The 72,089-nt window shown below is 45.0% G+C and overlaps 1 long non-coding RNA gene across 1 annotated transcript; it reads left to right on the top strand.

Moving 5' to 3' along the window:
• The first annotated feature begins 38,724 nt into the window (after positions 1–38,724).
• On the top strand, positions 38,725–69,541 carry LOC146776009 (uncharacterized). The gene is made up of 3 exons (XR_014971932.1): positions 38,725–38,794; positions 67,545–67,667; positions 69,448–69,541. It is a non-coding gene; the product is annotated as an uncharacterized LOC146776009 (long non-coding RNA).
• Positions 69,542–72,089: the final 2,548 nt, after the last annotated feature.

Genomic DNA, 72,089 nt, shown 5'->3' with positions numbered 1-72,089 from the left:
GCCTGAATGCTGTTACAGCGCAGGTCAGCGGAAGGATCAAGTGAGGGAAGGAAAGGAAGGGGACACCGGGGAGGGAGATCCTCAACGAGAAAAGAACAGAGCACACACCAGTAAGAATCACCTCAACATATACAACACTTAAGACTGTGTACCGCATTTGGTATTGCCCATGGCCCTTATACCTGTAAAGGAAAAGAACTTCCATTCATAACATGACGTAGGTAACGTAAGATTGAAGGCTGGTTGAGAGGTGGGCTGACAATGCTTGCGGCGGGAGGTTGGGCTGTAACAATGACAAACGAACAAGGTTCAGCCCCTATGCTAACCGCCTACTCTGAACTGTGAGGCTCTGTAGCGTGATCTGGCACCTACCCTCCTATTGACTCCACCGCACTTCACAGGGGTAGAGTGCAGCCCTCTACCACTCGCGATAACCCCTGTTAAGATAGAGTCACAGGAACAAACAGTTAGACAATACACCGCAGTACTGCACCCATCACTGTAATCCTCTGCACGCAGTCACCACACTCTCCCTTCGTGTTCACTTCACACTGTAATCTTTATGTAGATGAGCAGGACAAGTTTCGAAGATAGGGCCCCGCACTTGGAGCTTCCTCGGAGCTCTAGGATCGCCAATGGACCCTGTAAGCTCAGTCTTGAGGCCACCACCCCGCCGGCCAACAATGCTGGCCGAACAAAGATCCGGGGAGAGGCTCTCTCTCTCGCTCCGCCTGCCGAAATCGCAGGCCGGACAAATCCTCTGGACTCCGAACGTAGTCCTTCGTAGGAGCAGCCGCTCTACTACGGAAGGTTCAAACTAACATTTGGTGCAAGCACCCTTACCGTACACCAAAGGCCATGGACTGTAGACCAAGAATCGGACGGGGACGTGATCACACCACGGGAATTTCCGACAACTGGAGGTTGGAGACTTCCTGTCTTAAGCGTCAAGCGCGTCTTCTCGCGAGACGCGCTATGCCCTCTGGGGACTGTAGTTCCGGGCGTCTCGGAGTGCGGAAGTCCGTGGGTCGCTGCTAGCGCTTGCCACGGGGGAATCATGACAGTACATCCCTCCAACCCACGGAGCGCGCCTACGGGCCAGGCTTGGATGGATGCGCGCGATGGAAGGCTGATAGCAACCGTGGAGCATGTATGCCCCGGGCCGGTTCCCACGAATTCTCCTCCGGCCCGTAACCCTTCCAGGCCACCGGGTACCACACCTTCCCTCGGCGCACTTTCGAGTCCAACACCTGCCGAACTTCGTACTCCAGTTCACTGTCCACCAGAACCGGCTGAGGTGGCCTCCGAAGGACTGATGTAGCTGGCTTTAGGAGGGACACGTGAAATACCGGATGTATGCGCATGTGGGCCGGCAGCTGCAGTCTGACTGTCACCGGATTGATCCGTTTCAGGATCCGATACGGGCCGATAAACTTGGGGTTAAACACGCTGCGCTGTTGGAAGTGGATGTTCCTTGTGGATAACCATATTTGGTCCCCGTTGCGATATAAGGGCCCCTGCCGCCGATGTTTGTCAGATGCCGCCTTGTAACGGTCTTTCATGGCTCGGAGATGCCCCTGTACCTGAGTCAAGGTGTCTTTTATGTGCGCCACCTGCGCCGACACGTCTGGCATGGCGTGCTGCCACCCTGGAGATGCAAAAGGGAGAAAACGTGGATGGTGGCCGTAGGTGCAATAGAAGGGGGAGGCCCCTGTGGAGCTATGTGTGGCATTATTGTAGGCTATCTCCACCAACCACAGCTGGTCCACCCACCTGTGGGAACAGCCGTCCACGTAACAGCGGAGATACTGCTTGAGACAGTAATTCCCAAACTGTGCGCCGCGGCACCCCAGTGTGCCACCAAAAGCAGCCAGGGGCGCCGAGGTTGCAACTGCTGAACGAGTACCTAATTAATAATTATTCCGGCCTTTTGAGTGCAGGCCGGGTGCGCTGAGTCTCGCGTCCACTAGGTGGTGCATTTGCTGCACCGTCAGAATATCTAATTCATGAAAAGCCTTTACTTGTCCTGGGGGCTCTCAGAAAACATGCCAGTGTTTGAAGTCACTCAAAGGTGTTTTTAACATAAAAGATCTGTGGGAGTACGGAAGTTCTTCCTGTAATTTTAATATATAATCTAGTGCTTGCTATTAAACAAGAAACCTGACGTAATCCACTGGTCATGTAAATCTCAGCTGACAGATTGCAATCCTTGTTTTTATAGCAAGCACTGTTCGACATTGATAAAGAGCCTCCTGTTATTGTGCAGCACTTTGTATTCCAGTTAGGTCAATTCACAACTTGTTTGAAATAGAATTATCAATGTGAGGCCTTCAGCGCAATGAAGGAAGTGTTACTTGTGACTGCACTCTACGATGGATGCTCACTTGTTTAAGGAAAGCTGCAACTTTATTATGACTGAAATACTTTTTAAATGAAAAATAGGCTGACAGCAGCAGTTCTTTTCAGCTGCCCACTGAGGCCAAAGGAAACTATTATCACTGAAATAAATTAATGTTGACGTGTATGCCAAACTACAGAACACACAGTAGTTAACCTTTAAATGCGAAACCTTTTCATGCACTATAGAGTCACGTCCTAAGGTCTATAAAATATGACAATTATGCAATTCAATCTAATGTTTTTAAATATAAACTAACTCGCACAGTGTTGTGCTTTATATCACTTGACACTGGAGTTTTTCAGTACTTCACAGTCTCTTATAACTGGGGAGATATGTTTGTTGACTCCTCGTGTAATTAGTCCAAAACCGTCCAAAATGAATCCATCAAGTTTACATAAGGTTTTCCTGGTCCCGGTAATGCAGGTGTAATAACCTCTTTTTTTCCATTCCCCTAAAGAGCAAAAACTGGGGACACAGAGGACAGAGCTAAGAAAAAATTGATATCGAAAACAAAAAAGCATTGAAAAAGTTAATAGGTCTCGTTTTAATGTGCTAACAAAGGCAAACAACAATTATACCATAACTTGTTTGCTTGCTATACATGCTGTATTTGCATGCATTAGAACAGCGTTCCTTAAGCTTTTGACATGTATGAGCTCCCACTGAATCATTATTATTGGATGCTAAGGACCCCACTGAGTCGTTATTGTAAGCCAGGGTCAACCGGCCTAAGCAACTTATGTGATTTGAACCTCAAAATAAAACATAAAAATACAAAAACATGTATACTCCTAAAAATACAAAAACACTAAACAGATGCTCAAATGTTCAAATATTTTATTTAATTCAAAAGCAAATATAGAAAAAAAATTCAAAATTCCAAATTTGCATTTCTAATTATATATACGTTGTTAATTTTAATTGATAAATTTTAATAATATTAAATTTTGTAAAGCATTTGCGGACACCTTGAGTAGGCCTCGCTGACCCCTAGATGTGCTCGGACCACAGGTTAAGAATCACTCCATTAGTAAATTAAAGCCAAACTTGTTAGCTTTGCCAATGCCTGCCATCCAATGCAATCTATTACTAACCGCCCCTCTTGAGTCGGGCCCAGGGCCTGGCAGATTGTTTCAAAAAGATACAGTATTGTATTGCAAGCCGTTAACAGAAGTTACCAAAAAAAAGTAATTTAATGGGGAGCCGCGGCCACTGGCCAATTGGTCAAGGGAGCCACTGGTTGAAAAAGTTTGGGAACCACTGGCTTGAGAGATTGGTTCAGACGCTCCGTCTGCCCGTCAGTCTGCGGATGGAAGCTAGTGGACAGGGCAGTATTGATATGCAGGGCGGAGCACCACGTCTTCCAAAATCTCGCAGTAAATTGCGACCCCCTATCCGACACAATCACACTAGGCAGGCGGTGCAGTCGCACCACGTTTTCCAGCAGCAATTCCGCCAACAGGCCCGCCGGGGGTACCTGTTTACAGGCTATGAAGTGCCCCATCTTGGTCAAAAAGTCAATCACCACCAAGATGGCAGTGTACCCCTTGTCTGCGGGTAAACCAACAATGAAATGCACAGAAATGCGGTCCCAGGGTTTGTTAGGCGTGGGCAGCGGTCGCAGCAGCCCCTGTGGGCACCGATGGTCGGATTTCATGGCGGCGCATACAGCACAGGAGGAGACCCACGCAAGCACATCCCCTCCCAGCGAGGGCCACCAGAACTGTCGCAGGATGTGATCTCTGGTCTTGGCCACCCCCAGGTGCCCCGCACTGGGGGACGTGTGACACCACTGGAACACCTGTTTTCTTAACCGTTCCGAGGGAAGCAACAGACGGTTGTTATGGATGGGGAACCCCCCCTGGAGACGCCATTCCGGATGGAAACGAAGCTAGGTCCTCCATTTGGCCGTCGCTACCCCCCGTTGAACTCCAAGAAGAAAGGTGTCCGGCTGCATGACACCTATCACCTGCCCACGGGCTATAATGCTCCCCTCAGAGACTCCCACAGACCTCACAGGTGAAGATTGCCGCGTAAGGGCGTCCGCCTTACGGTTCTCCGCTCCGGGCCGATAGGTGATGACAAAATGGAAGCCAGCAAAGAACAACGTCCAGCGCAGCTGTCGGGGCGTCAGGTGTCTAGTGGCGGCCATAAACTGCAAGTTCCTGTGGTCAGTATAGACCGTTACCACATGCCGAGCTCCCATCAGGAAATGCCTCCACTCTGCAAACGCCACCTTGATGGCCAGGAGCTCTTTTTCGGCAATAGGATTGTTCCTCTCCGCCCCGTTCAACTTCTTGGACATGTAGGCCACCGGGTGCAGTTGCCCGGTGGTGTCATGTCGCTGTGACAAGATAGCGCCCACCGCCTCGTCCGAGGCGTCGGCCTCCACCACATATGGTTTGTCCGGGTCCGGTTGAGCCAGGACGGGTGCCGTCACGAAGGCGGCCTTCAATGCCTCAAATGCCCCATGAGCAGCCTCGTCCCACACGAACTCTTGTGATTTCCGCAACAACCGAGTGAGGGGGGTCACCAACCTGGAGAATTGATGGATAAATCTCCGGTAAAAGTTGGCGAACCGGATGAAGCATTGAATGTCTCGCACGGTACGGGGAGTTGGCCATTCTCTCACCGCTGTGACCTTGCGCTCCGCCATCTCCTGGCCAGCGGGACTCAGAATAACCCCTAGGAACTCCACTGTCTGGACATGGAAATCGTATTTCGACAGCTTGCAGAAGAGGTTATGCTCCTGCAGAATGCCGAGCACGGTCTTTACGTGGTGTACGTGGGAGACCTCATCGTTGGAGTACACCAGGATGTCATCGATGTACACCACAACGTAGAGGTCCAGAATGTGCCGCAGGACGTCATTAAGAAAACATTGGAATGCCGCTGGGGCGTTGCACAGCCCGAACGGCATTACCAAATATTCAAACAGCCCGTAGCAGGTCTTAAAGGCGGTCTTCCACTCGTCACTGTGTCTCATGCGAACCAAGTGATATGCCCCCTTAAGATCGAGTTTCGTAAAGATAGTGGCCTTTTTCCCTTGTTCGAGCAACGCGCTGATTAGAGGCAGCGGATACCTGTTCTTTACGGTGATCGCATTTAATGCCCTGTAGTCCACACATGCCCGCAACTCTCCGTTAGCCTTTGGGATGAAGAAGAGCGGGGAGGCGGCAGGGGATTTGGACGGGCAGATGAAACCCAATCCCAGGAGCTTGTCCAGGTATTCATGCAGATGTTTTGTTTCGGGCTAGGTGAGTGCATATATGCGCCCCGTAGGAACCACCCCCCCAGGATTCAGGTCTATTTGGCAGTCGTACAGCCTATGTGGGGCAATGCCTCGGCCTGGACTTCGCTGAAAACTCCTCGATATTCCTGATACGCTTCGGGTAACAGCACGTTCTTTTCTGCGGCGGTGGCAATCACGGTCCTCTGGGCTAACGCCAAGGCGGGTTCCACCGGAGTGTCAAGGCAATACTTCGCACAATACTCGGAGGTCATATGCACTGTTTTATCCACCCAATCAATCTTGGGGTTATGTCGCTGCAACCAGGGCAACCCAAAGATGATCTCGTACTGGGGGGCATTGATGATGCTAAAGAGCACCTGTTCCTTATGAGCGTTCCCATAGAACACCTCCAGACTTTCCGTGTCATACCCCACGGGCCCTGTAATCAATCGCCGGCCATCCACTGCGTATACCACCTCAGGCTTGTCCTTCGGCACTAGGCGAATACCTGTCCTTCGTGCTGCACCCAAATCCATAAACATGCCCGTTGCACCAGAGTCCACCATGGCCGACATGCGGGTTCTCCCTGGAGCTACTCCCAAACCCACCTGTATCCACAAATGCCCCCCGGCTGTCAGCTCTTCTCCGGTCACTGAAGGGATCACTGCAGGACTCCAAGAAAACCCTTCGCCTTTCTCCGAGCCCGCTAGTTTTCCGGCAGCGCTTCAGCGCTGGCGGAGGCCACGCGCGGGTTGCGGAACCGGCTTGTTTTTGGCTTTACTGGGCCCTCCCTTACAAAGTGCCCACGTTTGCCGCAATAGAGACAAAGCCCCTGCTTACGGCGAGTCTCCTTTTCCGTAAAGGTCAGCGCCGTTCTGACCGCCCCAAGATCCATAGGCTCACCGGAAGGCGAGGGACCGATAGGTGTGTTCCGGTGTTTCTCCGGCGGGTGTGGGTACCTATCCTTCCGTCCCCCTTTCCTTTCGCTCAGCCGATGGTCCAGCCTAAGCACTAAATTTATCAGGTCCTTACAGGAGGCAGGTTGGGGATCTATCTGGGCCACTACATCTTTAAGGTCTTCCCTCAAACCCTGATGAAACAGGGCCGCCTGTTTACTCTCAGGCCACTTGGTTTCTGCTACCAGCCTGCGAAATGAATTCAAATAAACCACCAGTTCCTTATCACCTTGGCGGAGCTCGAGTAATTCTCGGTCCGCGGTATAGGAGTCGGCTCTCCTATCGAACACTCTGAGGAACTCACCCATGAAGGCGTCCCAATCATGTAAGAGAGGATTGTCGCGACTCACTAGTGGCACTGCCCATTGCGCCGCATCCCCCACCAAAAAAGAGATCAAGAACGCCACCTTGGCTTGATTCATGGGGAAGGATTTGGGTTTACAGGCGAAGTGCAGTCGTATTTGTGTGAGGAATACCTGGACGGTGTCCGGACCCCCCTGATACCTTTCTGGAGAGGCGAGCGGAATAGAGACCGGCATTTCTACCACTACCGGCGTGGACGGCCCTGCCATCGGGCCGATGGAAAATGGGTTTCTCGGGATGCTATCCATCCGTGCGCGTAAGTCGGCGGTCTCCTGCCTTGAGGCTGCTAGCTCTCCCTGCATGGTAGCCAACACCGCTAATACATCTTCAAGAGTGGCCATCCTCACTCCCGAAACCGCCCGGGAGGACCGCAATTCTTGGGTCGGAAATTCTGTTATGCCGACCGGTCCTCAGGAGCGGGTTGAAGAATGAGGGGTCCACCTCTTGATCTAACCAAGCCTGAATGCTGTTACAGCGCAGGTCAGCGGAAGGATCAAGTGAGGGAAGGAAAGGAAGGGGACACCGGGGAGGGAGATCTGCAACGAGAAAAGAACAGAGCACACACCAGTAAGAATCACCTCAACATATACAACACTTAAGACTGTGTACCGCATTTGGTATTGCCCATGGCCCTTATACCTGTAAAGGAAAAGAACTTCCATTCATAACATGACGTAGGTAACGTAAGATTGAAGGCTGGTTGAGAGGTGGGCTGACAATGCTTGAGGCGGGAGGTTGGGCTGTAACAATGACAAACGAACAAGGTTCAGCCCCTATGCTAACCGCCTACTCTGAACTGTGAGGCTCTGTAGCGTGATCTGGCACCTACCCTCCTATTGACTCCACCGCACTTCACAGGGGTAGAGTGCAGCCCTCTACCACTCGCGATAACCCCTGTTAAGATAGAGTCACAGGAACAAACAGTTAGACAATACACCACAGTACTGCACCCATCACTGTAATCCTCTGCACGCAGTCACCACACTCTCCCTTCTTGTTCACTTCACACTGTAATCTTTATGTAGATAAGCAGGACAAGTTTTGAAGATAGGGCCCCGCACTTGCGAGCTTCCTCGGAGCTCTAGGATCGCCAATGGACCCTGTAAGCTCAGTCTTGAGGCCACCACCCCGCCAGCCGACAATGCTGGCCGAACAAAGATCCGGGGAGAGGCTCTCTCTCTCGCTCCGCCTGCCGAAATCGCAGGCCGTACAAGTCCTCTGGACTCCGAACGTAGTCCTTCGTAGGAGCAGCCACTCTACTACGGAAGGTTCAAACTAACATTTGGTGCAAGCACCCTTACCGTACACCAAAGGCCATGGACTGTAGACCAAGAATCGGACGGGGACGTGATCACACCACGGGAATTTCCGACAACTGGAGGTTGGAGACTTCCTGTCTTAAGCGTCAAGCGCGTCTTCTCGCGAGACGCGCTATGCCCTCTGGGGACTGTAGTTCCGGGCGTCTCGGAGTGCGGAAGTCCGTGGGTCGCTGCTAGCGCTTGCCACGGGGGAATCATGACACATCGTGAGCCAGCCCCAGTAGGAAGGCTCTGAAGCGCTGGGGTATCACCAGCACACGGGCTGACCCAGGCTCAGCAACCTTAGGCTCAGAATACAGGAGGTCGTTCTCCCAGTAAATGAAATGTGTTCCGGACTGATCACCGTTGGCCTGGTCTGCAGCCTGCTGCCGCATACCCACAAGAGAAGGGCATTCTTTCTGCTCCCTGCAGAACTGTTCCCTGGAGGGTCCTCCTTCTTGCTGCCAATGGGTCAGCTCAGGCAGGTCCCCCAGTTCAGCTATCTGTTCCCCTGTAGGTTCCAGGGCATCCCCCTCAAGGTCTGCTCCCTCCTGGACCGTGGGAACTTCAGGGGCCGGTTTCCCGCGCCCCCTGCTCCTTCTTTTTAAGGCCGGTCCCTGGGCCTCCCTCTCAGGCTCCAGGACCTCTTGAGTACCTCTACTCGCTGCCATGGACCGTGTGGTGACACACGCCCAATCCGGCATACCCAACATCTCCAGGTGAGCACTCTGCTCCACCTTAGCCCAAGGTGAGCTCTCCAAGTCGTTCCCTAACAGACAGTCTACAGGCATGGCGGGCCTCACAGCTACCCGAAGAGTACCAGAGACCCCCCCCCTCTGAAAGGGAACCTGAGCCACTGGGCAGTGACTCTCGGTGTTGTCGGCGGCAACAACCGGATAGAATGCTCCTGGGACAACCTGCTCCTGAGACACCGGGTGGCGCTTGACAGTCGTCACACTGGCTCCTGTGTCTCTGAGAGCTTCAACCCTATGGCCATTTATGGTCACCCACTGCCTGTATTTTTTAGTGTTCTCAGGCAGCTGGGTTTGGGGGACCACTTCATGGTCTCCTAATGAGACCAGGGACATCTCTGTGTGACCCCACCCACCTTGGACACCCATCTCCTCCCCCAGGGCTACACTAGTCACCTGCCGGGATGGAGCACCAGTGGGTGTTGGTTTACCAAATAATGGACACTTCACATCAGAGGCAAAATGCCCCATGTTACCACACTTGTAACATCTGATGGGCCCCTTCTGAACAGGTGTACCTGTCGGGGCCACGGTCGGTTTCTGTGGTGGGGGAGGCTGAGAACCTTTCCCTTGGTTCCCTTGGGGATTACTTTGGGGCCTCTTCTGGAACTCCCTCTGTTTACCCTTGTCCCCCCCACTCTTCTGCTGGGGACCCTGCCCACCTTTGGCGGAATCTCCCACTTGACCCTTGTGGACCCTGGTACTGACCCAGCGGTCCGCCTCCTCAGCAAGCTTCCTAGGGTTAGTTAGCCTACTATCAATCAGGTGCTGGCGTAGCTCAGGAAAACAATTACTAGACAAGTGCTCCCATGCCATTAAATCAAGAAGCACTTGAAAATCATTAACTTTGCTACCCTTCACTCAACCATCCAGTGCTCTGCAAAAAAAAGTCACATACTCAACATACATACTGTTTGGAATCTTGGTGCAACCCCTGAACCTTTGCCTATACAACTCAGGGGTCAACCCATACCTATATATTATAATCAGATAGAGGGAAAAAGAAGCTGAGGTCCATCCGGCTTCCAAACGTTAGATTATGAATCAAAATAGAATGGACCACTTGTCCTGTGTTACCAAGGTCTTGTCGGTTATTTCCGTCATAAAAAGACCCTCATACATCTACACAGGTCGAGGGCGGTATATTTTCATTTTCCGCCATTAGTGTACTGTTTCAGCATCATCATAGGGTCATTTTCTTGTAAAATGCTGACCTCCACCTGGAGGAAGACCTTTTTGGTACTAACAGTAGTGGTCAGAGATAAGAGTGAATATGTGCTCGTGGTGAAGTGAAAGAAATGATAAAATCCCTAAGTCACTTTCAACCTCAATAATTTATTCGGAGGCAGTGATTGGGAAGTTAAAAAGTGAGGTTGTGCGTTTAGAATGAGTACTTATCGTACGCACTTCTGATTGGTCATTGGTCAACATGTTTCAGCCCTCTGTACAGTCTTGGGGCTTTCGTCAGGACCGGATTGTGTGTGTAGAAACTATTTTGTTCTGCACAGAATGGTGAACTCACCACTCTCAATTATGAGAGGTCAGATCAATAGTATCTGTACCTAGGAGGAAAAGAAAGACATTACTATATAACATGGGATGTTTTCCCATGTAATGTTTTAATTAGAGAATAGCTGAAACAGCGTTTTTTAAACTTCCGAATTGGGATAGTATAGCGCGTTATTGTGCGCGTGATTAATAGTGAGAAAAGAAGAAAGCTAACATGGTAGTGCGGTTTAAAATTGCAGAATTACAAGTTTAATTATCTCAGATTCATTATATCGATGTACACATGCTCTTCAATCATACACATTCCTCTTGGTGTCAAGTGACTTGTCGATATCAATGATAGACTGAAAACTCAAGTTTCCTGTCTCATTTATCGGAAGATAGGGGCATTTCTATCTTGTACATCCAAATTGTCGAGTGATTCATGTTTAGGTTGTGCATCTCTAGTATGTCATGAATATCGTTAGTAACTGCCGAACATGTAAATGGGATGAGTTTAATAGGAAAGGGCTTTGTCGATAAGACCCTCGTGACGGTAAGTCAATGATAGGACGCTTTTAATGTAATTTTACTCATGGAGTGGGTCAATTATCTCTCAAAACAGGTTAATATCAGGAAGTGCAAGGACAGCTTGTTCTGTACTTATCACGCGCTCTTTTTTGCAATTACGGAAATGGGAAAGTGGATGTTTTTCGACTGAGAAAAGAGGGAAAAATTATTATCTGTTTAGATAGTGGTTATTCTCTAATTGCGTGAAGGATTATTGTCAAAAGTGCAACAAGATAGTATTAGCATACACAGTGACAAAACGATAAACAAACCAAAAACAAACTGTTGTGAGGCATGGGAGACATATAGCGATCTCATTTAGTCATGCGGTTTGGTGATGTTCATTACCTTAAGAGCTTGGTCAATACGCGTCATGGAGTCACCGGCAGGCTCTAGAATGTTAAGTTCATTCTAGGGGAGAGAATAAAGATTAACGCGTCTTACTTGGAACTCTGTGGAGTCTTCCGAAAGGTCCGCTTGTTCGCGGTTCTCACCCGTTACTTCTTCGTAATCTGCTTGTGCTGCCTCTAGCTACGGTGCTCCGTATGACGCGGGTGCCGGTCTCGGCTCGTTTATCATCCCGGTCATAATGAAAAGTAACAAGGGACTGTTGTATAAGTGGTTGGCATCAATGGTTGGCGTGGTGTTAATGGTTCTTAAATCTCGCTCATTATTGTAGTCTTTCCAGTGGGGTTAATAAAATCGTTAATTAATGTTATCTTTTATTCTATTATCAGGCTGAGACTATACTTTATGTTAATTAGATGTGTGTAATCTGCATAATAATTGCAAAGTCCCCAGTAAGTCTTGTAAGAGTTATCGATGATGTTGTCTCGCAAATGTCTGTTTTTGGATTCAATTATGTTTTTGCTAAGAGTGGTTAGCATTGATATTTTGTTCGAAGAAAGGGCTGTTTGGTCAGGTAAGAGCCCAGTTTTCACTCATTTGAATTGACTGGCTCAGAGATACAAATGAATTCCTTTTGATACCCATGGAAGACAGTTGTCGTGGAGATAGATTTCCAAAGAGGCTATTATGCTTAGGAATTCTGACTTTTTTCAAGACTTTTTTCAAGAGAGAGTATGCCATGGGACATTATCGTTCATCCCTTCTGTGTCTGTGTGGAGACGATAAATCCAACGTTGTTCTTTTTCATAAAGAATCTTCTCTGCGTTGTAGGGTTTGGTTTTCAAAGTCTCCAGGACTACCCATTTTAGGTCATCAGGGTCATGATTTTGTTCGATATAATGATTGCTCATTTTTGTGGTGATGCGTTTACAAGTTATATTACTCCTGTGCTCGCAGATACGGACCTTTACTTTTCGGCAGGTCATCCCTATGTATTTGAGACCACAGGGACATAAGATCATGTAAATTACATGTGTGGTGTTACAGTTCGTATGGTGACGTAATGTCCAAGTGAGATTGGGTAGAAGTTGGAGTGTCTTCGTTGTTTTCGTGAGTTTACAGACTGAACATGATCCGCATGGATAGTGTCCTACTACTGGTTTGCAATTCCAGAGAGTAGTTACAGTTACTTCCTGTTTGGTGGTTATAGGTCTTGTATGTACAAGAATGTCTTTGATATTCTGCGTTCGTCTGTTGGCAAAACGTGGTTTGGGCCAGTCTAGGTTATTAGATGTTAAAATTCTCCAATTTTTGTTGATTATTTTCTTCACAGTATTTGTGCAATAAGTGGTTACACATGTCAGTAAATCAACTGGGTCTTCTCGTTGAACTGATTCGAGTAGGCTCTCTCTAGGCTGATTCCTTGCCCTCTTTTGGCATTTTTTGATGCTCTTCAAGGGGTAGTCTCTGAGTTCCAATTTGTGTTCCAGAGTTGCTGCTTGGGATTTATAATCTGTTAGTTTGCTACAGTTTCGTTTCAATCGTAAAAATTGACTGTAGGGTAAGTTTTCCCTCAGCGGTCTGGGATGATAACTGTTATATGACAGAATGCTGTTTTTAGCTGTTGGTTTGTAAAAAGTTTTTGTTTGTAGAGTGTTGTTCTCAGAGAAAATAGTGACATCCAGGAAGTCTATTTTCTTGTTGTTTGAAGAATAAGTGAACTTAAGGCACTCATCTCTTGTATTGATCCAGGTCATGAAGTCCTCTAGTGTTTCTTGTGTGTCTTCCCAGATTAGTAGGATGTCGTCAATATACCTTCGCCAGAACTTCATCTGGTCTAGGAAGGGATTGGCTGGGTTTTGTACCCATTGTTGTTCAAAAGTACTGACGTACAGCCCTGCTACACTAGGAGCAAATGTGCTTCCCATGGAAGTACCGTGTCGTTGGGCGTAGAGGGTCCCTTCATATTCAAAAAAATTCTCAGTCAGGGCCATCTTACAACACTCCAAGACAAAATGTCTCGGTGTTCGATATTGCCAGTCTTGGGTGAAGAGAATGTCCTCTAGGGTTTCCAGGGTTTTCTGTTGTGGTAGGCTTGTATAAAGGCTCTCCACGTCGAGACCCACTAAGAGCATTGTTTCCTCATTATATGTTAAATTTAATAACATGTTGAGGAGATCTCTAGTATCTTTTAAATAGGTGGGCGTTTTCTGTACTATTGGTCTCAGGAATTGATCTGTAAATTGTGATAGTGGTTCAAGAACCCATCCAATCCCTGAGACTATAGTGCGTCCTGGTGGTGGTGATTTGGGACATTATCGTTCATCCCTTCTGTGTCTGTGTGGAGACGATAAATCCAACGTTGTTCTTTTTCATAAAGAATCTTCTCTGCGTTGTAGGGTTTGGTTTTCAAAGTCTCCAGGACTACCCATTTTAGGTCATCAGGGTCATGATTTTGTTCGATATAATGATTGCTCATTTTTGTGGTGATGCGTTTACAAGTTATATTACTCCTGTGCTCGCAGATACGGACCTTTACTTTTTGGCAGGTCATCCCTATGTATTTGAGACCACAGGGACATACGATCATGTAAATTACATGTGTGGTGTTACAGTTCGTATGGTGACGTAATGTCCAAGTGAGATTGGGTAGAAGTTGGAGTGTCTTCGTTGTTTTCGTGAGTTTACAGACTGAACATGATCCGCATGGATAGTGTCCTACTACTGGTTTGCAATTCCAGAGAGTAGTTACAGTTACTTCCTGTTTGGTGGTTATAGGTCTTGTATGTACAAGAATGTCTTTGATATTCTGCGTTCGTCTGTTGGCAAAACGTGGTTTGGGCCAGTCTAGGTTATTAGATGTTAAAATTCTCCAATTTTTGTTGATTATTTTCTTCACAGTATTTGTGAGTGTGCAATAAGTGGTTACACATGTCAGTAAATCAACTGGGTCTTCTCGTTGAACTGATTCGAGTAGGCTCTCTCTAGGCTGATTCCTTGCCCTCTTTTGGCATTTTTTGATGCTCTTCAAGGGGTAGTCTCTGAGTTCCAATTTGTGTTCCAGAGTTGCTGCTTGGGATTTATAATCTGTTAGTTTGCTACAGTTTCATTTCAATCGTAAAAATTGACTGTAGGGTAAGTTTTCCCTCAGCGGTCTGGGATGATAACTGTTATATGACAGAATGCTGTTTTTAGCTGTTGGTTTGTAAAAAGTTTTTGTTTGTAGAGTGTTGTTCTCAGAGAAAATAGTGACATCCAGGAAGTCTATTTTCTTGTTGTTTGAAGAATAAGTGAACTTAAGGCACTCATCTCTTGTATTGATCCAGGTCATGAAGTCCTCTAGTGTTTCTTGTGTGTCTTCCCAGATTAGTAGGATGTCGTCAATATACCTTCGCCAGAACTTCATCTGGTCTAGGAAGGGATTGGCTGGGTTTTGTACCCATTGTTGTTCAAAAGTACTGACGTACAGCCCTGCTACACTAGGAGCAAATGTGCTTCCCATGGAAGTACCGTGTCGTTGGGCGTAGAGGGTCCCTTCATATTCAAAAAAATTCTCAGTCAGGGCCATCTTACAACACTCCAAGACAAAATGTCTCGGTGTTCGATATTGCCAGTCTTGGGTGAAGAGAATGTCCTCTAGGGTTTCTAGGGTTTTCTGTTGTGGTAGGCTTGTATAAAGGCTCTCCACGTCGAGACCCACTAAGAGCATTGTTTCCTCATTATATGTTAAATTTAATAACATGTTGAGGAGATCTCTAGTATCTTTTAAATAGGTGGGCGTTTTCTGTACTATTGGTCTCAGGAATTGATCTGCAAATTGTGATAGTGGTTCAAGAACTGATCCAATCCCTGAGACTATAGGGCGTCCTGGTGGTGGTGATTTGTTTTTATGGATTTTTGGCAGTGAATAAAAGTATGGTGTTCTGGGTGATTTAGTTCTGAGGTATTCGGCCTCATGCTTAGAAATCCATTGATTGGTCTCAGCTTCTATCACCATGAGTTCAATAGTCTTCTGTAATCTTTTGGTTGGATCTTCAGTGAGTTGTTGGTAAAATTTGGTATCTGCAAGTAGTGTCAAGCATTGGTCGTTGTATCCTTGTTTGTTTAGGAGGACAATGGCACCCCCTTTGTCAGCTGGTTTTATAACTAAGTTGGTGTTCTGACTCAGTTCTTTGATTGCTTTCTTTTCTTGCCGTGTGATGTTCACAAAAGGTTTCCTGGTTGGTTTTATGTCATCTATTTCTTTCATGATAGCCTGTTCGAACGTTAGGATTTCTACAGGGACCATTTGAGAAGGTGGACAAAAAGTCGACTTTGGTCTGAGATTGGTATCGCTTTCTTGTCTGTGATTATCTTTTCCTTGAAAGAACGCCTTTAATTTAATCTTCCTGCAAAATTCAGATAGTTCACATTTCAATTTGAAAATATCTGTTGTCGGTGTTGGGACAAAACCGAGTCCTTTGTTGAGGACTTTTTCTTGATCCGTTGTTAAGGTAGTGTCCGTGAGGTTAATTACCAATGATTCATTGAGCTGGTTCCTGGCTGTTCTTTTGTCATGCTCCGGGTGTGCACTTGTCTCTCTTGGTCGTTCCAGGTTATACCTTTTCTTCTGCCTCTCCGGGTGTTTTGGCCTCTCCCTAAAAAAGGGGGCTGTTGTAAATTCATTGGGGGTCCCATGGTATTTGGGCCTTGGAAGTAGGGATTCATCCACCCTTGGAAATTTGGAACGTAAGGTTGAAAAGGGAGTTGTGGTTGGTCATAATATCTTGGCATTTGCCAATTGTTGGTTCTTCTTCTTTGGTTACGTCTAAATTGTCCTCTCCCTCTTCTTGGATTAGTTGCGTCGTCGCTGCTCCAGTCTGAGTTGTTCCCCGAGCTTTCTCCTGTTGTATCTTCATCTTCTTGTTGATCTGGTATGATATAATCAGTTCTTCCGTAGGGGTGCATTTTCTCCATAGAAAATTTCTTCAGATCTTTACTCAATTTTTGGATTTTATTTTGGGTGATGTACTCCTTCGTCTCGTTCATCTCTTTATTGATTTCTTCCAAGCGTTTTTTATACACGGAGATCTGAACTGTCGTCTTCAGGTTAGCTTCACTGACTTGAATCTTGATTGTGAGAGCTTCTACTAATCTTGTTGCTGTTTTAATTATTAAAACTAGGTAGTCTCGAGTGCACTTCCAAGATATTGACGACCAGTCTTTCCGGAAGGCGAGATCTTTAAGGAAAATACGTGGAGTGTTCTGTACCCATAGGCCTTTCGGAGCCGAATTGGCTCGTAGATATTCTTTCATGATGATCCCATGTATAGCTGTTCTTACTTGATCTTTCTTCATTTCTGTTAAGTCATCCCACTCGTTATTGTGTGTCAGAGTTTGTGATAAGTCTTTATCTTGCAATAATGAGGCTCCTGATAGGATAGCGTTGACTTCTTCTTCTGTATAGCTTAAACCTTGATTGTCCGCCATGTTAGCTTGATTTCTTTTTGGTTTAGTATGTCAGACTTCTTGCTGGCATTCTAGTGCAAACAAAGGTTTCCCACAGCTGCTCGCTGCTTCAATATATTATAATCAGATAGAGGGAAAAAGAAGCTGAGGTCCATCCGGCTTCCAAACGTTAGATTATGAATCAAAATAGAATGGACCACTTGTCCTGTGTTACCAAGGTCTTGTCGGTTATTTCCGTCATAAAAAGACCCTCATACATCTACACAGGTCGAGGGCGGTATATTTTCATTTTCCGCCATTAGTGTACTGTTTCAGCATCATCATAGGGTCATTTTCTTGTAAAATGCTGACCTCCACCTGGAGGAAGACCTTTTTGGTACTAACAGTAGGGGTCAGAGATAAGAGTGAATATGTGCTCGTGGTGAAGTGAAAGAAATGATAAAATCCCTAAGTCACTTTCAACCTCAATAATTTATTCGGAGGCAGTGATTGGGAAGTTAAAAAGTGAGGTCGTGCGTTTAGAATGAGTAACTTATCGTACGCACTTCTGATTGGTCATTGGTCAACATGTTTCAGCCCTCTGTACAGTCTTGGGGCTTTCGTCAGGACCGGATTGTGTGTGTAGAAACTATTTTGTTCTGCACAGAATGGTGAACTCACCACTCTCAATTATGAGAGGTCAGATCAATAGTATCTGTACCTAGGAGGAAAAGAAAGACATTACTATATAACATGGGATGTTTTCCCATGTAATGTTTTAATTAGAGAATAGCTGAAACAGCGTTTTTTAAACTTCCGAATTGGGATAGTATAGCGCGTTATTGTGCGCGTGATTAATAGTGAGAAAAGAAGAAAGCTAACATGGTAGTGCGGTTTAAAATTGCAGAATTACAAGTTTAATTATCTCAGATTCATTATATCGATGTACACATGCTCTTCAATCATACACATTCCTCTTGGTGTCAAGTGACTTGTCGATATCAATGATAGACTGAAAACTCAAGTTTCCTGTCTCATTTATCGGAAGATAGGGGCATTTCTATCTTGTACATCCAAATTGTCGAGTGGTTCATGTTTAGGTTGTGCATCTCTAGTATGTCATGAATATCGTTAGTAACTGCCGAACATGTAAATGGGATGAGTTTAATAGGAAAGGGCTTTGTCGATAAGACCCTCGTGACGGTAAGTCAATGATAGGACGCTTTTAATGTAATTTTACTCATGGAGTGGGTCAATTATCTCTCAAAACAGGTTAATATCAGGAAGTGCAAGGACAGCTTGTTCTGTACTTATCACGCGCTCTTTTTTGCAATTACGGAAATGGGAAAGTGGATGTTTTTCGACTGAGAAAAGAGGGAAAAATTATTATCTGTTTAGATAGTGGTTATTCTCTAATTGCGTGAAGGATTATTGTCAAAAGTGCAACAAGATAGTATTAGCATACACAGTGACAAAACGATAAACAAACCAAAAACAAACTGTTGTGAGGCATGGGAGACATATAGCGATCTCATTTAGTCATGCGGTTTGGTGATGTTCATTACCTTAAGAGCTTGGTCAATACGCCTCATGGAGTCACCGGCAGGCTCTAGAATGTTAAGTTCATTCTAGGGGAGAGAATAAAGATTAACGCGTCTTACTTGGAACTCTGTGGAGTCTTCCGAAAGGTCCGCTTGTTCGCGGTTCTCACCCGTTACTTCTTCGTAATCTGCTTGTGCTGCCTCTAGCTACGGTGCTCCGTATGACGCGGGTGCCGGTCTCGGCTCGTTTATCATCCCGGTCATAATGAAAAGTAACAAGGGACTGTTGTATAAGTGGTTGGCATCAATGGTTGGCGTGGTGTTAATGGTTCTTAAATCTCGCTCATTATTGTAGTCTTTCCAGTGGGGTTAATAAAATCGTTAATTAATGTTATCTTTTATTCTATTATCAGGCTGCCGGTGACTCCATGAGGCATATTGACTAAGCTCTTAAGGTAATGAACATCACCAAACCGCATGACTAAATGAGATCGCTATATGTCTCCCATGCCTCACAACAGTTTGTTTTTGGTTTGTTTATCGTTTTGTCACTGTGTATGCTAATACTATCTTGTTGCACTTTTGACAATAATCCTTCACGCAATTAGAGAATAACCACTATCTAAACAGATAATAATTTTTCCCTCTTTTCTCAGTCGAAAAACATCCACTTTCCCATTTCCGTAATTGCAAAAAAGAGCGCGTGATAAGTACAGAACAAGCTGTCCTTGCACTTCCTGATATTAACCTGTTTTGAGAGATAATTGACCCACTCCATGAGTAAAATTACATTAAAAGCGTCCTATCATTGACTTACCGTCACGAGGGTCTTATCGACAAAGCCCTTTCCTATTAAACTCATCCCATTTACATGTTCGGCAGTTACTAACGATATTCATGACATACTAGAGATGCACAACCTAAACATGAACCACTCGACAATTTGGATGTACAAGATAGAAATGCCCCTATCTTCCGATAAATGAGACAGGAAACTTGAGTTTTCAGTCTATCATTGATATCGACAAGTCACTTGACACCAAGAGGAATGTGTATGATTGAAGAGCATGTGTACATCGATATAATGAATCTGAGATAATTAAACTTGTAATTCTGCAATTTTAAACCGCACTACCATGTTAGCTTTCTTCTTTTCTCACTATTAATCACGCGCAAAATAACGCGCTATACTATCCCAATTCGGAAGTTTAAAAAACGCTGTTTCAGCTATTCTCTAATTAAAACATTACATGGGAAAACATCCCATGTTATATAGTAATGTCTTTCTTTTCCTCCTAGGTACAGATACTATTGATCTGACCTCTCATAATTGAGAGTGGTGAGTTCACCATTCTGTGCAGAACAAAATAGTTTCTACACACACAATCCGGTCCTGACGAAAGCCCCAAGACTGTACAGAGGGCTGAAACATGTTGACCAATGACCAATCAGAAGTGCGTACGATAAGTTACTCATTCTAAACGCACAACCTCACTTTTTAACTTCCCAATCACTGCCTCCGAATAAATTATTGAGGTTGAAAGTGACTTAGGGATTTTATCATTTCTTTCACTTCACCACGAGCACATATTCACTCTTATCTCTGACCACTACTGTTAGCACTCAACCCATACCTAGACATCAAAGCAGCCTTCATATGGGGATAGGAATTATAATCATCTGAAGGCAAATCCAGCAGTGTATCCCGCCCCTCACTAAGGAACCGTCCCCACAACCCCGCTCCCCAATCTTTCTCAGGGACCCGGTGGGAAGACATGGCTACCTCATAGGCCTTAAACCACTGCCCTATGTCATCATTCTTGAAGAATTCCTTAACCACATCCTTGGGTATGTACACCCTTGATTCTGTCTGCACTGACGGTGTGCTGCCACCAGAGGGAGTAGACTCTAAACTCTTAGCTTTCAGATCTAATTCCCTCAACTTTGTTTCATGCTCCATTTGTATTCTTCTCTCTTCCAGAGCCAGCTTTTTGCTCCCTAGCTCCAGCTGCCCATGCAATTTGAGTTTTGCCATTTCCATCTCGTGCATCCTACTCTCTCTTCTATCTGCCAGCTCCTCTGGAGATATACTCTTACTAGACAAACTGCTACCGGCAGGGGAAGGGCTTCTCCTTCCTCTTGAGCCCACTGGCCCATCCAGTTGCTCATCTGCATTATCGTCATCAGTGGCCTTCCTTGCTTCTACCCAGGCCCTCAGCGCCTTGAAGAGCTGTGTCTTGTTTTTACATCCAGTTGTAGAAACATTAAACTTCTTGCAAAAGAACTTTAGCTGCTTGGCAGTGTAATTATCTATTTCCTCTTCTTCCCATTCGAATTCTGTATTGACAGAGACTATGGATGCTGCTTTCTCCACCATGGTAAAGCTTGGCAGTGCTCAAAAATAGACAGTCCCAAAAAGAAATATACCAACAAGTATTGGTTGCGTTTAAGGTCTGCACTCACTAAGTAGTGTTCACCAATCACTGTACATGAGTCACAAATGCAAGTCCAGAATCCTCACCGCTGACCACCAATGTTAGAATCTGGGTTCTCTGGTTGGCACAGGTAGGTACTTGTGACAAGCAGGGAACCTTTCCTCTAGTCAGGGTAAGGGGTTACACTCCTAAAACAACCCCTGCTCACCCTCTAGGTAGCTTGGCGCGAGCAGACAAGGCTTATCTCAGAGTGTTATAGGTTAAGCATTTGTGAACACATACAGTGACCAAGTGACAACACTACAAATGGACACCACACAGGTATTTATATTAAAAATAAGGATTCTTTATATAGGATTATCACAAGACCATTAAACGATTAAAAATACACAATACGGTTGCTTAGTTGGTGGAAGATTGCTTAGTTTCTCTTAAGTTCTTAAATGCGACACTTTAAGTCAATGTACCTTAGATGCGACACGCAGGGCAACAAAAGTGTTGCAGCGATGCAGATGCGTTGAAGTTCTTGGTGCAAAAGAAATAAAGACGGGATCTTCAAGATGCGTTACGCTTCTCCGATGTTGCGAGAAGGCTCGACTCGATGCGTCAGCTACAGCGGCGTCACCCTTGACGAGATGCGACGACAGCGGCCTTGGCAGCGACACTCTTCTCCGACGTTGCGAGACGCTTCCGCTCGATGCGATGCTGCAGCACCGACACCCCTTCTGCGAGATGCGACGACAGCGGCTCCGACGGTGGCACGCTTCTCCGTGGATGAAAGGCGCTTTTATGGATGCGGTGCAATGCGACAACTACGATGGCTGCGATGGCGACACGCTTCCTCCTCGATGCGAGACTCTTCTCTCGATGCGGTGCAATGCGACAGCTACGATGGCTGCGATGGCGACATGCTTCATCGGCGTTGCGAGACACTTCCGGAATGATGCGAGACGCTTCCGCTCGATGCGATGCTGCAGCGGCGAAACCCTTTGCGAGATGCGACGACAGCGGCTCCGACGGCGGCACGCTTCTCTCCCTTGCGTCGCGCTTCCAGCTCCTTGCAACACGCAGTCCCTCAGAAGGCCCAACAACAGCAGCAGGCACTTCCAAAAAGACTCTGGGGAGCTGGGGGTGAAGTTCACTGGTCATGGGACTTCGTTCAGGGGGCAAGCTCAGTTTAAGCCCTTGGAGATCTTTTCAAAGCACAAGTTGAAGCAAAGTCTTTAGTAGTCTTTCTCCTCTCCTTCAGCAGCAAGGCAACCACTGCAGGCCAATCCCCCAGGTCAGGGACAGTTACTCCTCCTACAGCTTTCCCAGTTCCTTCTCCTCTGGCAGAGGTTCTTCTTGTTTCAGCAGGATCTAATTTCTTGGGAGCAGGGTCCCAATACTTATACCCCTAATTCCTTTGTTCCTCTGGGGTTGAGGGGCCTTTGCCCAGTCCAAACCAGTTCTTGAGCACTCTGTTGACATGCTCTGCCTTGCTATTCAGGGTGCAGGGTAGAGACATCAGCCGCTCCGCAGGAGGTGGAGCCAGCATTGTGGTAGCAGAGCACAACCCTATTCAGAGCCCAGGTGTAATCCTCCCACCCATCTGACTGCCAATCTTCCTATTCACCACCAGGCTGCCTAGCCCTGCCCCTCTGGGTTTCCCCAGCCCTGTCACTCACACAACCAGACAGGCAGATACACATCATAGCAGAGGCGGGCTGAAATGGTCAAGCAAGCAAATACCAACTTTCTAAAAGTGGTATTTGCAAACACAGAATATTAAAATAAACTTTACTAAAAGATGTATTTTATTATTCTGAGTTCAGGCATACTAAATTCGAATTTCTACCATGTTCCCGGGGTCTGTTAGGATCATAGAATGTAACAATTCTAACAGCCCATTCTGGCCTATGGAGAACAGGTAGCCTTACAATAGTGAAAAACGAACATGGCTGTAATTCACTATTAGGACATGCCACACACATCAGGGCTTGTCCTACCTTATGCTTACAATGCACCCTGGAATGGAATGGAAAGAGAATTTATATCGCGCGATGGCTACCCAGGGGCGTCCCAGCGCTGCAGAGGAGAGTAGGTTGAGCCGGAAACGCTGGATTTAGTGGAGCTGAGGGAAGATTTAGGTAGAAGTTTTATCAAAGAGCCAGGTCTTAAGAAGTTTTCGGAAAGTGAGTAGATTGGATTCTGATCTGATTGGGAGGGGGAGAGAGTTCCAGATCTTGGCCAGATTGTAGGAGAGCGACCGGCCTCCACATCTGGCTCTTCTGATGCGTGGTACTGAGGTGAGGTGGGAGGTTGCGGATCTGAGGGGGCGATTGGGATGATAGGCTTTTACCAAGGGGTGATTGATGAAAGGGCCTGTTCCCCAGTAGGAGCGATGTGCAATGCACATGCTCTTGAATTCGATTCTAGCTCTCACAGGGAGCCAGTGGAGATCCTTCAATCTGGCTTTGACTGAGACTCGGCGAGGGATGTCGAGAAGGATTCTTGCCGCGCAGTTTTGAATGATTTGAAGTTTGTTGAGTGTGGACTGTGGGGCCCCAAGATATAGGGCGTTACCGCAGTCGAGACGGGATAGAATTAGTCCTTGGACCATGATCCGTCTTGAGTGAAACGGAAGGAGAGGGAGGATTTTTCGAAGTAGTCTCATTAGCCCGAAGCAGGTGGCGGCAAGCTTGGTTGCTTGGTGGTTGAATGTAAGAGTTTTGTCCAGCTAGATGCCTAGACTCTTGATTTGTTCCTTGGGTTGTGGGGGGCTGCCTAAACAGAGGGGCCAGATGGAATCAGTGGATTTCATGATGTTATTTCCAAGGAGCATTACCCCTGTTTTATCCCCGTTTAGTTTTAAACAAGAGCCTGACATCCAGGCGGCAACTGCTTCCAAGCAATTGTGTAGGCTGTGGTGGGAGTTGAGAGGTGGGTCCAGCGCAACCACTAGTTGTGTGTCGTCCGCATAGGTGACAATTTTCACACCGAAGGGGCGGACGACATCAGCTAGAGGGCTAAGATAAACATTAAAAAGGGTGGGACTCAGGGAGGAGCCCTGAGGCACTCCGCAATTAAGAGGTTTACTGGATTAGGTGAAATCCTTCTCAAATATTTGGAAGGATCTGTCTGTGAGATAGGATCTCATCCAGGTGAGTGCTGTTCCTGAGATTCCTATCATGCCAAGGCGGTGGAGTAGAATGTCGTGATTTACAGTGTCGAAGGCGGCACTTAGGTCGAGTAGGACGATGGCCGCAGACCCGCCACAGTCCAGGATCCTTCTTGCCTCCTCCGTCACTGCTATCAGGGCAGTCTCCGTTCCATGACGAGGCCTAAAACCCGTCTGGGTGGGGTCCAGTATGTTGTTAGATTCCAGGAAGTCGGTCAAAACAGAATTGAAGTGCTTCTCAAGAAGTTTGCTGAGCCAGTGTAGAAGGGAGATAGGTCGGTAGTTAGAAGGATTGGTTTGATCAAGGCTGGGTTTCTTTAATAGAGCTTTGACCATAGCTCTTTTCCATAGAGGCAGGACAATGCCAGTATGGAGGGAGGAGTTGAGCAGGTCTTGGATGGTAGGTGAAATCTGACTGGTTATCGGGATGAGAACCCTAGGGGGGGCTGGATCGGTGGGTGATCCGGATTTGACCTGTCCCATAATCTTTTCTAGGTTGATTAGGTCTAGTGACGGAATGCTGTTGAGAGCATTGAGTGGGACTGTCGTGGGGCCTATGTTGGCGGTATCGCTGGGCGAGGTGGCGGAGTGAGAGAAAGAGGAGTTGATGACTTCTATTTTATGGTGAAAGAACTCCGCTATCTCCTCACAATGGGTCTGGGTATTGTTGTGATCCTTTGGGGTCTCGGGAAGTTGCAGGAGGGATTTAGCTATCCGGTAGATCTCCTTGGGTTTAGAAGCTGCCTTGTCGATCTTTTGTTCGTAGTATTTAGCCTGAGCTAGTTTGATATTTGCTTTGTAGTTTTTGATAGCTGCTCTATAGTTCGCTTTGTCTACTGGGAGATAATCGAGGCGCCATTTCCTCTCGATTCGTTTGCAGGCGCGTTTAGCCTCCCGTAGATCCGTCGTGTACCATGGGGCTGTAGGGTTGCCCCGCTTGGGATGGGTACTTTTTAGTGGGAGTACTCGTCTAAGGAGCTGGTAATCCATCTGTTGTAATTCTCGTTGCCCTGGATGGGATTAGAAGTGTTGACAGGTTTGGTGCGCTGTAAGTTGTCCTGCCATTCAGGTAGGGGGATTTTGGACCAGTTGCGTGACTGTTGAATCGTCGGGGGTTTAGGAAGGGGGTGATTGGGGAGGGTCCAGGTGAAAGGAATGAGGAAGTGATCAGACCAGGGAAGGGGGGAAGGGTTTCCAACGTGGAGGTTGGGGCAGTTGCTGAAGATGGGGTCTAAGAGATGGCCTTTTAGATGAGTGGGCCCAAGGACACGTTGCTGTAGTTCGAGGGCAATTAGGCTAGAGGATAGTTCTCTGGTGTTTGGGTCGTTCGGGTCGTCCAGATGGATGTTGAGGTCGCCCAAGATTGTAAAGTTAGCGGAGCTAAGTGCAAGGTTTGCAGCTATCGGAGCAAGATTGGAAAGAAACTGACCTTGTGACCCTGGCGGGCGGTATATGAGCATACCAGAGAAGGTATGTGTGGGGCTGAATTTTATATAGAAAGGAAGACATTCACTGTCTGGAAAATGCACGGGGGTGCTAGTGACTTCGTATCCTGTTTTATGGATTACTGCTAGCCCACCGCCAATTCCTTTTTTTGCGGTCAATGCGGAGTATTTGGTATCCAGGTGGAAGGGCTTGTACCAAATCGGGTTCCGAGTGTTCCTGCAGCCACGTCACTGTGACGAAAAGGATGTCTGGGCTTATTTCCTCTAGGATTAGGGAAATTTCCATGGAGTGTTTGGGGAGTGATCGGCAATTGAGCAGGACCATACAGTATATTGTGGGTTTCATTTTAGGATGGGGTGAGAAATGAAAACCACACTGGTTGCAGGCGGGGTGTTTTATAGATGGGTCCTATGCGTGTAGGCAGGGTGACCCTGCGGCCTGATTTAGTTGATGAAGGGAGTGAGAACTATAGGTGATGATCTGGCATGGTGGATGAGCAGGGGGGGTGGCCCCTGGCCCCGGTCGGTCGCGGACGGGCGCAGGCGGGCTTACCTTTGGCGCGCCTTCGGCACGCATGCGGCACGCCCGCAGCGCGCGTCCGCTGCGCGTCCGGGGATTACACATTTATATATGAGAGGGGGGTGTGGCCTCTGGGCCGTGGGCATGGCCTGTGGGCTGAGGGAAGCAAATGGCGGCGACTACCACTGTGCCGTGTCAGCGTTCAATCGGCTGTGCGGCGAAGCAGTGATAAGGAAGTTTGAGGTAAGCCCTAGGAGAGTGCAGTGCAGGTTAAAAAGCAAAGTATTTGTGACAGTTTTACAATTTGTTTTAAAAAATCGAGCGTCTCCGGGCTTCCGCCTCAGGAGAGTTGTGCCTCTGAAATGCGTGCTCTTGATCAGCGTGCTTTAAATAGCCGGGGCGAGGGGGGCGTGGCCTCTGGGCCGTGGGCGTGGCCTGTGGGCTGAGGGAAGCAAATGGCAGCGACTACCACTGTGCCTTGTCAGCGTTCAATCGGCTGCGCGGCGAAGCAGTGATAAGGAAGTTTTGAGGTAAGCACTAGGAGAGTGCAGTGCAGGTTAAAAAGCAAAGTATTTGTGACAGTTTTACAATTTTTTTTTAAAAATCGAGCGTCTCCCGGCTTCCGCCTCAGGAGAGTTGTGCCTCTGAAATGCGTGCTCTTGATCAGCGTGCTTTAAATAGCCGGGGCGAGGGGGGCGTGGCCTCTGGGCCGTGGCCTGTGGGCTGAGGGAAGCAAATGGCGGCGACTACCACTGTGCCGTGTCAGTGTTCAATCGGCTGCGCGGCGAAGCAGTGATAAGGAAGTTTGAGGTAAGCACTAGGAGAGTGCAGTGCAGGTTAAAAAGCAAAGTATTTGTGACAGTTTTACAATTTTTTTTAAAAATCGAGCGTCTCCCGGCTTCCGCCTCAGGAGAGTTGTGCCTCTGAAAAACCCTGCCCTTGGGCCTACCATAGGGGTGACTGATATGAAGTTAAGGGAAGGTTTAGGGACTGGCAAGTGTGTGCACTTGCCCAGTCAGCATGACAGTACCAGACTGCACGCAGGCTCTGCAATGGCAGACCTTAGATACATTTTACCAGGCCGCTTCTGTGGGTGGCACAACCGGTGCTGCAAGCCCACCAGCAGCATTTGTATTTACAAGCCCTGGCACTCCTGGTGCACTTTATTGGGGTCTGACAGTAAACCAAATAAGCCAATCATGGAATCCAACCAACATATACAGGGAGCACTTGCACTGTGGCACTGGTTGGCAGTGGCACAGGGCTATGAGCAGCTAACACCAGCAAAACACATGAGGCACAGCGACAAAAAAGTGGAAGGGAGACTCACGCCAAGGTGCCAGGTCTAACACTGACATTAGGCAAACTTGCATGAGGCATCTCAATAGGCATAAAAACACATTATGCACAACAATAGGCATTAACCTCATGCGCATAAACCCCGCAGTGCAGCATCGGTGGGAGGGGCATTAGGCATGAATACATTATGTATACCTCCTGGCATCGTCACTGGGGCAAAGGCCTTCCCTTAGGCCCAGAAACATATTAGCATGTAGCATCGCGTTTGCAGGAACACATTAGATCTAAAAGCAGCAATGCCAACCTTAGGGGAAAAGCATTAGGTAACCTTAGGCATAGAATGAAAACATTAGGCGTAAATCCCATTACCCGTGGGCATGACATTAACGTGGGAAGCATCACCTTAGGACTCTTTTATCCTGTCATTAGACATCAACGTGGGCTTTAGGCATCCTGCAGCAGAGATCACACCCTGCATAACGTTGGGCATAAACATATGCATTACCATATTAGGATGGGGCCTAGAACGAAACCAGCATTGCATGGCATTAGACAAAAATTATATTCCGCATAGACATAGGAATAAACCTCATTAATAGTGGGTATCAGGCGCATTAGCATGAGGCAGAACCCCAACACCATAACTGCAATATGCATAACCCTGCGAGCATAGAGGCATCCTCCTTTTGCAGAGGCACCACTATCAGTGTGAAAGCCTAACCTTAGGACATAAGAACACATTGTGCATCATATTCGCAGGAATACTACATTAGGCATGCTCATATCTGCAGGGCCCCCTTAGGGAAAAGCATTAGGCAATAATCAGCAGTAGGGTAGACTTATCACGCCACCAACGTTGCGTATTAGTCTTTTAGTGCCACTGCACCTGGGGAGCCCCCTCCTTCCAGGGACTCTAAAAGGAAAGTTGCCCAATCGTTGCCACTGCCCACTGTCCGGTGGGGCAGTTGTAAGTTCATCACGGGAACCCCGGTGCCCTCAGAGCCTCCACTGGCGGGGGCAGGCACCGACAAAGTGCCTCGACACGCCCCCCCAACCTCCAGCAGACTGAGCCCCCTTTACTCACCGGGGCTTGCAGGCCAATCCAGGAGCGGGCGGGCGGCTCCTCCTCTTGGCCACGCTACCGGGGAAGACTCCGGTCTTCAGGCTCAGCACACAAGGCTCTCCTCAGGGCATGGGAGCCCCGCTACCTTACGCCGCACTGCCGCCTCCTCCCCTCAGGACTCTGGACCTCACCCGGGCGGCTCGAGGCTCCAACGCCGGGACTCTTCCTTGGTTGCTCCCGCCTGGATTCTCCTTCCATCTCGAGGGAGGCAGGCCACGCCCCCAACAAGTCTTGGGCTCCCGGGTTGCCGCAGGCAGTGCGGCGGCCCTCTTCTTATTTGCAAGCCCGGTTGCGGCGGTGAGTTCCCCGGCGATCGCAGGAGTGCGGGGTGGGCACCTGCCACTTAAAGAGGCATCAATGCGTGGTGGGCACCCGCTCTTGGCTTACCCAGGCAAAAAGGCATGGGGTAGGCTCCCGCTGCACTTCCAAATAAGCCTCTCCCAAGGCAGCACTCTAATGTGGCACAAGCGCGGGGTAGGCTCCCACTAGCAAAAGTAAACATAAGTGCGGGGTGGGCACCCGCTTTCATTTAAATCAGCAAAAGTGCGCAATCACGCAGGGTAGGCTCCCGCTGAGCTTGTAACACAATATGTCTCCCTGACAGCACGCGCTGTAGGACCCACGCACCTTCTTCTCCTGGGCAGGTGCTGGAGGTAGCGCTCACGAGGTGCTAGGCAGCAAGCAAAGCACAGCCAAGGCAGGGATACAGTTGTAGCGCTTCCCAGGCACTAGAAAGCTTCAACAGCTTCAGGGACAATAGATAGCGCTCCTCTCTTCTGGCACGTCCAATATAGCGCTCACGAGGCGCTAGGGTGCGGGCAAGTATAGTCATTTGGAATATAGCACTCACGGGGCGCTAGGGGCCATGAGACAGTTAATGCAGGGTGAGATCAGCAGGCAGTAGGGCAGATCACCAGACCTGAAGCAGAAGTTCCTAGGAACAGTCTTCCTCCATTACGATGGCAATCCTGCTAGTGCAGCAGTCTCCACTCCAGCAGTGTCTCCCACTAGCCCTGTGGACAGTAGCGGGGTACGGATGGGCACAGGGGCCAGCACGCAGGCCCTTGCAGGCGGTACCTCCTTGCAGAGTGTCCCCTCCCAAACGAAGTCCATGCACAGTCTAACCACATGGAGGCACAGCCCCCCTATATATACCCACCCTCACCCACCTACCAGAAAAGGCTAGAAGCTTCCATAAGGTTCCCTGGGAAACTGATCCCAACTGGTTTAGGGGGAGGAGTAGAGCACCCTGTCTGGCCGGTTTCCCTCCAAAAGCTGGGGGGCTGGGAGACAGACAACTAGACTGGCAACCCACCTCAGGCAGGCGGCACAACCACACAGTAATGGCACCCATTTTAGAAGTGAAGTTTGTGCAAGGGTGAAAATAAAGGTGCGTACACCATTGCACCGCATTTATTATTTTCCTCTCACACCACACATGGAATATACATGTCCTACCATGGGGGAGATGTCCCCTAAAAGGGGGGGGTTCCTAACATAGGCCTATGTAAGGCAGAAAGCACACACGCTTGGCACTGCTAACCAGCGCTAAAGTGTCCAACGTCCTACAACCACTCATTCCACAACAGCAAAAAGGCTAGGGGGAAGGCGAAAAAGTTCGGGATGACCCTGCAAGCAGGGCCAGGTCCAACAACAAACATCTAGAAATTATAAGATGTTGAAGCCCTAGACTGAGTAGTATAAATCCTTTACTTAGGGGAATATTATGGTGAACAGTGTAGAACCTCATCAGCAGTAATGTAGTGTACATGATTGTATGTCTGTGCAGCCACTGATATATCGGTATGACTACCAGAAAAATTAAAATCAGGATTAGCAAGCATGATCCAGTGTAAAAGGGAATCCTCAAAACTCACCACACATTACCTTGAAAAGAAAGTCAATGACAGAGACATCAGAGTTGGGTGTCACTCCCATTCCAGCTTCTGGAGTGAGAAATTTAGGCATCTGGTTGGACTCTGCGCTCACCTTCAAGGACCACACTAAGAAGGTGGCTGCCACGTGCTATGGCATTCTGCGGGGAATAAGGCCGGTTTTAAAGTACTTTGATCCCCCTACCAGACAGCTTGTGGTCCAGGCCTCTATACTATCTCGGCTGGACTACGGCAGTTCACTGCTGTTAGGGGTGAATCAAGAGGAGGCCTCTAGGCTCCAAAGGGTGCAAAATGCCGCGGCTCGGGCCATTGTGGGCCTCCCTAGACATTGCTCAGTGTCTGGTACCATCGCGGCCTTACATTGGCTCCCGGTCAGACAGCGAATTCAGTTCAAAGCGCTGTGCCTGACCTTTAAAATTTTGAAATCTTCTTCGCCGCCGGCACTTGTTAACCTACTCACGCCCTATGTTCCTTTGAGATCCTTGAGATCGGAGGGGCTTCACCTGGCGGTCTGTCCGCGCTTTAAATTGAGCAGAATGGGTGGCCGCTCCTTTAGGGTGCTCGCGGCTGGTTTGTGGAACTCGCTCCCGGTACACATCCGAGCTCTTGAAGACCTGCTCGCCTTCAGGCAGGCGATTAAAACTTTACTGTTTCCCGTGTCTGGTTAATTTCCTTTTCTTTTATTGTGTGTTATGTTGTAGCGTCTGTCATAGCGCCAGGACGCCCCTTTGCTGGGGCAGCTGTGCGCTATAAAAATATAAATAACATAACATAACATAACATGTGGTGGTCGGTGATTGAAAAAGACATAGGACATACCACAAATGGGAGGTAATGAAAAGCTCTTAAAAAAAGAACAGAGATGGGTTTATTATCTCCAGACCTCAAATGGCGGCCTGAATGACAACATCCCATAGAACCAACTCAGCCTACAATATTTTATACCATGGAATTCAATAGCACCAGGCTCCGTATGTGCCCTCCATAACAATACAGTTACATATGATGATGTTCTACAATGTTCACCTTAATATTCCCCTGTGAAAAGGGTTTATACCACTCAATTCAATTCAATTAAAAAAAAACTTTATTCGATCATTGATTAATAATCATAAAAGTACATACATACATAAATAATAAAACATGAGGGTACAGCAGGTTTTAAGTTAATCACATATCAAAAGAGGGTGCTTTTCCTCAAGCGTATCGATTTTAAAATATATACAGCAGTAAAAAAACAGATGTCCTGTGAATTAAGTCCAAATAAAAGCCCCATGGCCGATACAATAGTGGATACATTATATTTTTTGAAAAGCGGTTTCAGATATACTTTTCGAAGGTGGAGATAAAGAGGGCATAACAATAAAAAATGCTCCGTACTTTGCTTTGTGGTCCCATCACACGGACAGGGGGCAGAAGTATAGGTCTTCATTACAGGATACGCAACAAGCAAATGAACAATCCCCATCCGTAATCTTGTCAATACATATTGGTGGGATCGGATAGTAACCAATTTAAGGTATCCTGAAAGCCCCATTTCTTCCTTAGTGTAACTGTCGTAAAAAACATGTGAGGAGAACTGAGCAGTAGCTGCGTTACGCTTCACCATGCTAACCCTCAGAAATTCATGTTTAATCTCACTCTTCGGGATATCTAAAACACAAGAAGGGTTATCACGCACCGTGAGATTAAAAACATCATTAAATGTTCGGATAATATAGTTAAGCCAGAGGATGCGGGAACATTTGTCCATGTGAAGACAATCTAAAATAATCTTTCTTGTAAAACCAGTCTGTTCCTTAGCCCATATAGATCTCCATACTAACAGGGGTCTTAATCTGATCAAGTCAGATAGATGTTCTAGACCAACCTCCTAATGGATCAGCTTAGTTGAGGCAGAAGATGGTAAACACAGGAGTTTTTTGACAAATTTGTTTTCCTCAACCTGGAGCATGTTGTTATTACAATGGCCCCACACTCCTGAGCCATATAGGGCCAGAGCAACACATTTATGGCGATATAGGTACAACATGTCTGGTATCCGTCTTGAGCCTAACTTGGATGCAAACCTAAATATGCCAAAAGAACACTTGGCCATTTTGGCTCTTACATTAATCATTTCAGGTGTCCACATCCCCCCACTGTTAAAAGTGATACCCAGATAACAGAATTTGTCCACCACTTTTATAGTTTGGTCCATAACTGTGAAGGGCCTTAAGTTTTTAATTTTCTTCCCACAGGGCATTATAAAAGTTTTCGAATTATTAATTTTTAATTTTCTCCCATTAATAAAATCTGCAAATTTATTCATAAGTTTTTGCAACCCTAGAGGGGTTTGTGAGAGCAGAACCGCGTCATCCGCGTAAAGCAATATTGGGATGGAAAGGCCGCCAGCAGTCGGTGCATCTGCACTGATGGTCCGTAGTTCCGACTCGATTGCATTAATAAAAAGGGAGAAAAGAAGAGGTGCAAGGACGCATCCCTGCCTAATTCCAGAACCTACTTTAATACTGGGTGTACACTCCCCCGATTGCCCGTATCGTATCTTAGCCGTCAGATTCCTATAAAGTTGGGCCAAGAAATAGATAATATCCTGTGGAGCACCCATGTCCAACAAGGTTGACCACAGAAGGCCATGGTCAACCAAGTCAAAGGCACTGGTCAGGTCGGCAAAGCAAAGAAACAACGAGCCTTGTTTAGCCCGTGTATATTTGCATATAATAAGGTCTAAATTAATGCACTGTTCTATGGTGCCTAACCCCTTGCGGAATCCGTACTGAGAATCCGCAAGGATCCCTTTATCTTCTACCCATTCCTCCAGGCGACTCAGTAATACCCTACTCATAATTTTTAGGGAAGCAGTGAGGAGAGAAATCGGGCGGTAGTTTTTTGCCTCACCCCTCTCCCCTTTTTAATACACTGGGATAATGATTGATTCCCCCCAAGTCTGTGGGGCCGCAATCATTGCAGCAGCATTAAAAACCTTTGTTAACAATGGGCTCCATATGGAAATCTCGGCTTTATAAAGGTCAGCGGGTACCCCATCAGGGCCCGGCGCCTTTCCCCCCTTACTGACCCGGATGGCAGCATCCACCTCAGAGACTGTGATATTAAGAGGTATGGGGATAAAAGCCAGGGTTTCCCTATCCCCCCCTACAGCTAGTCCTTCGGGGTTAAAAATACTAGTAAAATGAGCCACCCATTGTTCCTCAGATACCTGGGCAGACATTACCGGGACTTCTTCATTTTGGAGGAAGGGACTATTGACAGTGGACCTGAAAAGCTTGGTATCCTTAAGATCCACTGCCTTAGTCAGGTTGTTCCAGGCCTCTTCCCTTAGTTCCTGTTTCCTATCCCTCAGATGAATTGAGTATTCCCTTCTGAGGGTTTTAACTGCTTCCTTATCTCTGGGTTTACCCTTAAGAGCAACTTTGAGTCTTTGTAAGGATTTAGTACATTCCCTGTTAAACCATCCCCCGTTAATCCTAGGGCCCTTTGGTTTTCTTCCAGTTAAGATTTCTGCAATGTTTTTATTAATGATGTCGAAACTAGCTAGAATATCAGCATTATCCTTTTCGGGTTCGAGACAGCATTCCACCTCATCTATACAAGCAGACACAATGGTACATAGTAAATGTTCCTCATTTTGCCTACCCCATTTAATTCTAGGGCCATTGGGTCTATGTGGAACTACATCTGTCACTGCACCATGTAACGCCTTTACTTTATCCCCCCACAAGGAGAGATACATTGTTAGACAGTTATGATCGCTTAGGGCTGGGTCTACTATTACGGGTAAGGAACACAAAGCTGTAATACTGGAGGAGACAATGAGGTAGTCGATAACCGTGGCACAATTCCTACCAATAAAGGTCGGTACCGAATTGCCCTCACTGTCTACGCCAGGTAACATAATGCATAAATCCATTTTAAGCATAAGAGTGTTTAGGGATTCCCCATAAACCGAATGTAAAAAATGGGTCTGATCTTCCCCCACCTCATCCCCATGCCCACACAACCTTTTGCCAACAAATGGGCACATGTGAATGTTGAAATCTCCGCCCCACAAAATATCAAAAGACACAACACTGCGCCCATATAACCTTTCCACCTCCGCTTCAAGTTCATCAACCATATCTGTTTTTGAGTGGTTAAAGACATTGTTGTAGTGGTTTATAACTAAAACATTTCGCCCATTCCTGTGTTGTAACCACAACAACTGAGAGTGCAGACCGACGGTCCGGTGGATTTTTACTCGAACCGGTAACCTCACAGAGAGCAATATCACCATTCCACCACTGGCTCTCCCCATGTTGGATGGCTGAGCATGGCAATTATAGGCAACATACCCATCAAGATAGACATCTTCGGCCGCCCAAGTCTCCTGGAGACACAAGATGTCAAATTGGGTTATAAATTCTAACCATCCTAGACGATCTATCTTGTTATTCCACCCAGCAATATTCCAACTCGCCATCTTATATCCCCGTTCTGTTAGACTAACAGCCTCAATAGATGGTGGGGGTAAGGTGTGGACATGGGTTACTTCCCCTGGCACGGGGTCTTCAGATAGTCAGGTCGGACTTGTACTTCCATTGGCCGGGGTAGGAGTATCTGAGTTACAGTGAAGCTGCCCAGAATTACGTGTATTACCCCCAGAGCTACAAGTAGCATTGTACCCATTGGGTGGGTTAATATCAGTTGAGCCTTTTTCCCCCGTGCCTACACCCGTGTCTCCCCCTGTGTCTCCACAGGATTCCTTATCCCCCTCCCCTGTGGCTCGATGGCATCAGTCACAGTCTTCCAGGCCACTAAACACGTCAAACCTGTTGGTGGTATCTAGGGGTGTAAAAGGTTTGAGATGATCCATTCTCCTGTGTGTTAGGGAGTTGTACCTTGGGCCTATAGTATTCCACCCATACAGATCTACAGCTATAGGTGGTTGCTTGTCGTTAAATATAGGGCCGTTATTGTAGACAGGTGGACGATTTGGGTTTGAGAGCATTTGCCTCAATAACGGGGGCGGGGGGGCTCGCTGTGATTGATGATTAGGTGGGAACACCGCTGAGCGAGGATAAAAATATGTTAGGGGACGGGGGGTAATAGATTTACTACCGTGGTCAGACGGCCAGTTAAGTATAAAATGGACGGCATTCTGATCTCTAAAATTAATGACCACTATGTCTCCCTCAATATCTTTAGGTCTTCCTCCCAGCCAAGGAAGGCGGCGGACATGGACAATTTCTCCATTGATATTATTTGCAATAGGTCTGTGTAGACTTAACCAATGCGATATTTTATTTTTCAACTGGGCAAAGCCCTCCCGTTTGTTCTTCTCCAGCTCTGGTACCCCAGTAAGGACTACTACAAAGGGTACAGCTTCTGGTGGAAGTTCTGGAAGGGGGCCCTTGTTATAATTACCTCGAGCCGGCCGCTCGTTTCCTCTCTCTCTATTTTTATTCCCTGGGGCTTGACCAAGATTATTCCGCTGTCCATTAGACGTTACAGCCAGGGACAATGTGGGTTTACTGTTAGGTCCAACAGGGTTACTCCCTGATGTACTTCCACTCATATTATTTGAGGATTGAGGCAGAATGGTAGTCTGAACAGGGGTAGGTATAGTAGTTATAGCAAAAATACCTGATGAAGAGGGTAAAATTGGGGTTTGTATAGGGGGATTAGGCAACACTTTATTAGTCACTATCTTGGTTCCCAGTTCATGTTCTATCTTCCCAAGTCTGTCTTCTAATTTACTAAGTCTATCTACGATAGCCAGAGTATAGGTCCTCATTATAGACTCTATGCTATCGATCAAGGCCCTGTTTGAAGGTTCCTGTAACGTCACCACCGTGGGGGGGCTGTCGGCGGTGGAGATGACAGGGTCGGTAAGGGGAGTTACACATGGATGCGTAGGTGATTTAACTATCCTTCCTTTATCTGTTACTTTAACCCGTCCTCCCCTAGTACTGTCGTCCTTTTTAATGGCAAAGTCTGCATGATTAATTTTCCTCTTTGGAAGGTCAGATTTTTTACGCCTTTTTGTCGGAGGAGGGCCATAGATTTTAACTGGCGTGACTTTTTTTGCCCTACTTTTAACTACTTTTGTTTGTTTAGGGATAGGGGTAATTTGTGCTTTGGTTATAACAATAGATTTGGTTGTACTGGGAGTGGTAACAATGGTTGACAATTTACTAGTAGTGCCTAAGGGTTCAAATTCGCTCGTAGGTGTTCCCTCTCTAAATATTAGAGGGATGCTGTCCTGCGAGGGGGTGCAGATATTTTCAGTAAGAGTTCCGTCCCCCGTAGAGCTAATTAACACTGGTGACACCGGGAATGGTCTATTCTTTAGGCTTTCAACCGACCGCCGTCGCTCAGCCCGAAGTTCTTCAAGGGTGGGGGTAGTTGGAGAATCCAAGAGAGTTTTCTTAAAGTAATTATCTAATTTCCCATTTATCAAACTCACCGGCTTCTCAGGGCCAGGCAACTCCGGGTTTAGTATTTCGATTGACATAATGATTGGTAATATAATGTACCCCCCAAGCACTTACACAATAGTCCTAGGCTGTTCAGTAATCGACCAGGGATTCTGGCCCAGTCCAGTCTCTGTGGGTCTATGAGGGTCTCAGAGGGTCCGCCCTTAGTCCGGGCTTTGTCCGGGTGATGTCCCGCACACGCGTCCCGCTGACGCGTAATGACTTCAGGTCTTATGCTGACTGTGGATAGATAGTCACGGGAAGAGGCGGCAGGTGTGCTCGATGGGACACGCACAGCCTGCTGGGCCTCGCAGTCCCGTCTTCCTGCACAGCAGCTCCCCACTCGATTTCCAATGCCCAACGGGGCTCCTTGCACACAGGTTCAAAGATGCCAATGCCCAACGGGGCTCCAGAAGACAGCAGGCAAAACGGATCAAAAACTCCTCTGCGAGCGGCTCCCGCGAAGCGGGGGCCGCGAGGGGTTATCAGCGGTCAGCAGGTCAGCAGGGGGCGGAGTCACGGGTCAGCAGGGGGCGGAGTCACGGGAAGAGGCGGCAGGTGTGCTCGATGGGACACGCACAGCCTGCTGGGCCTCGCAGTCCCGTCTTCCTGCACAGCAGCTCCCCACTCGATTTCCAATGCCCAACGGGGCTCCTTGCACACAGGTTCAAAGATGCCAATGCCCAACGGGGCTCCAGAAGACAGCAGGCAAAACGGATCAAAGACTCCTCTGCGAGCGGCACCCGCGAAGCGGGGGCCGCGAGGGGTTATCAGCGGTCAGCAGCTCAGCAGGGGGCGGAGTCACGGGTCAGCAGGGGGCGGAGTCACGGGAAGAGGCGGCAGGTGTGCTCGATGGGACACGCACAGCCTGCTGGGCCTCGCAGTCCCGTCTTCCTGCACAGCAGCTCCCCACTCGATTTCCAATGCCCAACGGGGCTCCTTGCACACAGGTTCAAAGATGCCAATGCTCAACGGGGCTCCAGAAGACAGCAGGCAAAACGGATCAAAGACTCCTCTGCGAGCGGTTTATACCACTCAATTTAGAGCTGCAACATGTTATTATTTCTAGATGTCTGTTATAACTAAATGTGTACTGACCAGCATCCTTAAAGGCTAAATTAAACTAACAGTGTTGATTCCAATCATCCTTTGTACATGGTGCATATCTCCATTAAAGGTGGACATTGCTGCGGTCCAGCTCAATCCAACAGAAGAAATGTTAATACCACAGTCATATTAAAGGCACCACCATTCAAATTCTATTGTTACTTTTCATTGGTTTCTTCTCTGAGCTTTTATTTACATGTAATCCTCATTTTCTGCTCTTTTTTCCCAACATCCCAGACCACCTCATGATAGTATTTCTTCTATGATTTTTATTTCATTCTTTGGGTCTGGTAAATGTACTAAGAGTTTGTGCAGTATCACAAGCTAAACTTTATGTGTCATTTAGTTTGAATTGTAATGTCCACATGCATGTCTTCAGAATTCCTCTGACACTCACGGGGACCCAAACGCTTCATTTCTAAAAGTTCCTGGGCCATCAGCACCACGCTATTGAGCCCTGAAATGGCCACGTATTGAATGCAGCTGTACACATGCAAATCTCTTCTTGTCGGCCTTTTCTTTGTTGTTTTCAGCTGCATGCAATCTACACAAGCAGTGTCAGCTGAGTCTAACCAACGCACTCACCGCATGTGAGTGCAATTGCCGCCACATAATGCTCTCAGGTGAGCCAACCATGGGGAATAAAAGCCTCCCTATGGCCCTCCACTTGTACCAGAAGCCAGGTATGAGTGGGCGCATTATGTATAAGGATGGTTAAGGACCCTTGCAGAGTGAGTAGATACGGGAGCACTTTTCCCACTTAACTTTGTTTATCCTTATCGTTATAGCAGCACCTTAACAATGAATGTTTTTTTTACTGGATACATGGTTTGTTTATCTCTTGTTCATTTGGTGATACCGTTATCATTTCTTTTACACCTGTCACACCCAGGGCCACAGAGAGTCATTACAGGACCAACCTCTTTCCACACCTCGTGGGGCCTGAAATAACCCCATCTGGGTAAGTCTACATGACCGTCATATTATATGTCATTTTCACTATCATTCTATGCAGCCCACTGCTCTTCTGATCCAGCGGCGGCCGGCGCAGTGAGACGGGGCAGGGCGCGACAGATGAGGGGAAGCCGACCAACAACGGAATAGGTGTTATTTATTCAATTATACCTATTCCGTCGTCTGTCGACTTTTTCCCACCCCGCCAGGCCCCTGCCTCGTGTGACCGCATACACCTGTGCCAGCCGCCGCATTTCTGATCTATGCTTGATTGCAAAAGCACATTACTGGAACACTTACGCTAATATGTATGCATGTGCTTTAGAGTGGCCTACAAGACTGTGAGACTAATGTATGATGATATGTTGCATGTGCCACATTGGAACAAGACGTATGTTAAACAACTGCACTAAGTTGACTATAGGATCTGTTTATATGTGAAAAATGAGTTAATACCCATAAAAGGCTGGACCTATATGTAACATACATATTACCTAAAGACTAATAAAAAGTTTGTTCTGTTTTCTCATCTGTAGGTACACTTAAATGGGCAAGTATTCACTTTATGTTTCATGCCTATAATAATTCTATAGTGCATGACTCAATATATATATATATATAAAAAAACATCAACAGGGGAATATTAGTAAAGCAAACCTGCCCTGACGAATGCCTCAGACTGTCTTCGTCCAGTAGAGTAGACAGAAATATGATGGCACCATAAGGGTCATAGGACCATCAAATCCTACTTACCCCTTCTATAGTCTATTCAACCCTTTCCCATCCATCCACCTAATAGATGGATACCTTGGAAGTGGATGAGGAATTTTTAACTATAGCACCCCAAAACAGTTATATACAAAGAGCTCCCTGGAATGCAGTTGAGCCCACCTTGACCTCTAGGAGTCAGAGCGAACCCGATGATGAAGCATACCACTAGTAGAGTGGGTATGGGTTGTAAATAAAAAAGGATTATTTGTCCTTTTTCACACTTGTCATTGAAGTGGTGTTTAGTCTTGTCACGCACTCCACCATATCTTTTCTCATTAGGCAAAAGTGGGGCTAAGCCTGCATGTGGGACACAGCCAACCCTAATGCAGACAAGTTAGCCACTTATGCTTGAGACTATTACTGAAAGGGTAACATGATATTAAACTTTGTTGCACATTTACCCAGTAAAAGTATTTGATGTAATTTACATCTGTGCCTAAACCTGTTTAGTAATGGGGACTGTCGTCATGGGATACATACCTGAAAAGCCTATGACTTTGATGAGTTTGTACTTGGCTCAGTATAGAGAAACATAGTAAGATGGACCACGGGACACCAGTATCAAATAACCTCATCCACCACATTTCGGGCCCAACAACCTCTGTCAATCCGATTTCTCCCTGAACAGGGTCTGACAATTGGTGTCAAGCAATGTGTGATCTCCAAATTTCTCTTCCAATTGTTTTGAAAAGGTTATTTTATACACATCATTATCTGCACAATAAAATGGAGCATACAAGGTTGGTGGGAGAAGAACTTGACACCATATCTTTCGATCAGTTGACAGATCTGTGTTTGGAGAGAGAATGGAGGGCTCCCAGAAAAAAGGATGGAGAGATCCTTGTAGGATTTGTTAAGGACCAGTTAGAAAAACTCAGCGGTAGAGAACACATTTTGAAGGACTGTGGGGAGGGTGCCGTGTTAGGAACTCAAGTAGGGAGCACTGTGGTCGCAGATTTTCTTAGCCCCTTAGTACAAGTATTTCCCAATGTGTCCACAATTTTGCTCTCCATGGTTTCTCTAGACATTTCCCCTTATTTGACGGGGGCCGCTACTACCAACTCCAGTTGTTAGTCCTTTAGGTGGGTTACATACATCTGACCGAGACCCTGACCATACAATTGGCTCTCTACAAAGTTAAGCCTGAGTAAGAGGAAAAGGCCATGAGGTTTTATAGGCGGGATTTGAAATGAGCTTGCAGGAACAAGAGGAAAGGAGGCAGGAGAGACAGGAGAACTTGGCCTGTGAAGAAAGATAGAGGGAAAGAGAGGAAGAGGATGAAGAAGAGATAAGGCAAGAGAACGAGAAAGAGATAATTGGAGAGAAAAGTAAAAGCTCAAGGTGACAGAGATAGCTACTTCTAGGATAGCCAATTCCACTGCCAATTCCACAGGAGTAGCTGTCCAGGTTCCAAAGAGCTTGTGATCAAATATATCTATGGATGGAAGATTTGTGAGTTTTTAGATTGATTCCAGAACACAGGCTTTTGATGATGTCTCCAAGGCACCCAAATGAATGAGTCAGGGAAGGAACAGCAGTCACTGGGAGATTAGATGAACTTTGAGTAAATTAGGAAAGCTCTGGTTATGGATTCTGGACTGAAGCCAGCTCAGTACCATCAGAAAATCAAAGACAGCAAGAGAGTGGATGTTGCTCTATTTGAAACTTGGATACGTGGTGTGTTGCATTATTGGAGTGAGTGGGTGACATCGATGTCAAGTACTTTCATGTCCTTAACAAGTAAGGATGACAGAGAGACTCAAGGAGCAGTACTGTATCGTACTCATGCAATCCATGTGTGAGTTGACAGAAAGGGATCTAGTAAAACGTGCAGTGCTGGCTCACAAGTTGTTAGTTAACAGCATCAACAAAGGGCTGAAGCAACATAGCTCTAAGCAAAAAGGAGAGCTGAGATCTCAACATGTTTGAAACTGGAGGGTATGGACCAGGGCAATTCTGAGAGGTGCAAGGGAGGACACAGGAAAAATGGAATATGCGTTCCATGTAAGGAACACACAAACAGGCAGACAAGGATGTTTTTGCAAGCCAAGGTGATTGCTTGTTATAGGTGTCACAAGGAGAGGTATTACAAAAAAGACTGTCAGCTAAAAGTCCCGGTATTAGCTGCACCCAATATTGCAAGTGCATTGACTTTGAGTGAAGGGACCCGAGATGGCTGTGTGGTAGTCAACCTAGTAGCAGTGGGCTTTCAGCAAAGAGACCCACTTTTCCTAACCTCATACATCCAAATATTGTACGGCTTGTGCTAAAAGCTACTATCACTGGAAGGGAAATTCATGCCCTGAAGGATTTAGGTGGTTACAGGACTGTGGTTGAGAGGGAGTATCTCAAATCTGAGGTCTGCGAAGATTCTCCATGGTGTCAATAGCACATGCTTGGTAGCCAGTGAGGATAATATATAGTTCCCCATTTCCTCAGTTGAGGTTGAAATCAATGGAAAGTTTGCCATGGTGTGACCTCCAGCTCTCCACGGCATACCACCCACAAACCCTTGGGTTGGTGGATAGGATTAAAAGATCCTTTTGAGCATGATGGGAACTCTACCGAAGAACCTCAAGAAGTGAGACATTCTCCTGCCCTGTCTCTTATTCATCTACAGAAAAAAACACAGAAAGGAGTTTGTTAGGTCCCTTGAAATTTCTTTTGGGTACTCTGTACATGGCCCACTCACCTTAGTCAGAGAAATGTGAAAGTTGGGAAGGAACTTCAGAGTCACCTCCAAAAAATATGGTGGACCAGAAATTGATGGGTGAGACAGATGAAGAAAAACCTCCAGACAAGTCAAGAGCTAATGAAAGAGTGTTATGACCAGAAAGCAGCACTGACTGGGTACCTGGAGGGTCAGGAGTTGTTTTTGTTGAAGGCCATTAGTCTGTTAGCTTTGGGATTTAAGTGCTGTGGCTGTATAATGGGAACAGATGCCACAAGAAAGCAAATGAGGGGTTTCTGCACTGATGTAATCAATGCCCCTGGAGGAACTTCACACGGATCATCATGGCAATGACAGAGGAGTTTGAGCCCCTTTGTAACCTACTGCATGGTGATTTGACAGATGGTTCTTCCCTCTGAATTAGACCCCCAGCAACAGAAAGATAGTGTAGACTAGAGCTGCAACTAATTTTACAGCTTTTGTCTCTGACACCATGCTTTACAGCTGTCCTGGTCCATGACATAAATTGCTTGCCAGTGAATAGCAAGCCTGTTAGGAGTGCATCAAGGCAGAGATTGACAAGATGTTGGACTTTAGGGTGATTGAGCATTCCCTTAGTCCTCAGGCCAGTTTAGAAGTATTGTTGCCCAATCAAGAACCCACAGACTTGTTCTGAGGTAAACACAATGGATGCAACACAATTATCTGAGATGATGAGCTAGTGGGCCGTCAGGGTGATACTCATTACTTAAATGCCTTTGACCTGACCAGTTGCTATTGGCAGATTTCAGATTGCACCAACAACCAGCACCAAGGAGAAGATACATTTGTTTTTATCAGAAGAAGTACATTAGCTTAGGGTGAAGCCTTTTGAGCTCAAGAGTGCTCCTTTTACATTGTAATACCTAGCAAAGTATGTTTTCTCAGGGCTAGTAGAGTCCTGTGTGGCCTACCTCGATTATATTGCCATCTTTAGCAATTTCTAGTACAACCACCTGATTTACCTAAAACAGGTATTGGTCATGCTACAGGGTGTAAAACTGGCCATCAATGCAACTAAGTTCCAGGTGAGACAGTCCTCTGTATTCTACCTTGGAAATTAGGTGGGCTACAGGAGGATCTGCCCATTTGATGCCAGGTTCTAGTCGGTGTTGGAGATGGAGGTTCCCACCACCCAGACCCAATGAGAACTTTCAAAGGAAAGAATCAATGGCTATTACAGAAACTTTGTGGTCAAGTTTGGTACTGAAGTTTGGACCATTAACATCCCTAACATCCAAGAAGCAGCCTTGAAAGGTTATTTGTACTGTGGAATGTCAGAAGTCCTTTAAGGACCTGATAAGAGCACTGTGTAATGCACTTGTGCTTAAAGCAACTGACCATGTTCGCCTCTTTATTGTACAGACTACCGCCTCAGATAAAGGAGTTGGAGCATTCCTGCCACAACTCATCGACAAGTGTATGACAAGTTAGAGACTTCTAAGCACTTAAAGCATAGTAAGAAAAGATCGCTTACCCTGATCCACAGACAATAGCAGCTCAATAGAGGTGTCTGAACCATGTTTTGAGCAAAATCCCAACTAGAAGAAGTCCAAAATGTTACGTTCTTTCAAAGGAATGTGTTGTTCCTAAACAGCCTGTTTATTTCCAGTAACTTGGCCATCCAGGGCATCTTTGTAATGGGCTGGAAAGAGACAGAATCAAGGGAAGCCTTTTGAATAGCCGGGTCACAGTTGCCTTTCTGAGAGAGCCTGGTGAAGAGGAAGCCAATGCATAGCTTGGCCACGAATGGTCCCAGGAAACACAGAAGATTCCTTCTTTCAAAAAGTTGTCTTCAGGGCTTACAGTAAGTTTACATGCTTTCTTGTACAGATATTTTGGGGAATTTTTGTCTGGTAGTGGCAGTGTTCACAGTTCATACTGGTATTTATTTTGGGGGACCTGGGGTGATTTCTAAATATCCAGAATCAAAATAATAAGAAATTGATTGAATACCTCCACAACCTCCTGAGAATCCACTGTGTAATATCACAGGAAAAACGTTTTGGAACACCTGAAACTTATATTACAGTTTATTCTCTCCATGCAGAATTTTGGCAGGAAACAAGTCTTTGCATCAAAGATGGCTTCCTTATTGGTAGCGAAGGCAGTGGTGTAACACAAAATAATGGGCTTGCTTGCAGAATGTGATAAGGGGCTCTTGAGTCTCCCATATCTCACTGATACTCATTGAACTTGGGCTGAATGGGGCCCCTGGAGGGTTGTGCCCCCCCCCCTGCAGCACAGAGAATGAAGGGGCCTGTATTCCGCCCCTGAGTAGAGGGCACTTCTCAGTTTGATAAATCTATTCCCTCTTGTTTGACTGAAATATGGAAACACCATGGCAGAATCTTTTCCTTTGCATGATCAATGTCTGATGGAACCACAGTGCATTCTTACTGTAAATAGGAAAACTGAAGTGAAGGGTAAGATAAGTCACAGAAATCAATCTATATATGGGCTGATTACAACGTCGGGCGGAGTTGCCGCCACCCAACATCGTCTCGGTCATTGGCCTTTTACGACCACATCGTATTCGGCCTCTTAATGAGACAGTGGCAGAAGAAGGCTGTTCTCAGTCCTAAGAAATCAGGCAAGTCACAAAAAATGTGCCCATCAACACAGTTTCTTCAAATATAATCACTTTGGTTAGTTTGTTCAGATTATGAACAAAATCACTTCAGTACTGTCCAGTATGTAGTTGAAGCTGATTTCTAGATGTGGAAGTGAGGAAACCATAAATTGACTTGCAACAAGAGTCATCCTTGGTAAGTTATTTTCCTTTGGGTGGAGAATAAATGTCTATTACCAGGGACACAATGGTCTCTAAGTGAGATTTTCATTGTTACAATCACTGTAGTCTGGAAGGTTGCTCCAACTGGTTTAATCTGCGAAAAGACTTTAACACATGGATTACATTAGGTATCTAAACGAACAGCTGTATGAAACCGCCAACCCCACCCTCCCCATGCACTATGCCATACTTTAAAGCATTGTGTCTTGTTGAGCTGCACTATGTGATGTTGTGATTTTCGTAATGTGTAATTCAAACCTGTTAATGTTTGTATAATCCGCACACTATCGACAGTGTATCTCGTGTATCTGTTATGTTCTTTTATGCTTCTTCACACCATGATTTTTCAAATTGAAAATAGAAGCATTTTCATGGTATATGAGGAGATATCAGTCTTTCATTTTAATGAATTGAAAGTGCATGCATATTCAATGTTTCAAAATGCCCACTTTAGCACTAACATTCACAAAGGATCGATTTCTTGGAGGAGAGCTCCTAATCACCCCCCTGACGTAGACCCCTATTACGGGTTTCTGGGGGATACCGCTACACACATCTACAAGAGATCCAGTGTTTCTGGATGTGACATGACTGCGTCTGGAAATAATGGACCCAGGCACACCAGCCATGGAATCTCTCTTGGTAAAGCCACAGGTATGGAGGGCAGGGGCTGAGATCACAGTCATAGACCAGCCCCCACTCAGCAGAGCGTGGGGAGCACACTATTCCCCCCTAGACAAGCTTCAACCTTAGCACCCTCTAGTTCCCTCCAAGCCCCCTGACTCATCGCCCTCACCCATATTGGTCCCACCGCAAGTATTTAACGCCTGGTCAGAGCATTTGGTACATATTGGCGTTACCCTCTGTAGAAGCAGGAAGCACTTGCATTAAAGGATACAATAATTTTATGTGTGGCACTTTAATTTCAATCCAATGAGTTTAATTGATGATTCCTATGAACTTATAGGGAAATGCTAGCAGTAATAGCAACAGTCTGGGCCACAATGTTGTAAAAGTATCGATCCACCAATCCCATCTTCAGTCACTCATACTAGTCACACCTAAAGCCACCCTCTGCACAACCAAAAACACATGCAAAACACAATACACATCAACAAAACCGGCAATAAACAAATACATACTTTCACTGTTAAGAAAATCTATACCTAGCAACAATTTAATTGGGCCCTAAGGGTCCCATCCAGTGTCAGACGTATTGTATAAGCAGTGTAAATCTTGTGTGCCTGTCCTCTATCTCTTCTTTCACACCCTCCTTTTCATCCTCTTTTCTTTTTTCCTTTCCTTTTTGACTGTTAAGACAGGTAGGGAATGCACAGTGCTATAAAGGCTAAAACAATTGGATGAAAAGATGCAAACCCCGTTGCAGTATTACTAATGTGTTCTTGTCTTAAAAATTTAATAAAACTTGTTGAAATAAAAAAAATATATATATATATATACACCTAATGCCTTGTCAATGCCTGTGACTGTCACCGTAGTCTTGTACAAAGCGCCTTTTAGGAGTCATTTGCACAGGGGGTGATACATGAACAACAATAAAATATAAGAGCAATATAAAGAGGCATATTTATGAAGGTTGTGCAATATGAATGCTTAAACAGCAATGTAATTGTCTGATGAGAACATAAAGAAATGAGAAGAGAAGCACAGAAGGAGAGAGCATCTGATATCTGGTCCAGCACAGTTGCATCGGAGACTTCTTGATGACAGTAAGTCTTCATCAACTGGATAGTCCTGAAAAATGTGAAGAAGTTGAACGCTGAAAGTAGCAAGAATGAAATTAACATAAATTAAATTGAAATGAAAACAAAGGGGTATTTCAAAAGATATAACAACATGACTCATTAGGGCTTGAATAGACAATTGGAAACATTAGCATTTCAGTTGTGTTGCTCGGAATAGGCACCAGTTAAACATATATTAATGGCAGTCTTTGAAATAAAGTAGCTTATTAGAAATACTTTAAATGCCAAATCAGAATGTAAAAGTGACCATTGCAAAGCTGGTGGGAGCAGAAACCGATAAATGGTCAGGATTTCTGATGTTCCAAAGCACAAATGTTTTACAGAATGGTGCATGGGCGATGGAAACAATGGCAGTTGACTTCTAAACTTTAAAAATTCACAATCAAATCGAATTATTTCTGGTACAATGCCATTGGGGTCTAGTTTTGGAAAGACCACAGCTATATTTTGTGTTCTGCTGATAATGGCCCGACCCAACTTTTTCCGACACCCTTTGGTTAACTTTTACATGTCACACACGTTCAGCCGGACTGACATGCAAAGGACTGAGTTGACATCTATTGAAGCTTTTCAGGTCACTGTACTAGGAGACAGAGTACATAAAATTGGGGAATGTGAAAGAGAAAGGAATTATGAGAACTGTAGTAATTTCCCCAGACATGAATAGCGGGGGCTGGCATCCACGGGAGGGGTGTGGGCAAAGAAAATACAGAAAGAAACTTAACCTAACTCCCACCTCGGTATGGGACCTCGGTGTAGAGGGACTGTGCCTTTCTTCCACCTTAGTTCCCACGAGCCCAGTACTGACTAGCTATAGTGTCTCACTTGCCCTCCTACTCACTCACAGAGAAGCAAATGATTATCCACCCCAGAACACAACACTCCCACATCTCTCAGGAATCGCGGTAACAAGACACACCTTTTCGGTCACACTCTCGTACCTGTCCACAATAAGATCTGACTGAGACACAAATATAGTTTAAAATGTTTATTTTAATTAACATGCTATAACATGCAGTATATGTGCCACAACAAACAGAAAAATGCATAGCACGAATATCATTAGCATTGCAACTAGGCCATACATCATGAAGGGAGATGTCATTATACAAAGACAATGGAGAAAGGACTATAGTGCCTAGCCTCCCTCCCCTTGGTTAGAAGGAGTATTATTATATAATAGAAGATCTCTGGGCTTTGTCAGCAGACCCAATACCTTAGACCATAGATGGTATTTCTACATCGTAGGTGCGTGTTGCTCTTCTCCCTGGAAAGGTCCCTCTCCAAGTGTCTGTTACCTAAACATGTATCTCTGTAATATCAAAGTACGAGCTTCCAGCCGCAGCTGCGTTAGTGTGTTTTGTCTAGGTGCTAGGGACTGACCAGAACAGAATAATAAGGGGAATTGTTTATCGACCTTGCTCACAATGTTCAGACTAAACTCCAGGAGCAGGCAGAGAACGAACACAGCAGACAGTTCTCATGAGAAATGCATAAACAGAGTCTTGCAAAAATAAAGCCATTTAGTAACGTGCGCAAAAGCTGCATCATGGCTGCAGGGCTCATGCTAACTTAGTGATGTCGGCAATGTCCCCATTGGCCACGTAACAGTTGGTCTCCCCTAAATGGCAGGATTCAGGGAATGACCAGAGCACAGGATCTGTGGCTAATCCCATTGCACACAGCTAAAGCATGTGCACAGTGGTGGTTGGTCAAGTGAGGAAGATGGGGCTCAAGGCATGATATCCAGATTGACCATCCACAGAGTGTTGTGCATAGGAACTGGCTAGAGGCCAGGCCCTCTGGCAAAATACTACTGTGCACAGCCAATGATTATGTGCTGTGTTTGTTGGTTGCCAATAGAGAGATGGGTGCAGGGCCTGGCTAGATAAAGTCCATGCCCATCTAATTATGGCTGCCCACTGAGTGTTTGGGCACAGGCAACTCTTAGATGTTGTACATGATTTTAAAAAATCACTGAAAAAAGCAGATTAAAGTTATGGTTTGCGTTGGTTATAACACCCTAACGCATGTATAAAAACCATGAGAAATTCATCTAACAATGTAGTTAAAGTGCATTTATGGTTATGGATTTAAAATGAGAAACCATGCAATCTGCAAGTTATGGTTAGGAGTACAATCCATAACTCCCACAACAGCCTTGCAAACCACAACTCGCACACCAAATTGAATGAGATCAGTGTATCATCTTTGTGGATGTGAAAACCCATGCAGCAGTTTCAAGAAACCTTAAATGGAGTTGCCAACACCGAAAGGCAATTTGGAACAACTTATTCTAGATATGTAGGTAGTGACCAGATTGTTACAGATGGCAATGAAAGAAGAGAAGTTCATTCATGCTGCCTTTTTAAAATAAAGACCACCTCTATAAATTTTAAGTGGAATATTATGGTAGAAAAACAGCTGATAGTCCCAGCAGAAACACATATGTGGAGACACTGCTCAATGCTAGTGAAAATATGACTCCAAGAATGTCAAGTAGGACACTCCCATATCTCTGTCTGACTAGTATTGTCTCTCTCTATTCACAAGCCCCAGGTCTATCCCAGTCCAATGCAGTTAATATGCAGCCCTCTTCATCTCATTTGTAATTGTATGCAACTCTCCTCTCATCTTTCTGTAAACTGCGGCCGACACAAACTCAAAGAAAATCCCTAAGTCCCTGCCAGTCTCATATAGGGCCTCATTACAAGATCCTTTTCAATCTTGATTCAGCCTTCAACTTAAGTTAACCACTAAATCACTGTTACAAGGTCTGCAGTAACTCAGCAGATCAGGAGTATTTCAATCAAGACTCCACTTGCTAACAGAAACTGGAATATTTGTGTGAAACCACTGGGAAATAACCAGGGATCAAAACTGTAATTACCAATTCCCCTGGAGATTCCTCAATTCTTAGGGGACCCACATGATCCCACTGAGAATCAGCTGATACTTCCCCGCTTTAGAATTATTGATGTTGCTCCAGGGTAATCCTTTACCAGATGTGTTTGCAAAGACTTTGCAATGAGATTCTACAAGTGCTGTAGGAGCAGTGTGAAAAAGTAGAATGCCACATATTTTACAATGCCTGAAGACTGGTAGAAATGATAAAGATGCCATAATTGGATCGAATCAGCGAAAGGCTGATGATAAACAAAAGACAATAAATCTTGTAAACATTTGTAGGGAATATTCGAAACACAGCAACTTTGAGCAGAAGTGCACCTTATCTTCAAAGAAATAGCACGGTTCTGTTCTCTTCAAGCACTGGTGCACTTCCGGCTGCCTAGGCTCAAAGCTCGTGCTCTTGCACCATAGTGCAAGGGTGTCTGCGGTATGATCGGGAAATTTTGGGCATAAAGCGGTACCTTCATGCACAAAAACTATCCATGGAGATTTTTCCTTTTCATATGTGGGCCACAGAATGCAAAGAGGAAATGACGGGGAGAGATAAAGACCTTTCTCCTGGTTAATCATGGCTCAGGCAGGTATAACATTTTGATCCAAACCCAAGTCTACAACTCTTTGTAAATATAGGTTTGAATTACAATCCATGGGTGAATACACAGGAACAACCATGTAACAAACATGGAACATCTCCCTTTTGCAAAATAACAAAAGGCAGGGCAATATGCTCCAGTGTGGCAATTTCTTTTTTTTTTTACAACACAACACAGCACATTTGCTTTGCTTTGTAAATACCAAAATGCACTCTCCTTCGGGTTTGTGTACAAAAAGTGATGCAAAACTGATGAAAAATCTTTGTAAATCTAGGCCCTGGTATAGTGGGGGATGTATGACGATACAACACAAACATTTACAACGCATGCCTTTACAACGCAGTTTTTGCATCGCAACATCCATTACAACGCATGTTTTTACATCGCATACCATCCCAACGCATTTTTAGAAACTACATTTACAATGCATTCCATTACAACACATACCATTACAACGCATACCATTACAACGCATATTACTTCTAGGGCAACAGTAGGGTAAGAGTTGGATAGTGTAGGGGTAAAAATTACTATTTCCACTCCAGTGAGTGCAACAGTAGGTTAAGTGTTGGATAGTGTAGGGGTAAAAATTACTATTCCCACTCCAGTGAGTGCAACAGTGGATTGATGTTTGGCACTGTTGTAGGCGATTTCGGCCAAACACAGCAAGTCTACCCACGCATCGGAGTTCTCTACCACGTATCACCTTAGATACTGCTTCAGCGTCTGGTTTAGCCTTTCAGTTTGTCCATCTGTTTGTGGGTGAAAGCTAGTTGATTTTGAAGGCTTCATATGCAACGCGGTACACCAAGCCTTCCAAAACCAGGCTGTAAATTGGGGACCCCTATCAGAAACGATATGAGTTGGAAGACCATGCAATCTGATCACGTGCTGCAGTAGCAACTGAGCAAGTTGTCCTGAGGTAGGTTCTTGTGGGTAAGCTATAAAATGACCCATCTTTGTAAGGCTGTCAACCACCACTAGGATGGCCGTACAGCCCTTGTCTTTTGGTAATCCCACTATAAAGTCTAAGGAAATGGTTTCCCATGGAATCAATGGAGTAGGCAATGGTTGCAACAAACCTTGGGGTTTTCCATGGTCATTTTTCGCTTGTGCACATTTTTACATCTATGTAGCATGTCTTTTGTATTTTTTACCACGGTAGGCCACCAGAATTGTCTGTAGATTGTCAATAGTTTTCTCGATGCCGTTATGTCCTGCACTATGAGCGTTGTGACATCACTGAAACACTTCTTGGCGTAAGGCCTTGTTCGGCACTAGTAGTTGTTTACCTTTCATCTGTAATCCGTTGATCAGATTCCATTGGGTGTGTTGCTTTAGCCATTCTTTCCAATAGCGATTTTTTACCCCCTGGGCTACCTTCTGAAGGAAGGTATCTGTTTGCAGTAGCCCCACTACTTGTTTCGGGTTCAATATAGAATGTTGTTGTTCTGTCCAATTTGTGGGGATGGTTTCTTGCCTGGACAAGGCATCAGCCTTTTTGTTTTCTGCTCCTGGTCTATATGTAACAACATAATGGGATTCTGAGAAAAAGAGCATCCATCTTAGTTGTCTTGGGGATAACATTCTGGTGGACCGCATAAATTGCAAGTTGCGGTGATCCGTATACACTGTCACTACATGTTTGGCTCCCATCAATAGATGTCGCCAATCACTGAAGGTGTCCTTAATGGCCAATAGCTCTTTTTCAGCTATGGTGTACCGTAGCTCCGCATCGTTCAGTTTTCGTGACATGTAGGCTATAGGATGCAACTGGCCCGTGGTTTTGTGCCTTTGTGAAAGTATGGCTCCTATGGCTACCTCGGATGCGTCAGCCTCCACCACATAGGGGCTTTCTGGATCAGGGTGAGCTAATATGGGGGCTGTAACAAAGGATTATTTCAGATTCTGAAAGGCACTCTCAGGTTCTTGTGTCCAAAGGAAGGGTACGTTCTTCTTTAGCAATTTAGTGATAGGAGCTACTGTGTTTGAAAAGTGACTTATAAATCAGCGATAAAAGTTCGCAAACCCAAGAAAGCATTGTATGTCTCGAACTGTGGTAGGTCTTGGCCATTCCTTGACAGCCTGTATCTTTCTCTCTGACATTTCCTGGCCTGTGGGGGACAGCATAACTCTCAAGAACTCTACCTTATGTACGTGAAACTCACATTTACTGAGTTTACAGTACAGTCCATTCAAACGTAGAGCCTCAAACACCTGACGAACATGTGTGAAGTGTTCTTGTACTGTGGATGAGTAGATTAAAATGTCATCGATATAGGCCACCACAAACCTGTCCAGAAACTCCCACAACACTTCATTCACAAAGTACTGAAACGCTGCGGGGGCATTGCAGAGGCCGAAGGGCATCACTGTATACTCATACAGCCCGTATCGCGTACGTAAGGCAGTCTTCCACTCATCGCCTTCCTTTACCCGTACCAAGTGGTAAGCCCCCTTTAAGTCCAGTCTTGTGTAGATGGTGGCGGTTTTGACCTGTTCCAACAGAACAAGTATCAGAGGTAATGGGTACCTGTTTTTTATGGTGATGTTATTTAACCCTCTAAAATCGATGCAGGCTCTTTTCTTTCCGTTGGCCTTCGGTATAAAGAAAAGCGGAGAGGCTGCAGGCGACCTCGAGGGGCGTATAAACCCGTTCTCCAAATACTTATCCAGGTAGACCCTTAGATGAGCATTTTCGGGTTCCGTCAAAGCATACAATCTCCCACAAGGTATCACGGCTCCAGGTAACAAGTCGATCCGACAGTCGTAATACCTATGAGGAGGCAATGTGTCTGCGTGTTTCTCACAAAACACGTCCTGGTAGTCTTGGTACAAAGAGGGTAGAGTAACATCAGTTTCCGCCGCAGTTGCAACGCTGTGTATGGTGACTAGGCTAGCCACTGGAGTTACCGCCTTGGTAAATCAATGCTCCATACACCATGAACTGTTAAAATCCACCGTCTTATTTTTCCAATTGATTGCGGGGTTATGTATCATCAACCAAGGAAGACCCAGAATGATACCATACTGAGGAGCCTGGATAATATTAAACCTCAATCATTCATTATGTCCCTTCCCACAACACATCTCCAAACTATCTGTTTGGAACCTTATAGGACCAGTGCTCAATTCTCTCCCATCTACAGCCAATACCTCTTCGGGATTTCCTTGGCATGTAATCCCAGACCCAGTTTCTGAGCCACAGAACTGTCCCTAAAGATGCCTGTGGCTCCGGAATCAAGCATGGCTTCTAAGTTCTGCCATCCCTTCTGGGTTTTTTAACAGATGGGAAGAAAAAAATGTTCTGAGGACAATCCTGCTTTAGGTTTAATGGAAGGGATATGCACACCACCCAAAGATCTCCCTCCTAGCATCTTTGAGTTTGTTAGTTTCCCTAAGAACTATCACTGCTAACCCCTTGTGTTTTCTGAAAACCTGTTTTGTTTTGTGGTTTAGCTAAGCATTCCTTAACAAAAGGGCCCTTTTTACCGCAATACATGCAGAGGCCATTCTTCCTTCTTGTATCTCTCTCGGATTGGTTCAGTGGGGCTCGTACTGCACATATATCCATAGGTTCGCTGGAAGACCCAAACGACCCCCCTATACCCCTATGTTTTTCAAACCGAGGGGATGGTCTTTCAGCTCTCCTCCTGTCTCCCTTGCATTCCCCCATACGGTAATCCAACCTTAAGGTGAGATTGATAAGATCGGTTCAAGTAGACGGTTTGGGGTCAATTTGGGCTAAGACGTCCTTTATCTCGTCTTTCAACGCTTGATAAAACAAAGCGGCCTTTTTCTCTTCCGGCCACATGGTTTCTGCCACTAACCGTTGGAATGCATTAATGTACACTACCAGATCCTAAGTACCCTGCTTGAGTTCCAACAATTCTCTGTCAGTGGAAAAGGATGCCGCTCTACGATCGAACACCATTTCAAATTCTTTTTTAAACTCGTCCCAGTCATACAAAAGGGGGTCATCTCTGCGTACATAGGGTACAGTCCACTGAGCAGCATTCCCCGTTAGGTATGAAATCATAAAAGCTACCCTCGCCTGGTTGGTGGGAAAAGCTTTAGGTCGACAGGAGAAGTGTAGCAGTATCTGGGTCATAATTACCTGCACCTTGGAGGCTTCTCCATGAAATCGTTCAGGGACAGCCAAGTGTATAGGTGTGGGAACTTCCACAGTAAGAGGCGTAGGAAGTGAGGTGCTCCCAAAGTGCCATGGGCCCAACACGGGGCTTCGTCCTGGTTGGGCATCAAAGGGGTTTCTCTGAAGCCTATCTACTGTGTCTTGTAAGGCTGCGGTCTCCGCCCGAGAAGCAGCAACTTCCTGTTGTAACGTCACTAGCGTAGCTATCACATCCTCTAGGGTGGCCATGTTTACAACGAACCGAACGGGAGAGTTATATTATAAATTAGACAGATTATTCTGTCACGTGTCCCTCGGAGGCCTCTCAGGATCGGTTCGTTGCTCAAATGGGTCCACCTATTGACATCCTCAATTCCGACTTGCTATAAAAGCACAGAAGATTAAGGGGGTCAATCAGGGGAAGGAAAGGATGGGAACAGCGGGGAGGGAGACCTGTGAAGAAAAAGGCTTGTTATAGAAACACTGCTCTAAACATAGTTGGTACGTAACATAAGAAACATACTAAGTTGCACTACCCTTGCATACCTGTAAAGGAAAATAACAAGCTTCTGCAATAACTCTCAGAAGGATGATTGTAATCATCAAAGACCTTCCGTAGGCTATCGCGTCTTCTAGTGTTTAAGATTGACTTTCTCTCATAACTCAGTCATAGGAACTGCAGAATAGAAACATACAATTATACAACGTTTTACTTAATACCTCTCACACGGAAACACTCTTGATTGCCAATCCTATACCCACCAATACTGTAGTGTGTTTGAGCTTCGCAAGGGAGGAAGGATTGACTTAGGCAGCAACCTCTCACTGTTTCCCCCTGCTAGAAGACGAACAAGAAAACACACAACATGTAACATATACATATGACTGTTCTAGGCATAACCTGGGTCGCTTGTCCCAATGTAAATGTTAGTAGGCAACACCACGTGTCCACGGTGTCACAACATGCAAATCATAGAAGTTGAGGATTTATTAGGGAAGGTTTATATACCACCTGGTATATCGGAAGAACAAATGTCTTGCGTATCTGTTGGGCTGAGCAAATACAAGAGCCTACAACCAAGAGAGGTTTCTGCACCCTATCTGTTACCAGAGGCTTGGAACTGAAATGCTCTGAAAGCGGCCACCGCCACTCACTTCGAAACACAAAGAAATTGGAACAGCGGTGTCATTGACACCCTTACCCCACCGGGGACGGCAAACTTCAGGAATCCTTCGTGCAGGCACAGCCGGTTTCAACCAGGATAATCTGCGGCGTTTCCTCCTTCCTCACCAGCTTACATAGCCTGTTGGGAGGTTCACTGCGTCATTTCCTGTGCGCGTGCTACGCGCCGCACAGACTCATGGGAGGTGTAGTTCGGGTGCTAGGCGGGGCTTTATATCGGCCGTGTTATCATTTACCAGCTCGCCCTCAGCTTTTGCAAGACCACAGCGATCCGCCTCCAGAAGTCCCCCTGCTGCGTCGCCTCAGGGGAGTGGACAGCAGTCGGGAGCACCCGGTATGTAACAGAACACACCTCAAATGTGACTGTCTAGAGTAAATGTACATCCCCAACTCCTGTCACTCCAAAACCAGACGGTGAATAAACAAACAGGCAGAGGTACACAGGGTGGTTGAACAAGAAAATGCCCACTTTCCAAAAGTGGTGTTTTCAAACACACAATTTAAGAACCACCTTTACTAAAAGGTGTGTTATTCAATGCTGAGTTCAGTGAGCCTAAACTCCAAATCTCTAGTTGTTCCAAATTAAAAGTTTCCCATCTAAAATGTTACAATGCAGCTCCAATGATAGCCTATGGGAGAGCTAGTCCTTGCAATGGAGAAAAACAAAATACACCGTTTTTCACAATCAGGACATGTAAAACACACCAGTACATGTCCTACCTTTAACATACACTGCACCCTGCCCATGGGGCACCTTAGGCCAACCTTAGGGGTGAATTACATGTATGAAAATGGAAGGTTAGGATCTGGCAAATGGGTGCATTTGCCAGGTCAGCATGGAAGTTAAAACTGTGCATGCAGACACTGCAGGGGCAGGTTCAAGACACATTTGAAAGGCTACTCCTGTGGGTGGCACATTAAGTTCTGAAGGCCCACTAGTAGCATTTGATTTACAGGCCCTGGGCACACACAGTGTACTTTACTAGGGATCTAACGGTAAATCAAATATGCCAATTATGAATAACCAATCATAATTACAATTTACACAGGGATCACTTGCATTTTGACACTGATCAACAGTAGCAAAGTGCCCAAAGCATCGAAGCCAGCAAAAACGTAATCCAGCACACAATGTTGCAGGAGGTAGAGGCAAAAAAACAGGGAAAACCACGCCAGGGATGCCAAGTATAACACAACCTTGCTGCACTTGCACAAGCTACTCTATTGTGTTCACCCTATACTCTAAATCTAGGTGTAGTTTTTACCTCTCAATTGTGGTAATCCAACAAACCCTGGGTGGAGCCAAAATCAAGAAAAAAAAATCTGTTCCAAAAAAATACACAATGAGGTACTAACTAAAAACAAAAAGTCACATATCCAGTCCATCTAAAAAAAGATTACGATTTGAGGACAGGTGCGGCCCTCCCTGTAAAACTGAATAAAAATGGAATGCCCAATGCAAAACTGTGTGTGCGCTTTTTCATTTGTTGCAAAAGGCTTTGGGAAACAATTTCCTGCAAGTGCAAGACAGTGGCTGCAGACTATGCAGAACATATTTATGCAGTTCTGCTCTCGGGTCAATCCATTGCTTTTCTTGTTTTATCCTAAGTGAATGCTGTGCCTCAGGCACGAGGCGCAGAGATCGTCCGTCAATCAATATTTAGAAAGTATCAGACTTGTGGAAGCTAAGACAAGAATATTGGACTAGACGACTGCAAATCAAGAACGGGTGAAACGACTAGGGTGCCGGGGTCAAGAGAGGTCACAGTTGTATTGAGCCGGAAGGCTATCGACAAGCTCGCCCAGTTGTGGGTCAGCGCAACATTATTGAGTGATGTGTTGTTTTATCAGGCACGTATAGATCAGATGTTTCCGCCGAATGTAAGCAATTGTTTACCAATGGAATCTTTACCGCAATTGAATAGCTTTGCCCAAAGCAATATGGCGATGGAGGAGGTGATTGACACATTTTCCGTGCTATTACGGGCATGCTGGTTGTACATCGCAGAGACTCAACATGTCCCTTCCGAAACTCTAATGGCTCGTTTGCTATTACGTACTAATCTATCTTAATCTCCCACATCCCAAATGGACATGTTTAGTGAACAGAACATAATGTGTAATGTTATCTGTTACCTAGTATTGTCTTTCAGTGTCTGAACTGCTCTTACGATTGCCAACTTTTATTCACACCCAGACCTAGAAGCAAAAAGGGCACATCGTGTTACTGGAATATCTCACACAGTATACAGTGTCACTTTAAAATACACAGAATGAGAAGTCCCCAGGGGCCTTCCTAGAATGTTATTTGGAACTGTAACCCAAGGTATCATACGTTATCATACCTGTTTATCCCACTTGAATGAAAGAACAGCATTAAAATAGGCCATGTTACTCATGAGACTATTACTGCTCCTACTAATAGTAAATGTGATCAAATACTTAGAATTTCATTGGCCGCACAGAGGCACAAGGCCTCGAGGCATGGGCCTTTATAAAGTGCTGGAACTTTGAGGTGACTTGCAATATCTGTATTATTGTAAGCTAGGAGACATTTTAATATGTGGGACTTTCATTTTTGAGAAGATGATTTTTACAGTTTCTGATCAAAATGCCTGATTTCTTTGGCATTCTTTAGGGAGCGTGTGCTCTGGATATAAGGGCTGTGTTTGTGTGTCTGCTTTTCCGTCTCTCCCCCGTGTTTCTCACTGCAGCTTGTGTACTGTTTTTTGGGAGCCCTGGTGCTGCAATGAATGGTGATGCATGTGGATGTCTTTATCTCTTCCCACCCTAGCCTCTCCGCCCTGCTGCCTCCATTCCTGTTTCTTCTTCAAAGTCAAACGCTACTTTGTTGTTTTTTGATTGCCGGAGCACCCTGGTAGGTGCTGGCTATTCACGGCCATCTGCCTGCCTTCATACTCAGTTGAGATCATTCCACTGCCCTGCTGTCCAGGGCAGTCATGGCTCACCCAGTGACGAGCAGTAATGGGGGTGCAGTATTTACCAAATGTGTAATTACTGCACCAGGCCATATTTCGGTCCTGGAAATTAAGGACTCTGAAACACTACCACGCTTCCCCCATACTATGTGCACAGATGCAGAAGGTGCAATGTTTGTCCACACTCTCTGCGCCACATTTTACATTCTACAAATCACGCAGACACAAATCTGGGAGGGAATTACTAGCTCAACATATGCAGTATTAATTGAGGTACAAACTCTTGTTTGCACCCGAATTGTGATTCGAGCTGAAGTTAGAATGACCCTCTATGAAGAAAGGGGGAGCATGGGCTTCTGGGCACTGTACCAAAAGGAGGGATGGCGTGTTTAACAACCTTCTGCCAGCACACAGATTCACACTTTGGGCTGTTGGGCAACAGCTTCTCTCACACTTTCTGAGCGAATGATACCAGCTTAGTAGGGAGCAAAATTACAATCACTAGTTATCTTTAATAAATATTTACAAACTAGTATGTGCGTAATCTTCTTATTACAGGTGTGTTCAATATCAGATTACGCCTGTAATATGAAACTAAAATAAGGGACATTGTAGGGAGTCTCGATTATAATAGTCACCATATATATAGTGCACACCTAAAGCTAAATTGACTCTTGGGTTTTCAGTTGAATACGTCTTTTTTTATCCTTCTCAATAGTACTCATTTTATCGATTGCGATAGTGCTCATTTTATTGATTGTGGAAGGATGAAAAGGTAAGTTATCCCTGCGGGGATTTAAAATGCCTTGTATTTCTCTTTGCAGGTACTTCTTTATAATAGTTTTACAATGTCTTTAGAGGAACGTTTACACATATACTATACACACATCTTCTATTACAGAGGATGAAGTACCTCCTACCATCCATTACAACCCTATTGCCAGAAATGCTGTCATTATCACACAGTGGGTGAAGGCTGAGTTCGTTTGGAAGATCTCAGTGCTCAGAGGTGAATTGCTACATCCATTTAAACTTTTAGGGCCTTTTGTTATCACTCACCACCAACATTCTCTAAAGTCCTAGGGGGCGTATTTATGAGAGCTCTGTGTCACTCATGCGCGAGGCAAAGCTCTCAATCTGATTTATGAAGCCACACAAAGCCACCCTGCTGGCTTTGAGTGGCCTCATAAACCATGAGTAAGGCAACAGAGCACAAATCGCTGCGTCACCTAAATCTGCACCCGTAAGGTCTTCCAAGAACATTGCGGTGGGTTTTCCCACACAACACCCATGAAAATTGCCATTGCTCCAGAATTACAAAAACATGTAAACCTGGGGAAGCGCCAAATCGGGGCACCGCCCAAGGTGAGGTGTAACGAGGAGAAATATGTTTATTTAGGCTTGTTTTTTCCTATTTCTATTTGTGCTGCATTCTGCGGCAGATTTAGAAAGAGGAAAACACCTCTTAGGAATGTTTTTGTGCAGGAAGGTGAGCCTTCCTGCACAAAAACACTCAAGCATGGAACAGAAGCACCCTGGTGCAAGGGTGCCTAATTTGCCGCTAGGCTGCCGAAATGGCAACAGCACAGGGAGAAAGGACAGGAATACATCATATTTCTTAAATACAGTTAATTCCTGCCCTTTCATAATGGCCAAGGGCAGCAGAGCACGGTGCCTTGCTGCTCCTGCCTATGCCAACATGCCATTAATAAGCCCTCTGTTTGTTTTGGTTCTTCTGATGAAACGTCTTTTTATTACAAGTGATATATTTGAGTTAATAATTTGCAAGAAGGGATCCTCTACCAGCTTATTAAACACATTCTGGTTAGGTAAAAACACAGTTCTGTGAGAACCTGAACAGCCCCCCGGTAGCTATGGCAGAAGCAGAAATCAATCCCGAGAGAAGTTAGTCAAGTTCAAACAGTAACAACAACTTTAAATTAACAAACACAACAAACAAAATTCCTTAACCAGAAAATTTACAAAGATCTAATGCACAAAATAGCAAGATGATCATCAAATAAGATAAGAGGAACAGGAGAAATTGTTTTTTTAATTCATTTTAAATCATAAAGTGGTTAAAAAAGAGATATTGAAAATGGCAGGTAACGGTTGACTGGGTCACAGGCGTGATATCAGGAATGGATCAGAGATCAGCTACAGTAAGCAAACTGTCTTAGAGAAAGATTTTACCTTCCGACTTAGGGATAGAGTTACTGACATCACATGCAATGCAGCGGAGCGGAGCGACTATTGCTATACTGTTTTAGGTGAAAGAGAGCAGAGTTGCTAATGCTGTATTACTTGAAAGAAAGAGAGCCGAACAGCACCATTTCTACAAGGATGTTTTCTCTCCCTTTGCACTGGTGCGCTTTGAGCATGCATTGGCTATGCACACACTTGTACGATGGTGCAAGGGAGTGTGAACTATATCTAGTATTCACTGAAAAAACCATAGGTTTCAGGCCTGATATAGTTAGGAATTAGCATTTAAAAAACCTTTGAAATTCACTGAAAAAACCATAGGTTTCAGGCCTGATATAGTTAGGAATTAGCATTTAAAAAACCTTAGAAATTCACTGAAAAAACAATAGGTTTTAGGGGTGTTATAGTTAGCTGGACATTTCACTCGAACAAAACCATTGAAATTCCTCCGATATAGTTAGTTGTACTAACTACATCTTGCGCGCCCGCAATCCACTGCTGATGATGTCACATATTACATCATTCATGACATGGTCAGTGACATCACTGATGACATCTCAAATGACACCGCTGCCCGCCTCCACCCCCCTAGTAAAAAATATTAAAAGATACATTTAAAAAGAGAAAAAGGCACTTACCTGCACAGTGGCATCAATGCCACAGGACAGGTAAGTGCCTTTTTTCTTTCGAAATGTTATAATAATTTTTAGTAGGGGGGTGGAGGCGGCGAGCCTTTTTTTGTCTGAGGGGCTGGCTAACTCCACTCCGCTGCAAAGTCGGAGTTTTGCCTACAACTCCGCATTCTCAGCGGAGCGCAGAGTAGGCAAATCTCTGCACACTCTGCTCGCAGGGCAGAGTTATGTGCCCGCCCTTAATTTTAATCACAGCTAGGCCTGTCCAATGGAAAATATAGTTAGACCTAGACAGTGCAATGGCTTTTAGGTCTTCAGTCACTGTGAGGACATACATTTTAAATATATAGTGTGCACTTCTTTACTTATTACGTACCCTACTCTGTGGGCTCACTAGGCACACTTTAGGGGTGACTTATTGATTTATAATATTATAGCTTTTCCATTGCAGCAAAGGCACTTTTCCTTGCCATGCGTTTCTACTGCACTTTACACTGCAGACCAGTCAGAGTACAGTGGTGCTCCTGACAACTATATATTTTTGTCATATATTTGTGTGTGGCCTAAATGTGCAATAAACCCCTAATATCACATTGAACGTTTTTGCCATTGGTGCATTTCTGTGCCATCTTCTGTAGCGTGTCAGGAAGGTTAAATAGACCAAACATAACGTAATGTGTGGCAATGCCCTCATATGTTAATCATGCATGTTAAATGCAAAAGAGGCATTTTTGCATGAAACCATGGCTATATATAATATTTGAAAATGTGGCTGCAGACTAGAAAAAATGACTAACTGAATGGCAATGGTAACATGTTTGCTCAAATTCCATGTATTTTCAGTTTAAAAATGTTGTTTTCTGACATTGTTCATACTATGAAGGCAGAGAATAAAGCTTTTTCTACATCTCTGGTGCATGCATTGTAATCGTGGTTTCAGGGGAAAATGATCTTGCAGACATCCATCTTGGAAGGAAGAAGGAAAGTATTATTACCTTCCTTAGCTTCTGTGGAGGAAAATTTGTTGCACATTTTTGTGGAAATTAAGGGCTGAGTTTGAGGGACTTCTCGTCTCTCCATAGGACATCATTAGCAATAAGGGTAAAGAAGTTACTGGTGCAGATGTAGGGTTAGACTCATAGATCAGTTACTGAGGGGAGATGCTATAGCACTAAATTTCGACTGCTAGCCCAATGACAGAAAAAGGTATGCACAATTTAAATTTAGTGAAATAATTCAGCCATTTAGATTAAACAACTCAAACCTTTGTGAATACATTGGATAGGGAGTAAACTAGTAAGTTAAGGGTGTATATGATTGGGGCCTTCTGAACCTTCACCCTAATTTGTGTATTATCGCTGAGTTGTTCATAATAATCACAGTACTAGTAATGCTGATACACTTGTCATGTAGACAAGTGCTGCATAATAAATAATCATATAATTGTGTAATACCAATCCCTGCTTGTGCATATTGATCTGGGCTACTAGGGTGGAGTTTCATGCCATTATTCTCTGCGGATAAGAGATCCTCTGACAGGTTTGTCTGACTCCTATCACTTCCCATCCAGCAAAGCATAACTCACTGAAGGAATAGTGAGAGACAACTGTCAGTTCAAATGAATTTTCTCAGAGAATGACCAACTTTTGTGGCTCTGCTGGGTGTGACCTCAATAATACTGGGGAAAAGATGACACCAAATTTAGGGCAAGCGTGCATGCACTGTGCTACTGAACATCACGTTCACAGTGCATAGAGTCCTAAAACCACCAAACATTGAGTCCAGAAAAAAGGTGAACAATAAGGTGATCATGCAGAAAAGTTGAATTTGCTATAACAAGTGTGTAGTTAAACGTAGAAATCCTTATTGTAAACATAACCACACCACCATGTTGTCTTCATTTGTTGCAAACAAAGCTGACTTTCTAGTTTAGAATATAGCCTCGGGCTATACCGGCTGTTAAAGGCCCGCTGCAGCGTTAAAGGCCCGAGCCGAGGGCGAGGGACTTTAACAAAGCAGAGGGACTTTAAAAGCCGGTATAGCCCTGCTACGAAGGGCTATAAGGCTATTAGAACATTCTGCCACTAGAGGGCAGAATGTTCTAACAAAACAAAGCCTTCAGGGAGCGCGAGGAGATTGAAATCCCCTCAGGCTCCCTGAAGTCTTTGTTCACAGCCAGAGCTGTGAACAAAGACACATTGGAAGGTTGGTGCTCCAGGCTTATACCAGCCATTATAAGCCCGGAGCACTCCAATGTTTTCAATGGGGCTACCAACATTCCAATGTTCTAATATAAAGTAATGCTGATAAATGTCTAAATATCACCCAATTATTCAATTAATAGGGGAGGGGGAAAAACTATGCTGGAAGGTTACTCTTCTCATGGTTTATGTGACCTGGTATTCTGCACGGAAAACTGATTTCACATTGTCTGCTAATGTAAAACAATCCTAATGTATGGTGCTATATTCTATTCAACACAGGGCCACGGAATCCCTCACGCGCCAGTCCTCTTTTAATTCCTCGGGGATCTCAGACTCCTTATGGATGATACTGTATTGCTGCTGGTATTTGGGTGCAAGATATGTTTCAAACACTATAGTGTGTCACCTTCGAAAGTGGCTGTGGTCAAGAATGTGTAGTAACGTTCAGACCTATGAATTATTTCTAGTAACAAATGTTTGTAGTGAAATAAATGTAGTGCTATGAAAGGCATCTCCTTAACTGTTGATCGTGAAATGCATCAAAAAATAGCTTCGTAGAATGCTGAAAAGCTTCTTTCCTCTTTTGTTGTTTGAACAGCAGTTGTAACTCGGCTCGTTGACCTGCCTTTCTGTCTGGCAGCAGACAAGTAATTGTCACAACTACATGGTAGTAACTTCAGTAGCGGCTGCTAATGGTCAGGAGTGGTGTGGTGGGGGGGTGGGTGAAGAGGGGAGGGGGTTTTGGTGGGTGGGAAGGAAATGAAGAAAGAACAAAAAAAGAACACTTACCTAGGCCAGCCGGCCTACTCCTCTCCTTGGTCCTCTTCCTTTCCCCGCTGGCAGCAGGAAGCCACAGGAAGTACCTGGCTCTCCATACCAAACACAACGCTGTAATGCAGCACTGTGATTGATCTGAGCGCCGAGCCACGGCGCTCAGAGGGGGACTGGGAGGCTTTGCATGTTCCTCACTAAGCTCTGGAAAGCAAGCCTGGTGGGTAAGATGCAAAGTGCAAGGTCTGTTTGTCTGGCCCAAGAGGGCTAGCCAAGCAGTCATGCGCACTTAAGGAGTGCAAACCACTCCTCTCCCTGCACTGCCCAGCCCAGCCCCGCCCCACAAGCCACTGACTCAATAGCAAAAATACAATGATAATTATGATACATTATTATCATTGTATTTTGCCTTTTGAGTAAGTAGGGCGACGCTTCTCCGCCTTAGCAGGTGAGCCGCCACTGAGTAACTTATTACATTGGGGTAGTGATGTAATTGTCTTATTACAGTTAACTAGTGAATGTCACAACAACAGAGTAATAAATAAATCAGATATATTGTTCTACATGTATAACAGCCTTCCTTGTGTTACAGCCTCTCTTGTATTATAAAATAGCCACTTTTTTATGTGCCATTTATTTTTCTGTACTATGGCAGAACAAATCTTTCCCGCTTCTGCTTTGAGTATGCTGCATACGCCGCCCAGTTTCCTGTTAGCATCGGTGTTCTCCATAGCGTGTATGTATAATTTCTTGTCAATGAACTTTACATTTACCTATGTCACTGTTCAGGTACCAGCGGCCAGCCCTGAGTGCTCACCCGGTCTAATTCATGTAGTTAATCCCTTTACTCTGCTGTGCCCGCGTTAAAGTCATCAATCACGAACACGGGGCAACCTTCCTTTGGCATAGAAATACCCAGTCATGAAACTCGCTTGCCCCCTGTGCTTTCCAATTTAGTGCCATCAGCAAATTGTGTGAGCCTTCCTAGTCGGCATTCTTCAAGGGCACTGGTAGAACAACAGCGAACAAAGCACTTAACCTTGAGGGAGCGGGAAATCACACCGGAAGGACGCAGGTGAAAGTGTTGTGTGACAAAAATATCAAGGCACTAATACATTAACAGTGTGCGCCACCACAGTATCGCTATGGACGACTTTCTTTTTATATCACAGTTTAATAGACCGTGATTATTTTATATTTCAAAGGTAATAGACTGGCGCATGTGTTCTAAAACCAAAGTATTATGAATATGAAGCAAAAATATAAAAATGACCATGGCGATATAATCGTCTGAACATTTTCACCCGTTTTTTACGAAAAACCCGAAAGCTACAGAACCCATTCCAGGCATTCACAGAATAAAGTGTTTCAATTTCTATAGATTAACACGCAGCTTAACCCTTTACCTTCTGGACCACCCCAAGAGGAAATGTGTTTTGTAGTGCGAAGGTCACCTCTCAGGCTCTCACCAAAAAGCCAAGCAAAAAAGGTCTTTTTGCACTATTTGAGTTGTTTTAACCTACCATATAATATAATATTACCTAATTTGAATTTCCATTTCAGATATTGTTCCTACACATCGAACTTGTTTTTCGAATAATTTCTTCCGGCACAACTAGATCAGTACAGGCCACAGAAAGTTATTTGAAAGTTCTAGCATCTTTATGTCAATTCTAAATAATTTTTTTAAGTCCTGCTAAGTGTTAGTAACTTGTAAGTATTTTAGCGCAGCTCACATTAAAATGATATGTGTTTCAACATGCCTACGCCTTTTTACTCCCCAACTGTTCAAAAACTGTTCCCGATCTTGGATGGAATTGTTTCCTATCGTAGGTGGCCACTTCAAACCATCAATGTCATTTTGTGGATTCTCCTGACCAATCAAGATTTCTGTCTGCTCTAAATAGCCTTTTTACTTGAATCATACTCCTGAGGGTCAGCGTGTGGTAAAAGGCACGTGGAGCAATATTTACAAAGCCTTTGGTCATGCAACAAAACTTGCATCTGTGTTTAACCACTGACTTCCTTTGTTATGAAGGGTGGGCAGTCACTTGTTTGATCACTTCTGCAGAAAACACTACACAGGTACAAAGTCAGCACTGCACAGCACTGCAAAATGGGAATCCTCTAATTTCCTGGAGGCTTGTCACCATGCACACGAGAGAACTCCTTTGTTCATTTACTAATATTATATTTAAGATGCAGATGCAGGTGCATAGGCAAAGAGGCCCTGAAGGGAAGTGCTAACTGTCTCTCAAGTAGGAAAAGGAGCACAGTTAGTGCACCCCCACTTGGAGGAAGGCACTGGGGGGGGGGGGGGCGTCTAAGGAACCCTTGGGGGACCCTCACCAGGTGATGTAGTCACAGTCTGGCCTCATCCAAAAAGAAGAGGTGTGGTTGGGCCAAATGTTAGTGCGTGCACTGGCAGAATCATACTTGTGTCCACACTCAGGGGCACCCATTGAGAGCGGTACTAGCCCGAATTAGTGCCATGAACCTCCTCATATAATATGGTCATTCTGTTTGCCACACACTATATGAAATCTTTCAGGAATCTGAAAGCAAAGAACACAAAGTTTAAAGATTTTCCGTTTACATGCAAACTTTTTGATGTAAGGTTTATTTATCATTTTTCTGCAATGTTGATTCACCAAGCACCAGTCAATGGTGTGATTTACAAGAAGCATTAGAAATTATATTGTAAATTTGAGGAACTAGGTAGTAAGGCAGATTACAAATAAACATTTCTGCAACTGGGAGAACGGGGTGGCCATGACAGATTCAAGAACAGATACAGTGGAAATGTATCCTTGCTAGTTGATGTGGAGATAAAGAAGTGCCCACTTATGGTAAGAAGTTTGCATAGGTAAGGTGAGTTTCCTTGATGTAATGCTTTGTTTGAGAGACAGCCAAATGTAAACCTAATTATGGGGAGAACTCACAAAAAATGACCCAGTGTTCTTTTGCCTGATATGAGGCAACCGGCAGCATGGAGAAATTCCTTGATAGCAACGTTTGCTGACTGTGGGACACTGGCTTGAATGGCATTACAAATCAAGCCGCAAAATGTCCACTCACCGAACATTTCCTTGATTTCTCCTTTGAGAGATAAAAATAACTGTTATTTTTCATTTTTCAATTTCTCAGTTGTACAGCCCATATGGTAGAACTCTTCTAAACGCATCTATGAGATAACTCGTCACGCCCCTCCCACATCTCCGCAGCCACGGAAAAATGGGTTTTCCTCAGTGGGGGAGTAGCCTTGATGAAGTAAGTGCAGCTATACTTACCTGTTTCTTTTGAACCTCCTTTACCGATGGAGTATTTTCTTCCGCTGCATTTGATTCTTTTTGCTGCATCTAATTGGGAATATTGATTCTATACCCACAAGGTCTGACTACAGGTGTCCATCCTTTCCCGATTTGGACTCATGAGGCCTGACTAGGGTCTCTTACATGTATGTAGTGCCGTGAATGTTTTTATGTACAGTACGGTTTCCATTTGGGAACAAGTACAGTGTGTGTTATTTGTATTGTGTGTCCATGTTATCCTTACATTATAATTACTTTTCACAGAGTGCTCTTGTGTTCTGAGAAATATATCACTACTCACTATTCTAATGCATGACAAATAAGAGTTTTACCAGGCCAATGGGCCTTGCATATTTTTGAATTATCCCTTTTTCTTCCCCAACCTCTGTAGAGCAATTTTGAGAAAAAATAAGAACAGACCTCCTAGGTGCTGTATAACTTTATCTTCACTGTATTCATTACTTTTGCACTTATCAAGAGAGCAGCTGACATTAGGAGTGGTATCATGGAACAACCCCCTTAGGTCTCGACGAAAAGCCTTGGGGTAGGGCTTGAAACTAGTTGACCAGAGAAACGGTGGGTCATATAGCCTAGGAGTTTCTCATGATCCCCATATTTTAACTATATTGACTAGGGGAGTGAATAAATCAACTCTTTTTCCCACTAGTCAGATATTTTTAAACTTTTTTTTTTTGCACAATAAATCCCACTCCAATCCCATTACAACCAGCGTAGGTGTATTGGAATATCATACTATTAGTGCTCCCGTGTATCTGTTGGTCATAGCACGCCCCTTTCTGTAGCGGGTTAGGGATGAACCCTATGATGAAGCATGCCACCAAGGGGTAACCCTGGTGTGTGAGGTTTACGTTAAACGAAAACTTTTTTCCTTCCCTAGACAAGGTTGTTTTTTCTCAGTTTTTTTCCTCTCTTTTCTCTCCTAGTAGGGACTCTTTTTGGTTACTCCTTAAGAAAGCAACAGCTTTTTGGCCTTAGACTTAACTCTTTTATTTACCAACATTTATAATCATGGCATAAAATCTTCATCATAGAAAGGCTGCTTTTTCATCTGACTTCTAAGCTGGCTCCATGGGAGAACATGGTAGCTGCTTCTGAAACCATTCTAAAATCCTGAGAGAAAGGTGGTTTTGAAATCTCTATTGGGGAAACAGAAGTCATGGGCACATAAAATATATCATTTAGACTTTCCTAAAAAGGCTAAACCATTGACAACATTATGGGCTTTATACTACTCATCATCAATACACAGCCTAACTGCGGCATTCGGCCATCTTTATTACATCTAATCCTCCAACTTCATCAGTTCATATGGGTGAATACAATGAATTAAGGAGGCCTTGTTATCAACCAGGACTCCCATGGAAAACAGCCTTAAAGAAGGATTACCTTTATTATTCTGCCTCTGTGTGGCCTATCTCCAATAGCCATCAATAAGTCGGGTATTGTTTATCTATAGCTTGGCTTATGCAAAGTCCGAATATTACTAGCTGCTACACCAGTGGGTCCTCAGAGACAGATTAATGTGCTCCCTATATATATTTAATAAAGAGATTTTTTCTGACATTCAAGCTAACACTAAGGTTGTGATCTTTAAGCAATCCACTGTGAATTGTATCTGTTTAATAAATGGTACTCAATTACATCAAAGGAAAGTATATTGCTATTTGGAACCTTGGCTAGGGTCCTCGTGGAATTAACATGTTTCCCATCTCAAGCAGGACTGTATGACTGTAACAGATGGACTCAGAAGATTGATGACATATTTTGGAAGATGATGGAATAATGAAGCAGTGACGGGAAATTGCACAAGAGGTTGGACTCATTATTTATTAAATGAATCTCTAAACAAATGCACTTTTTCAATTCTGCCCCAAAATTCCAAATTTAATGTGAGTGGGGGTTAGTCTGAGTCTCGGCACTTACAGATAAACAAATTGTGCAGTATGTATGATGGAATGTGGAAACTCTGATGGCTCTCATAGGAGTGATAAGGGAAAACTAGCTTGCAGATCAATACAGATTTTTTTTATCTCTGATTCCTTAGCCTTTGTTAGCAATACATTTTGCCACACTACCACCATGAAAAGGGTATTTGCCCCAGGAAAAATGTTCTTTGTGAAATTGTATGTAATTAATATTTGTAAATCTAATGTTGGAGGTTTAGGAGTCATGATCCGTGGTAAGGATCCTTAAGGACAGTTGTGTCTCACCTACAACAGTTTGTATGGTGACACCAGAATCCAGTTATAGGATGAACAATGTTGACGCCAGAATGGAGTCTTGATGTACACCACAGCTCATGATCTAAATACTTGAGACATGGTTTCCAGTGCTTTCTAATTGCTCCCAGTTTGAAAGGAAAGTGTAAAACAACTGTAGGGCTTGATCAAAGAAGACCATTCTTTGTTTTTGTCTGTTCAGCTGTGTTGTAAGTCGACAAATAATTGAAGAGAATTGGTAAATATGGGACACCTTTCAGTAGGATACATTGCATATCATAAATCACATTTAGGTGTCTGTCCTTGAACAAAACCTGACTGGCAATCAGCAAGCAAGTGCTTTTGATTGACGGATTTAGTATATAGTCTACAATCGATATTTGAGACTTGGCTTAATCTGGCTAATTTCTAGAGCATACTCACCTTAGAACACCAAACATTTCCAAAATATGGACTATAGCCTTTTTTGATGTTAAATTGAAGGATGTCTTGGTGGAAATATGTGGCCTTAAGTTGCTGTACTTGCTTAGAGGTGTCATCTCTGGAGATAAGTGAAAAAAGAGCTCCAGATGGTCAGTAGTTTTGTGGGCAGGTTGGTCAGGATGAAAGACATTTGACACAACTTTATTTTTAATTAAATTCATTTTGATTGTGAATGAGTTAGGATTATGGCATATTTTTCAGCATTGACTCTTCAGAGTGCTGGTGAGGAGTTGGCACCTTGGGGTTAGAAGGAGTGGGGATTTTCTCCAAATGAAGTTGGCTTTAGAGGGCTGCATGGCATACTTGACTATTTCCGCATGACTTTTAGCCTATGGCAAATAACAGGTGATTCTGAGCTATGCCATACCTCTCTAGATTTCACAGCGTCCTCCTTAGTTTGAAAAGAGAGTTATTGAACCAGTGATGTCGCTGGTTGTTTCCGTTGTAGTTGTGGTAAAAGTGATAGTATCCTGATAATTTTATGTTAGTTCTTTACAGTGATGTCAATGTCCTGGAATAGATTCAAGGTGATTCAATTAGGGACTTATATGTCTCTGAGGACAGTTTCCATAAATATAGCCATTAGATGGGACTCTGTTTATTGAGCTATTTATGCATTGTGGTTGATAGTACGTTAAGATAAGAAAGGAAACCAGAAGATGTTAGAATTAGTTAAATCCCACAGGGGGAAGACCCTTTACCAACCAGCACCCACAATGATGAGGTCAAGAGAGCATGCTGCTGCATGTGATGGACTGGGTAAAATGCTCAATGAATGTGTTTATGAGTTTTGTAGGGTGATAGCTGATTTAGGATAAAGGTGAACATATGACAGAGATTTTGAACAAGAAATGCCAAAACCAATCCTCAAAATTAAAATTATTGCATGGTTTGCAAATTTCACTGCATTATGTATTTTTTTTTTTCAAAAGATAAGGTTCTAATGTTCATTATGTAGACACAATGATTTAGTGGTCAACCTCGCAGGAACTCTTTAAAGCTCTAATAATCACATTTTGGAGGTGCAGATCCACTCCAGATTTCGGAGACCAAACAGAGAAAGTATGCGGTGTTCAGCAGGAAAGAAAGCACCTCTTGAAATGCATAATTTAACACAAATCTGGAAGGATACACTGAAGTATTTTGTGTTCACAATCCCTGTGATTTGGAAAATCACAAGGTTTGCAACTTCAAGATGACATTTTACTATTATCAAGAACAAAGGGAGAGCTAGGGACAACAAGGGGAGGGTTGTGTCCGTATCCCCTGGAATTAGATAAGCTTTGTCAAAAGAGGACACGCCCAGTGTGGTATGGTACGGTCAAATGAAACAAATGTTTGGGAACCCACCAAGTGGGTTAAAAGACCCCTCACACACCAACCTGGTTGGTGTCATGCTTCATCATCGGGGCCCCAACCGGGTGGCCGAGTGCCTCCCGGTTGTGCTGCGACGCCTGGCTACAGCGGAGCTGGTGTAGTGCAAAAGTGTGATGTGGTGAAAATTTAAAAAATACCGCTGAGGATCCTTACCATAGCAAAATTTATTATTGGCGGCTCAGGGTATTGGTTAAAAGGATATGTGGTGCAACTAAATGGAGAAGTAATTATCTATTAGTTGACTAAGTGGTGGGTCTACATGTTTCAGCTCTCTAGTAAAA

The sequence above is a fragment of the Triturus cristatus genome, chromosome 12 (genome assembly GCF_964204655.1).
Source record: "Triturus cristatus chromosome 12, aTriCri1.1, whole genome shotgun sequence".
NCBI classification, from domain to species: Eukaryota; Metazoa; Chordata; class Amphibia; order Caudata; family Salamandridae; genus Triturus; species Triturus cristatus.
Note: the sequence above shows the minus strand (reverse complement) of the source record. Positions and strands in the feature narration are given on the sequence as shown.